The sequence below is a fragment of the Haemaphysalis longicornis genome, unplaced genomic scaffold (assembly GCF_048455015.1).
Source record: "Haemaphysalis longicornis isolate Haplotype H1 unplaced genomic scaffold, Haemaphysalis longicornis Haplotype H1 scaffold_4, whole genome shotgun sequence".
NCBI lineage: Eukaryota > Metazoa > Arthropoda > Arachnida > Ixodida > Ixodidae > Haemaphysalis > Haemaphysalis longicornis.
The window spans coordinates 147,588,421-147,660,509 of NW_027526361.1; positions in this window are offsets into that span (position 1 = coordinate 147,588,421).

Genomic DNA, 72,089 nt, shown 5'->3' on the forward strand with positions numbered 1-72,089 from the left:
TATTTTCTTTAAATTCATTTTTTTTCTTCACTCCACTGTATAGCCCTATCTTTGACTGTGCAATTCTTTGTATAATAAGTGATATTATATTCTTTGTATGATACATGATAATATATTCTTTATTATTCTTTGTATAATGCATGATAGGATGTGCAGTTTGTGTAATGCCGAAGTACGTGTAGTACTTGTTATGGTTTGTGCGTATTTACTGTGTTGGTAGCTAATTTCATCCATTTTCTTTTGTTTCGACGCTTGCCTGATTGACCATTCCTTGCTTACCGATTCGACGCATGCCTGAATGACCAGGTGCAATTCACGGTTCCCACCAACAACGCATCGGGCTGCGCACCGAGCCCCAATAATGGATCATGTCGACGACCCGTTTCATGAATGTTCGCTTCCCTTGCCTGAGCGCTTCATCATCAGCCACAGTACCAGCAGTGCTAGCCTTATAAGAGCGGTCCTTCCTAAAATTCACCACTGGCCACGCTTACAGATGACGGGCCGCATTGGCTCAAAATCCACTGTTTTTCTTCGTTCAGCAGCGTAACTGTATTTTCTGTATGCCAGGAAGAGTGACAATCAGTGTCTTTTGCTGATCCAGTGCTCACGCACTCCTTGTGCTTTTATTTGAAAGTCTTATCAATGCTATGTTTCGTTAATGGCTACAGATATCGAAGCAAATGCCGATTCTCTCAAGGAGGCGAGCTCACAAAATAGCAAACCTCTGAACCCTTCCGAAAGTGACTCGGCAACCGGACAGTACAAAAACAGTGAAATCTTAAATATTCTAAAACAACTTCAAGCACAGTCGTCTGCCACACCAGACAGCCACGAAGAATAAAAACAAGAACGGCAGAAATTTGCGATCGCCAACGAAACACTGAATCCTCTCCAGCTAGCTTCGGGAAGAGGCTGACCATTGCTCAACAAAAGGTCTAAATCGGCACGCAATCAGCGGAGCAGTGACGTCAGCGGATCATACAATAAAAGAGCTTTAGGACCAAAAAGTGCTACTGCGAGCTGGTGTTGATAAGAGAGAAAACAGGGCCACACGCGACAACCTTCCCTTTTATGGAATTCCCCGATGACAAGGACAGCTGGGCACAAAGCGAGAAAAAAAGTATTCGAACTGTTATCATCATGTCGTGACATTCAGAAGGACGATATCTCCAATGAACGTGCATATCGACGGAGCTTGTTTTAAATTTTCTAGTGGTGAAATTCCCTAGTTTTGAAACTACAGATAAATCTTTTCAAGCAAAACCAAAGTTGCAGGAACTGGGTGTGCGTGTTGACGAAAACCATCTTCCAGAAACGGGCACAGCTCACAAAAAGCTACTCGAATTTCCAAAAACCCAGCCGGTACTCCTTTCTTTAAGCCTAAATACACAAAAACTACGAATGCACGAGAAATATTACTCGTATGACCAGTGGAGGACCACATTTTGTATATTTCGGATGCTAATTCCCCTAAAACAACACAGCTAAAATCTTCCCAAGAGTCCTACACACTATTTAGGGTTTCAGTAGCCAGCACATCTACTAACCGAACCACATCGGAATAAAGGTTGTCGAGGGGTAGAACGGTACGGTCCTCATTTCAGTATGTTTCTGTTCTTTTCAGGAACATTAGATGCGCAATAAAGAAAACGTACACGACTTTCCGCAGGAATCAATTCATGTTCCGCAGATATGGTTGCTTTAACAGAAACTTCGCGTCACCGAAATGGGACTCTGAAATCTGGCTTCACAGGCGGATGACTCTAAAATATCTGAAATACAGGACACCTTTCAAGTTTATCGCTCGCTACAGAAGCTACGCAAGGCGGGGGCATGCTTGTGGCTGTAAGCAAACACTTCAGTGCTTTCTACGCAACATTCCGTCAAATCTGGGAATACTCTGAGTATCCCAAAACTATCCCATCGGCGCATTATTTTGACAGCATGCTATCGGCCTCCAACTGCCGATTTTTGCCGCAGAGCTTCACGGAACCATAAACTGTCTGATAATCCGTTATCCTTCTCTCCTGTCTTTTCTATTGGGTGATTTTAGCTTCCCTGTAATTACCAGGACCGAACCGACGTCCCTTAAAAATCACTTCGCTCCAGTTTGTACGGAATTTATTAGTGTACGCAAAAAGTTTAATATAACACAACTAGTAGGCCAACCTACTCGGATAACACCCTCGAGCGCTAATGTATTTTACGTGGTTTTTACCACTTGTCGAGAGTTGTGCTTTCCAACTGCGTTCATGCCTAATTTTAGTGATCATTCATTGCGGAGGTTTTTGCAATTCAATACCAGTAAAAAATCTTAACAGAACACCCAAAATTTTAAGTGATTACCGGAACACTGATTTAGCCAAAATCATTTCCAGGCTACACAGTTTTCTGACGTCACCCGCCGTGGTGGCTCAGTGGCTAAGGCGTTGAGCTGCTGAGCACCAGGTCGCGCGTTTGATTCCCGGGCACGGCGGCAGCTTTTCTGGTGATGCAAGAAGCAAAAACGCCGTGTTTACGAGATTTCGGCGCATGTTAAAGATCCCCAGGTGGTCAAATATAATCCGGAGCCCTCCAGTACGGCGCGCCTCACACCCTCAAACCCTACAATCAATCAATCAGGTTTTCTGATGTCACATTTGACTGGATGTTAGGATGACTTTGTTGAATATAACAGGTAATTAGTCAGAAAAAAATCCCTGAGCTGACCCACCGTTAGGTTCCTCTAGGCGTAATCTCGTACACCCTAAGACGCACTAGTACAGCGCGCATATTCGGCGGTTTTCAGACTCGAAAAACGCTCTATCGCCAGGCGAAAACGTCCCCAAGCCAACACTGCCGAAAACCGTACCGCGCAGTCGCTGAAGCATAAGTTTCATCAGTTCAAACCGCAAAAAAAAGAATTTTCTGATAAATACCTTGCCAAATATGTTGCTTGATGCTTATTAACCTCCAACCCCCCAATTTCGGAATGTTCTTAACCCCTCTTAAAGCAACAGATTAGTGCTCACAAGCCCTGAAGGTGAACGAGTTGATGACAAAGAATGATCAACCGCATTAGGAAGAGTGTTTTCTAAATCCTTTAAAAACCCGGCACTTTCGCAAATACTAATGTTTCTCCGCAATACTCTTTTGCCTATGCATCCAATAATAATTGACACAAATGGTATTTGTAAGATTATTGATTGTAATAAATCATCGAGAGCATTTGGCAATAATGGTACAAGTTCTAAATTTCTAAAAAACCAGCGAGATATGTTGTTCTATTGTTTTAGCGAAAATCTTTCAGTGATCACTGGACATCGGCGAATTACCACATGACTTCAAAATCGAGAAGATGATATGTACCAGCTTTTAAATCTGGAGAAAAACATACACCCTTACATTACAGACCCCTAACCATAACCAGCGTGCCGTACAAATTTCTTGAGCGTATAAATTGCTCGCACATCACTAGCTTTCGCGAATTCAATTCATTTATCCATCCACTTGAGCATGGATTCTGCAAAACTTTCTGTTGTGAGACACAATGGCTCTTTTTCACTCACAAAATTTACGCTATTCTTGACAGTCGGTCTTTAGCACATTGTATTCTTTTTTTGCGAAAGCTTTTCATAAACTTGCGCACCGGTTACTTCTACTAAAACTCTGAAATATTGCAATTGAAAATAACGTAGCAAAGTTACTTTAAGGTTCAGTTAATAATCGCCAACAATTTGTCACAGCTACCGTCATTAGGTCATCCCTTGTCCCGTAACATCAGGCGTTACAATCAGTTCTCGGACTTCTTCTTATTATTTACATTGATGACCTACATAAGTGCGCTTCCTATCCGAATGAGTTATTTGCTAATGGCTGTGTTTTCTTTTCAAGAAAGAAGTATTAACGACGAAGTTCATGCTCCTAAAAAGGACATGAATGCCATTTCCGCCTGCTGTAGCATGTGGCAGATGAAGCTAAACGTGAAAAAAAGTATTTGAATCGCATTTCACGCCTTTCGACAACCATGCCATCGTATCACCTGGACATTGCTTTTGAATCCGCTTCATCATTCAAGTATTTAGGCGTTCATAAAATAACCGATCTTTCTTGGGAAAACGTTGATTGCTTCGCTCACGAAGCAAATTGCATGCTCTGGTATCCTAAACACAACTTTCACTGTGATCATTTATCCATCAATATAATTTTTTACAAACCCATTGTACGCAGCGAGCTGGACTGTGCCTCATCAATATAGGATCATACAATAAAAGAGCTGTAGGACCAAAAAGTGCTACCGCGAGCTGGTGTTGATAAGCAAAAAAAAAAAACAGGGTCACATGCGATAACCTTTCCTTTCATGGAATTCCCCGATGACAAGGACAGCTGGGCGCACAGCGAGAAAAAAGTATTAGACCTGTTATCATCATGTCGTGACATTCAGATCGACAGGATCTCCAATGAACGTGCGTATCGACTCGGGCTCTTGAAATTTCCTGGTGGTGAAAGTCCCTAGTTTTGAAACAACAGATAAATCTTTTCAAGCAAAACAAAAGTTGCAGGAACTGGGTGTGCGTGTTAGCGAAGGCAATTTTCCAGAAACGCGCACAGCTCACAGAAAAGTAATCGAATTTCTGAAAACCCAGCCGGTACTCGTTCCTTTAGGCTGATATACAGAAAACTACTAATTCACGGGAAATATTACTCGCATGACCAGTGGAGGACGAAATTTTGTATATTTCGGATAATAAATTCCCTACAACAACACAGCCAAAATCTTCCCAAGAGTCCTACACCCTACATATGGTTCCAGTAGCCAGCACATCTACTAACCCAACCACACCGCAATAAAGGTTGTCGAGGGGTGGAACAGTACAGTCCTCATTTCAGTATTTTTCTCTTCTTTCCAGGAACATTAGATGAGCAATAAAGAAAACATACACGACTTTCCGCAGGAATCAATTCGTGTTCCGGAGATATGGTTAATTTAACAGAAACTTCGCTTCACCGATGTAGGACACCTAAATCTGGCTTCACCGGCGGATGACTCTGAAATATCTGAAGTACAGAAAACCTTTTAAGTTCATCACTCGCTACAAAAGTTACGAAAGGTGGGCGCATGCTTGTGGCTGTAAGCAAACACTTGAGTCCGTTTGCGCGCAATATTCTGTCAAATCTGGAAATAGTCTGGGAATCCCAAAACTATCCCATCGGCGCATTATCTGACCGTCCCGCCGCAGTACTTAGTCATCAACTTGAAATTATACAAAGTAACTCTACGCGTTTCGTTCTGTATAATTATGCGCAAGTCCAGTGAGGCTTCGCTCGAGCGGCGACAACGCGATCGTGGGATTATAGAGATGGGCCGTCCGGATGGGGCGGTGGAGTCTCGCTATCTCCGACGCGTGCACTCGTAGACAGCGCTGTCATGCAGGTTTGTCTAGTTTGGCTGTGGCTCGTGGCTATCGGGCTCCGTTTAAATTTTCTATCACCTGCACAGTGATCGTCATACTTTTAACTTGTGATACATGTCCTCATAATGTCACATTCATGCAATTAGGCCTCTGGGTATTTCGTTGCGACAAATGGCTGGGATACTACAAGCGAAACGTCTTACATGCACGCTTAAACCACCGACGACTACCATCGCGGTGGTAGTAATTAACTCATGCATGATTCCACGAGAACCTCAAGACACCTACGCACTTCTCAGTAATTCTCAATGCGAAAGCCTTAGGTCCAAATGAATACTTGAGGCGCTTACCTTCGGCCCTACGTTCTCGGGTACCTTCATATTCTTGCATCATGACAAAGTGTTTTTCGCGATGGGCCTCAGCTGATGCTTTCCAGTGCCTTGCAGTTGAGGTGTTTTTGTTTCTATATGAGCCAGATCAAGAAACCGAAACTTCGTCGGATAAAGCTGCAGTGGCAAGAAAAACTCGGCGACTGTCCCCTAAGAAAGGGGTGGCCCGAAAATAGTTCAGATAATGTTTTGAAAACCTGTACAGGTCTTAATTCATTTCGAAGATGAGACAGATCCTGCGGTTTCGAGGATCGAAATGAGCCAAATGCATTTGCCCAATTCAACTTTGCTTTCGGCTTAAGTTTTCAGACTGTTTCGTGGGAGTTTTCGTAAGTCTTTTCTTTTGCGTTCCGGAGCTGACTGATCACGAATTCAGGCGGCAATTAGGAGATGGGCAAAAGATCGGTCCCCAGATGTCAAGGACGAAGCGAACGGAAGAAGTGAACAAATTGAAACAGAGATGTGAAACCAGGATTTCATTTTGTCTCACCCGTTCCTACGAAATAACTCTGGGTATATTTAGTGTTATTCCCAAATTTACCATCCTAGTACTTAACTAAATGGCGCCGCTTACAAGCCCTGGCAAATCCTCACCCCCCCCCCTCTCTGAGAGTACGAGCCACTTCATTGGGGTGAAGAATAAGGTAGGGGAAACGTTCTCTTGAAGCGTTTTGGAAATTCATGGCAAATAATGAAGAGCTTACTTACTTCGTTTATGCCTTGAGGTGCGCCCAAGATAATTATCCCAAGAAAGAATTCGAACAGACCAACTAATAGCTTCACCAAAACGCAATCCCAGAATGCTTGAAAGTCAATTTTAAACAAAGTTTTCATAAGAATGGAGCATGAACTTGAGCTTACCACTCCAGTATGAGCCAAATCCAAACTTACCACACCATATTTTCTCGAATTTGCGCCATTATTTTTGATTACTTGCGGCCATCAACATCCCCCAGTTGACGTGTAATATATATCATATAATAGTTTTGATGGCGCTGCATTTAGGTCCGATGAAAAACTTCCGCTTGTTTCTCAAATTCGCGTTTTGTGGCTCTGGCTCATTTCGAAAAAAGATTCCTCCTTTATATTCTATGAATTGCCTCGTTGCCCATCTTTTCGCCTCTGCCGGATTAAGACGAGTGTTTCTATACAGTTCGCGGTATTGAACGCCACGTGTTTCAGAGACTGGGAGCTGAAGTAGGCTTAACCGCACAGCGTTTTGAAGTGAGGCTCTAGATATAGGAGTGAAAACCTAGTTTAATACAGCTCCACAGTAAATTACAGTTTCATGCGCTGTAGCGCATTGGCTAATTACCGTGTTTTTTGCACAACCCTTAATTCTTCAATTTTAAATGTTGTTAATGATGCAATTTTCATGCAACATATGTGAACAGTTTAAAACGGCATGCTGTTATTGATGCCCTCGCGCAAAATTAAGCATGGTTTTTAATTCATTAGGCACCGTTGGTAGACTAACGGGGCAAGGGGAGAGGCGCGCTGCGACAAGTTGCAGCATTGTTTCCATAATGACAGACAGAGGTACAGTAAAGCTGCTTTTTAACAGCACCCGTTTCGTTGGTGTGTGTGTGTATGTATGTATGTATGTATGTATGTATGTATGTACGTATGTATGTATGCATGTATGTATGTATGTATGCATGCATGCATGCATGCATGCATGCATGCATGTATGTATGTATGTATGTATGTATGTATGTATTTATGTATGTATGTATGTTCCGGGGCAGGCACCGGAACGCCTGCTGGTGTAGGGGAGGTTGGATAGGTAGGAAAGAGTACATAGGAATAGAAAGATAGGGGAGAAGGTTGACATTATCATATATATAACAGAAAGCGGAAGTTGACAAGGATCATAAAAACACAAAAGCAAAAAAGGAGGAGGTAAACATTGAGGAAATTTGGAATACAGTGAAACACTACAGATACAAACAAAACGTGAATGTACAGAAGACAATGTTTAACATACATGTAAAAGGGGACACACATAGACGCACGCACCCATACAAAACCTGCCTCAGCAGAAGCACCCCACTAAAATCTGGGGCTTAGATATTGTAGTGGAGTGCGCTGTGTAGCCTCGAGGCCACCAGGTATGTAATAAAGGTCTCAAGCACTTGGTTCCGCTCCCGGGCACTGCACGGGGGCCAAAGCAGTCCCTCAAGTGGCCGCACTCCTTGAAGAGCGGCCAGCAGCTCCTCCCACCCTGCCGCGAACTTGGGGCACTCGTACAGACCGTGCGGCAGGGACTGCACGGGCGCTCGGCAGTGAGTTCAGGCAGGACTGGCCACCCAGCCCAGTAGGTACTTCCGCTCAGCCATCCACTTATCCCCCACTGCGGATGCGCAGGATGGCCGAGCGCAGTCTACGAGGCAGGCGTGAGACCCGCACAGTCGGCAGGCCCACTCTGACATGCAGCCTCGAGTCTCAATGCCTGGTTCGGAGTTGTCGCTGTATGATGAGGCTGGCGTCGTCCGCTGCCGCCTGGGCCAAAATATCAGAGGGAGGTAGTGCATTGGCTCTGGTGGCAAGCTGGTTCGCCGCTCGGTGCCATCCAGTCCGATGTGGGCAGGGGCCCACTCCAGGCACAGTCGAGTGCGCCGGTCGGCCAGATGTGCCGCCTTCTCCCGGATGCGCGCACCAACCGGGAGTGCGAGACTCCGTTCCGAAGACACACCTGGGGACCTGGTAGCCGCAGAGCAGGGCGCAGTGCTCGGGCAAGGGCTCCTTTTCCACCACCAGGTCTATGCCCAGTCCGCCGCGCACCAGCTCAGCCGTTGCCAAAGATGAGGCATAGGGCAGCCGCACCTGCCGGGTGGCCTCTCCCAGCACGGCGTCCACTGCAGCCGACCCCTGTTCCTGCCGCACCAAGCCATCCGTGTACACTAGAGCATTCCGTCTATGTCTCCCCAGTCGACGCCCCGAGCCAGCAGCAGTTTCCCGCAGTGGGGCGCCCGCAGCTTCCGGCGCAGCCCCAGGATGTCCAGCCACCCGTCAGTTGCCAGACCAGGGGCGGGGCCACCAGGTTCTCCGTCCATAGGGGGCCACCACCTCCTCGTAGAACGCGTAGAATACACCACAGGTGCCAGTTCTGGTGGCACCGGAGCCGCTGCAGCAGCGGGCCACACCACTTCCGGCTCTGCAGCTGGTCAATCTGGCCAAGCACCCGCAGGTCAGCCATCATCTAGAGGGTCCACGCCCCCGCCACGGCCAGCCCTTCGCGCACAGCGAGCTCTGGGACAGGCCGATGCAAGCGCAGACCCCCTTGCTGTTGCCTCCTTCTAGTTGGCACCAGGTTTATTTCTGCTGGTACACTAGTGGCAGCGCGTACATACTTACGGAGACCCACCACCGAGACGCCGTACAGTAGGAGGACCGTCCGCTTGGAGCAGCCACTGTCCCGGGCAACCATCTTGTGCACGGCTGCAGTGGCCAGCTTCGCTCTGGATCAAAGCTCCTTCACTCCCTGCCGAAGGTTCAGCCGGTGGTCCAGGGTGAGCCACAGGTAGCGTACCCTGAGCTCCTTGCCATCAATGGTCAAACGCCGGGTCTATCCATGGGCTGTGGCGTCCTGGTGCACCTGTATGACGGTGGTCTTGGTTACCGACCGCTGTAGGCCGACGCCCGCAGGCTTGGCCCGGACTGCATCTATGTCCGCCTGCAGTTGCTGCACTATGGCTCTGCCCTGACCCTTGGTCCCCAGCCCCCACAGGGCGATGTAATCGGCCTACACCGAAATATCCAATCGGTTGTCCCCTCCTCTGGGCACGCAGCCTGGCAAGGCTGCTATCACCAGGTTGAAAAGGAAGGGCCTGATGCCGGAGCAGTGGGGGTTGCCCACGTCCACCAACCGGGGTGCCGGGAGGGCGACCCCCACCTTCACCTTCGCATGCGGCCCGTCAGGAACGCCTCGACGAATCCCCGCAGCTTGCCCACAGTGCCAACCTCCTCCATGGCCAGGGAGATGGCAGTGCGCTAGAGGTCGTCGAAGGCGCCCGTCACGTGCAACAGCACCAGGGCCCACACCTGCTGGAGGCCCTAGCATGTTTGAGGGCGGCTACGACATCGGCGATGGAGTCGGTTGCTGGTCGGTGCCCCCGCTAGCCCGTTAGCTGCGCCCGTTAGCTAGCAGGAAAAACATTTTCGGCTGTTTATACATGAAGCAGTGAACAGGCCATACCGCAAACGTAAATTTCGGAATCAGAAATTTTATAATATTGTAGCCTAACTAGCATAAAAGGTGTTACGAAGACGTTTTTAAAACGATTTATTTTCATTCCTAATCTTTCTATATAACATTTTTTATCTTCACAGCTAAAGTTTTGCTGCAGGGTGTTATATTCAGAGCGTTTGACACATTGGCTTGATCGATCAAAAGCCGCTTTTTTGACAGCACCGTCACCATGAACTATGGTCTTTCGACGCAAAGAGAAGAAACAAGCAAAATTCTTTCCCTCCGCTACATGCCAAGCAGAAACGGAAAAATGGGGTCTCCTTACCCGATAATGTCCACACGCCACAAAATAAGCCGTTATTTTTCGGGGCCAGCAACCAGTAATATTTTTGTCCCCTGCATGCTCAATAAATTATTTAATAAAATACCTTGCCTGCATGCGCTGATTCAGAAAAAGCTGAATAACTATAGGTATAAAAACATTCGTTCTCTTGTTGTAACGCATATAATTAGAATTCTATATGGCTTCATTGCACAAAACTACTCGTGTTAGAATGGTGTTTCTTGTGCCTTCTTTCAGCTGATTGTGTGTTCTCCCTACATGTGGATAAACACAATAATAAAAGCTACGGATGGAAGCAGCGCCCTACAGCGTTGACTAAATACCCATTCATGTTCCGAATCTGTGAGTGGCCTTGTGAGACTTGACCGCAAGCAGCCCAATAAAAGTTTCCTAAAACTCAAATTCAGGGAAATAACAATTAACTGAGGCTTGCTTGTCTGTGGTGACTTGTAAAATATCGGCCGGTATTTCTTCAATGTCAAAATAATGGTCGGTGGGGTTTGGCAATGTTCTGTGCTTGCATTTCTAGATATATTACCCTGGGTTAACGTGCGGTGGGGCGTCCACCGGGATTCAACACAATATAGTATGGACTATGGTACATACGCACCATTTTCAAGATGGGCATTTTCGTTGTGTTTTTTTACAGTCTAAAACTGTGCAATAGAAAGTGCCATACGCTATGGTTACCGTGTTTGAAGTGATTGCTTGAAATTATCCCACAATACTTAAGGTTATTCATTTTTGGGGTCATGATGTACCTCTTTCCGTAGATGTAAAAACAAATGTCAAGGTAATTTGTGGGGAATACTCTTAAATGTTGGGCACCACTTATTAGTTAGTTTCCCTCAATATGGCGATTGTATCCCCGCAGCAGTGAATTCTAACGTTTGAAGTCAATTTTGAAGCTAGTAATATTTGAAGCCGGGGCGCCTAATGCTATACTAGGCGAGTTCTCAACATTATTCCTTATCTACGATATACACATCATTCTTAAACAAGTATGAGTCCTCATCAAGATATGCTCCAACGGCTAACGTACAAAACAATTGAGCAATTAATTACGGTAGCCAGATAGGATAAATTTATCCCCACATCATTAGCAGCTCAGCCCAGCTCCAACTGATCGTATAGGCGGGATCATTAGGTGCTTCTTTCGTTTTTGTCTGGTCGGACACAGCGGCTAATTGCACCGGAGTATGCGATGCGGGCGGAGACTCTAACGATGTATCGTCTCTTGATTGCTGTTTCCAAACATTCAGAGCTAGGCGTTTCAAGCGCTCGGAGCAACTTCGATGACGGCAACGGTTTCTACGAGCAACCGACTACTTTCTTATTGCATGAAAATATTTGTTACATTCTCCAACTTACTCTGAAAGCTTTAGCTTTATGAATATAGCTTCTTTTTTTATTTTTAGGAATAACTGGAGCAGAATAAATACACTGCATACATGCACTGCCTTCGGCAGCAAATACCGCTGCAATTCACCTATTTGGTGTTTCATCGGAGCTTTGTTGTTGCAACGTTGTTTCATTGGCGCTTATCAAGGTTCAGTGAGAAAATTAATTATTCTCCTGGTAATTTTGTTCTCTCTACTCACATCACCCACAGAATATCGCGTGTTGCTGGCAAAAGAACGAAGAATAAGGCGTCCTAAACCGGTGACTTTCCTTCAAGTGCACTTGTTAGGCCGAGTCTCGGTATCATATTATGCTATCCGTAATGGAAGTGGCCACGTGGTTTTGGGAACAATACAGAAGCCGCTCTCGTGGCTCTGTAAAAACATTACAACAAACCGGATGCGGACATTGCACTATCATCGTAAAATATACCCGCCGAATTCATGTGCAGTCATGGAAAAATGAAACGAGACCGGAAATCCACAACACACCGAAACAAAGAATAGATCTGTGGAAATGAAATCATGGTCCGCTACTGCGGCGTATTGGAAGACAGATTTTCAATCTTTGTTGCTGTAATGAAGCCACGCGACAATTTTACTTGCATGGAAAGGAATTGCGTGTTTTTTTTATATATATATTTGTGTTTGAGTTTCATTTGTTCATGAATATACATTGCTCCTCTTTAAATGCTAAACGTTTGTTTGGCGCGGGATAATTTCCACCAGAGAGGGTATATGTGGGAAGCATACGAGCGCCTGTTTATTGCGCTTCTTAGGGCACGTACAGACCATTGTAGCTACATTCCTCACATCTCGAAGCAATCCCTAACATTATCAGAGGTCCGTAGGTTTCACACTGCAGTGTGCGGCATTTATGTTTTTGGAGGAGGAAATTCTGTGGCATCAGCAGCTTGGTGATGAAGATACTCTCATGATCGGTGTTAAGATGTATTCGCGGGTATATCTGATATTTGGTTAAATGTGTGGACACGTACCAACGTGTTTTGAGGACCACAACATGTTTTGCCCCAGATGTTTTGCCCCAAGAGTTTGCCTCGCCCATGGATCCTGATTCTGCCAGGAAGCGATGCTCTGGGTGTGCTTTGTTTGCGGGTTTTATTAATAGCAATATTATTAAAGGACTAGGCAGCTGGACGGGTGGCGCCACCACTCGCCGTTCCCCTTTTTACTGGAATGGACCGGCGCATTGGACTACGCAGCCTTCCGTTGGTTTGGTCGTGTTTGCTTCGGTGCTTTTAATGTTTAGGTGCGGTTTGTGAGCGGATGTGTGTGGTGAAACAAAGTTTAGGAATGTGTGTTGAGCTCTTAGATGCTACATAAACTAATCGGACGCTTCTAAGCTTGGAGATTGGTCTCCTCGCCATGACCGCTTTTTGCACCGTTGAACGCCGGACTCCGCCTGATTTGAGTACAAATAACACTTTTACTATTAGTACTGATTAATACCTGTGTAAATAATTTTCACTGGTTTCAACGACTACTGTTGCTACAACAGCCTTAACGGTAAGATACGTCAATGCGTGTGCTTTGAAGAAATGGGCACTTACGTACGAGATCGATTACCGTGTGGCCCTGGAAACGTCGCGGCAGTTACACTTCTTGCTGTAAGCGTGAGCATTCCGTCTTCGGTTTTCATGAGTGACAGCATGGGAGCCTGATAGAGTAAACAGAATTTGCGCGTTTGTAGTGGTCAGTTTACCTGGAGTCACAGCAATTCAACCACCCAAAAGCCCAAGCTACAACCCCCCCCCCCCCCCGTTCCCGCCCCATTTTATCACATGTGTGGAATAAAAGCTGGCGCCGAAAGACGATCGCGGCAATAAAAATATGGCAGAGTGTTAAGGTCAGCCTGTGTTTTTTAATGCGTAAGCGTTCCTTACCGTGTACCTCATCGCAAATAGTGTATAGTGCCTTGTAACAAAACCATAAACGTGCGACTAGTTGCCTCACAGAGGTGCGGCATCCCGATTCCTCGAGCACAGACGCATTTTTGACACGCTGGAAGCCGTTTGGATTAGAGAAAGGTGCTTCGATGTAAAACATAGAGAAGAAAAAACATCCATTCATTCGTGCGAAATGTCGGAAAGGGTGAAAATTAGGCCGCTGCGACAAAAAGACCAGGCTGCGTGCGGGTCAAATTCAATTCCCAACTCCAAGTCCCAACAGTCTGCGAGTCAAAGTCCGAGCCTAGGCAGCAACCAAGGAAAACCTCACGAAAAAGCTTTGCGTCAAATCATCGTCATCCTGAAAGGGAGAGCATAATTTTTCAAGCCAGCTCGGGGTAAAACGCGACCTCGCCATTCATTTGTGAAACTGAGAACAGGTTCTTGGCCCCTTCCTTCCCTTTGGTACGTCCTTTAGCCAAGCAGTAATTGCGTTTTAAAAAACAACTTAACCAACTAGTCAGCAGCCATTGCAAATTTTATTAAAGGCGTAAAACAATGCTTTTTTACCACAAGCAATATTGCTCTAGAGTCGTGCGGTCATTATTCTGGAAGCTGTTTCACATGTCTGTTGTAAACGTATTTCTGTGACATCAGACACGGTTCTGGCGCAAAAGAAAAAGTTACGTAGCGACTTCTCTCAACCTTTTTGTTTCAGGGTAAATCCTCCCGCAACTATCTATTTCGCTTATGCATGACGTCGTTTCTCATCAACTGCCAAGGGCCAGCGCCGCCGTGTACTTGAATCGGCTTCCCACCACTGTTTTACAGGAGACTTTAGCTGGAATGTATTCACCGATGAGCCAAACTGCAGGCATGCAACAATTCTACATGAAATTGCACGAAGGAACGAACGTGAACTTCCAGTTCGACTTCCAGCATAGCGCATTGAGGGTGGTCTGCGATTTTCTTAGTATGGGCGTAAATCCTACACAATGCATGCCTCGCAGAGGTTGCTCTTACTTTCAAGATATACAGATCAGAAAAAGTTTTGGCTGTTATATACGCTTTGCAAGCCGCATTCCAGCAGAATGACAGAAAGCCGTGCACAACTACGCCGCGCTGACCGCCATCGGCATTCCACTGAGGAGCGGTTCGGCCCGGGCGGCGCTATTTGCCGATGCGAAAGTGGTGCCATACAATGGCCGCCTGGCACCTGTAGGGAAGTTCCGGGATTACGAGCTCTCCCTATTAAAGGAAACGTCGTCACGGTGATCGTCACTTTCCACGTGGAACTCGCGGCTACAAATTTCTATTTTGTCAATTTGCAGTTTTCGCATCAATCAGATCTATCAAAGAACCACCTTGGAATGCTACGAACAGCCTTGGAGTGGTGTTTGCCTTTGATTGCAGCTGCCGCGCATATGATTGTTTCCCTGCAAAACGTCTTTGGCTTACGACCCTTATACGTGTCTTGTCCGCAGCGTTGGAACATCAAACGATCTTTTCCTTCTCCTGGCAACTATAAAACAGAAGAGTTTAACATGAAATACCAAATGAGGTTTTGCAGAGCTGTTAGGCAGTATTTGATTTTAATAAGGTTGCGTAAAATAAATCTACTTTTTTGTGCAACTTACGTATGCCAATTTATGAGCTACCAAATATCCTTAAGAAAATCTCGCGAAATGTTAAAATCCACAGATTTGCACTGACGGGCGCTTTAGTGACTGCAAATAAAATAAAAGACCTGTGATACCAACACGCGTAGATACTCGTGACTGTGATAGAACGTTTCATCCTGTCGTAGGTGACGTGTGTTTACAATACATTATCCTACTGAAAACAACACGTCGTACCCGTCGTGCCATCCAGCCACGGCAGCTGTAATTGATGGAACTACACGGCACGGCGTCGGTGTCAATGCGTCGCCACACACGAACGCATTCGTATCGAGGCACCGCTGCAGACGAAAATAGTAGGTTGTTTGGTGTAGGGGCTGAGATATCCGGCACCCAGGCGTGCGCCCAGGAACGCCAGAAGGAGCTGATATGAGAGAACGTTTCGCATTAGCCACAATAAATCATTTCCGCAAGGAACTGCTCGTGAACTGATAATGGGAGCCGGTTTGTCCAGCTATCTGTTCTAAAAAGCGTTAATTTTTTAGTATTTCATGTCAAGTTGGCTAACGTGAAACATATATTCAATAGATCAAGCAACAAATTGAGTATCAAAAGTGGCGTGTAGCATGAAATAGAAACGGTTCGAAGCGCAGTTGAGCTTTCTTTTCTGAACTCGGCCTATCAGTATTTGCCTGTGAAATCATCAGTGACATAAAACGGCGATTTGAAAGGCACACAGGGGAAGGCTGTAGCGCGTGCCTTTAAAAGTGGCCGCACTGAGCGTTTGCCGAAAACCCCCCTCCCCTTTTTTAGAATGGACGTCTAAAGTTCTAGGGCTTAGCTGTTCTGTTTAGTGCAAGGGAACTCTCACCCATGGCGGCGTGTTCCATCTTCTCACCAAGCAGAGCGCAAATCATAAATTATTCCCCCAGCCTAAAAAATGGTACTTCCATACCATTTCATAGAAATCTTTAACAATATCTAAAGATTTCCAGGTTTTACAACGCAAAGTCAACAACATTTTATTTCCATTTGGGCCAGGCCCGGTGCTCACAAGCAAATATTGTACCCAGGAATGCACTTTCGCCGACAGGATCGCATATTTCCGCCTACAAACACGAACAAGAATAATTGCGCTTGTTTTATCTGCAAGTTCAAAGGAAATTTGCTTCCAACAACCGTTGCCGAGAGCAACTTTCATTCTTATCAGTTGAATCTTGACAGCTGCTTCAGGGTGGCACACTCGTGAACTCTTTATCGAAGCAAAAATGCCTTAGTTTACACCGTGTGTATCATTGCAACCGCTCGGAGGGTGACTGCTAGCCTCAGTAAAAGATACATTTCATGGCGTGTCAGTTTCTTTTGTCCCAATAATACCCAAGCAGCTTACATGAAAAAGCGCAGTAGTTTTAATACAGGTATTATTTGTCCTTTAAATGACTGTTTTGGAAATTTTATTAAGTGATAAAGATGTTCACACACGAACACGGTAAAACAATGCCCCATACAAGTTCAATACTGGCATAGCAGGAACCTAGCGTAAATAATTCCACTCGTCATCGCGGCTCCAAGGTCAAAGAAATGATTGGTTTTCAACAACCGCTGGTCGTACATATTGTCATTTGGGTATATGGACGTTTGACTGCGCCCTAATTCATAGAGTGAAATGGTGAGTACTGCATCAGGCTAAAAAGTCATTGAGATTTCTGGCAAATATAGTAATTTCACAAAGGGGTTGTCAGAGTTAACCAGTAACAAAACCATGCCTCGGGACCCTTTTTTTTTAAATCAACCTACGAGGGTTTTCAATTAAAACCCTGAATATTGAAACTGAATGCCTCTGTTTTTTGGGTTGTTGACACCTTTACCCGGGCCAAAAACAGCACCTAATGAATTTTTTACGTTGCCTGCTTACTGCTAGTAAATAAATTATTTAGTTTGATTCACCATGAAATACACACTGGTACGTCATATTTGTAGAGAAAGTAATGTTGTTTGCCCTACCCGTCTTTTTTAACAACAAAGCTGCTGTTTCTGGCCCTAGTGTGTGCGGCGTTATCAAAAATCTTCGGGACATATTTACTTCTGCCGTGAATCGCGCACGTGAGTACGCGCCTTACGAGGAGCACCTGGCGTCATCGAGGCTTGCGCGTGGCGCTCGTAAAAAATAAAAAAACACATCGTGTACATCTGAACCTCAAGACAGCTCAAGCACAAGCACAAGACAGCTGGCGCTACAGATTCCCAGTTCCGAAGCCGGTTGCCGCCAATTCTCGCGCAGCCTGACCCGTTTTACGTTTCAAGAAATGTGAAAGCCTGCGGAAAAACGATTTGACCCGCCAGTCATGCATGACGAAGACGACTATATAGATGGATATGACGATGACAGCTACTACCACAATGAAAAGCGACTGCGCAACATGTAAATAAACAACTTCAAACCTAATGCAATGCGTTGTGGCATGTCCTCAGGTGGTTACATTGAAAAAAATCCTCCAGCTTGGCTGTGGTTCAAGTCTCGCGATTCTGAGTGCGAGATTCGCCAGATTTCCTACTTACCAGATCTGAAAATATCCACCCTTAGCAATTCTCAATAAATACAAAACGCACATCGCAAACTGCCGCAAAAAATAAACATAATACAAATTTCTTGAATTTAAAAAAAATCGGGGGTCTACGTTTTTGTCTAAACCAAGAAGTCAAATAAAATACGTTTGCGTAAAACCCGCCAAAATGCCATTCAAGATTGGTAAGTAGAAGGTTGGTTCGTAGCCCAGCTATTATTTACCGAAACAATGCATGAGTTGTTGTAAAAGTATCTCCTTGTCTCCAGTTTTTTTCTTCGTTATACTGCCTACAGGTAACTAGGGAAGGCCTCAGCTGCCCCTTCTCGAGTTGGGCCTGCTAGTCATGCGCCCGTGCAGGGGTTAATGCGGTTGCTTTGCGGCCGAAACTTCCATTTGAGATCACGCGGTCTTGTCGTGCGCATATGTCATTTTTACGGAAAGACAGGCTTTAAAAAGTACGCCATATACCCAATTCAGATACCAGACATTAAACAAATGCGGTCTTAAGAGTATAAGCGGTTCGGTAAGCATCAGTCGCGTAAATAAGGAATACGACATTATTTTACCCTTTTGTAAGGACTATACTAAATCCTTTGTTAAGCCACACTCGTTACTAACTGGCTCACTCCGTAGACTTATTATATACTTTCGTTATATATTGAAATACGAGGAACGGTGCGTGTGGTTTTCAGTATAGGACCTCATTCTAAGCAAGACGCTGCGACTTCGCGGTGAAATTAAGTTACCAGAGGGCTTTCCCAACCATATGCCTGCTGTGAATACACGGCCTGTCGTTAGGGAGCGCGTCATGTACCGAAAACCACGCGGGTTGTTGCTCGAATTTCAATTCATCCCGATAGTACACAACAAATCTACAGAGAGTTTATAACACTCCACAGATATACTGGTTACAGCATTTGCTGGTGCAAAGCTGTTTATAGCTAAGGTTGCATGTCCTTTTTACTCTATGGAATATTAACCAGCGAACGCAACGTCAGTAACCAGATGCCAAAGGCCCGACTACCACTTCGCTTTCTGCCCCTCTTCACGCCTCTTGTGTTCTCATTCAAATGACACCAGTTACACAACCAAGAACAAATGCATGGAGAGCCAGTATTTTGTGAATTGTTAGCGTCCTACTTTTTTCGCAAAGCAGGACAAAAATGTACGCTAGCAATTGCACGCTGGCGAAACGTGACCGCAAATACCGAGAAAGCGTTCATGGAAGCAATACGGTGGCGTCTGACGGCGCTGTAGAGATTGGGATGCTTTGCAAGCAGAGCGCATTGTGAGAACGAGTTTTTTTTTATAGCCCCATGAACAGGATCGTGCTGCAAAAGTTGGTTTTTCGCCACCAAGAAGTATATTCCCAGCAAGATCTCCGACTCCTGAGCCATAAGCAAAAATTCTCGCATGCATCGTCACTCCCACCAAGTGCGTATATATATGCTATTCGGAGCGAGAACGATGCTATTTTGTTATTGTAGAACCCGGCAAGAAAATTGCAGCTAAAAATGCTGCGGGAAGGCAAGATGCCGCGGACGTGTCTGAACGTCCTTCGTGCATAAACTCCGGGGCTTGTGGAAAACAAGACAGGCGCTATTTCAGACGGGGACGATGGCGAAGCTGAGCTCGGATTTTCGAAGGTGGTGCAGAGAACAAGACAACAAGAGCAACCACTACTCCAATCGTTCAAAGCGGCAACGCCAAGGGTGTGGTCGTAGGTGCTCAAGTTCAATCATTTTCTTTGACTTCACTGTTGTGCGTTAAGAATCTCACAAGCGCAACTAGGTCCACAGTGTATATCCTAAGAGAAGAGCATTTCTGGTGCATGTTTTAGCATGGCAGCCTTTTCGGCCGATAAGACTCGCCTTGTGACAATTTAACTTTAGGGGAATTTTTTCATTTGAGGAATTCCTAACAATCGCGCTAGAAAGTGATGAATTTCCGCAGAAAAACTTGGCTACGGCTCCAGTTGGATATCAACTCTACGTAGAAACGTCGTAGAAACCCATAAATTTTATTACATAAAACATTATGTCAATAATTACCCCCAAAACAGTTTGCATGTTTTCATATTTGTGTCCCCTCATTTACGCCAAATGCCAAGATGTCACTGGGTGCACAAGAATTTAATTTATCGTGGTTGGTGAGGAATGCATTTGACACCTCCTTTTTAATAGCTCGGATTTGCGAAGCGCATATAAAATAATGTTCATATAAAAAAGTCTGTCCCTGATGTTCCTCACAAGTTGATAGCTTTACCACTGCCTGTTCGAAAGGAAAGGTACATTCAGCTCCAAAATTCTCCCCCCCCCCTGATGATCACACGGTAAGAATCAAAACCACCAAGTGTAGCTTGTCTAATTGTCTAAACGTTTCAATTTCACCATAAAAAACGACAGAAACAAGGGTATCCACGTTATACTCAAGAAAAGTCACCAAGCTATACTCCCTGAAGTTTCAAGCTTCCACTCATATGAGAGTTCTACACCAGTAACCTAGATTATGCGTTCGATACCTAAGGGTTTCTCATCCGGGCAGCAAACATATGAAAACATTTTAACATACTCATTGTTTTTTAGTTTACGTAGGTTTGATCTAGCAACCGCACGGGCAGACGTTGAACAGAAAATAACCAGGATTATAAAAACGGCCGTGGTGTTTTGGGGGTGAGGCGCAATACGTAGGTGAGATTACATTTTTCATCAAGTCGTAGAGCCTATCCATATGCTTGTGAAAAGGTAAAGCACAGGAAGAATTGAACCAACCTTCATTTTTTTGTTGTGGAAGAAGTGAGAAGAGAGGAGACAACTGTGGGGGATCGGATAGGAGAATGGAGGTGTAGTTACCTACGTGCTTGGGCTGCAGACACTACGCCGTTTCGGTGAAATTTACAAGAAGCAAGTGCATAGGGGGGCCGCTATATTATCGCGAGCTACAGGGCTACGTCAAGTGACCGATGTCCCGTATGAGATATAACGCGTTTTCCGGACCTCTTCGGGTCATGTCTCTCCTTCGTGCATTGCCCACAATGCACGTCTCAAGCCGTTCCCATCGCCTCAAAACTAATCCGCCATAGCGCAGAGACGGCGCTGGCTCCACCGGGGGTGATACTACAGGGCACCCAAAAATACAAGTGAAGAACGATGCGCTTGGCTCACGTTGCGAACAAAATCGTCAAGCAAAGGGTTCTAGTGGACGAAGGCGAAGAGGTTTGGTTATCATTTCTGAATGCTATAGCGGCGGCCCAGTCTTTTTTCTTGTAAACAGTGTATATACCGTAAATACATATTACTACGGTATCCTTTTCATGCAGAAATATTATGAACTTTTATTTCGTGGCGCTTTTTTCTTCTTCTCTGCGTCATTGTGACGGGCCACAACCGCGTTTGCATCACAAAGAAGACAGGATATTTCTGCGCGAACGATGTTTTCTCCTGGCTATTTCGCTACTCTTGCCATTTGCACGTTTAACTAACTTATGTCGACATAAGTACATGTCGATTGATTGATTGATTGATTGATTGATTGATTGATTGATTGATTGATTGATTGATTAATTGATTGATTGATTGATTGATTGTAGGGTTTAACGCGCCGACTCAATGCAGGCGATGAGGCGCGCCGTAGTGGAGGGCTCAGGATTAATTTTGACCAACTGGGGATCTTTACCGTGCGCCGAAATCTTGTACACACGGGCGTTTTTGCCTTTCGCCTCCATCAGAAAAGCGGCCGCCGCGGTCGGGAATCGAGCCCCGGACCTCGTGCTCTGCAGCGCAACGCCTTAGCCACTGAGCCACTGCGACGGGTGACATAAGTACATATCTGCAGCACATGTCTGCAACTGGCAGACCGAACGCTCTCGCTATGCGAACGTTCACTGAAAGGAAGTCACCTAACTGTAGTGTCAGTCCGCATGCTAGGTCACCTCCTAATCTGGAAGAAGCGGACGGCCGTCCCATTCATGCCAAAATATACCCAGTACCCTCTACACCTCAAATATTTCCCTTTGTTTGCAATTGCTTGCCAGAGCGATTTTTAGAATCCAAGCTTACACTGACCTAAGTTTTAATGTTTAAGCCTGGCCCTTTTATCCTGACTGTTTCCGCCATTTTGTGTAACACTTCTCGGTCACGACACGTGTTTCGGCCTGCCAAAATAAGTAATGCTTCGCATCCTTACTGCATAGTCATGGGCATTGGTGAAATGAAAATGTGCCAGATAAGAAAAAATATAAAAAACAAACGCAAAAATTCTCTGTAAACGCAACAAAGTAGCGAATGAGCTCTTATGGGGGTAAATACTCGGTTAGCAAATATATAAAAACACATAAAAATACACTCGCATACATACATACATACATACATACATACATACATACATACATACATACATACATACATACATACATACATACATACATACATACATACATACATACATACATACATACATACATACATACATACATACATACATACATACAGGGTGTTGCGACGATAACTGGAACACTTTAAAAAATTTTCCTGAGCGATCCGCCGCTCTGTTCGCGCTCAAACTTCACACAAAGGTCGCATTTTGTGGTCTATTTTGTTTGACACCGGGAACAACAACGGTACTTACCTGTTTATTCTGAAAATAAATAAAAACGATTTTCGCCTATGGGAAAATGGCCGCTGATTTGGACGTGCGAGCCAGCGCAAGTTGATGTTGGAACGACGGAACCACCTGCAGAGGGAAACGCATGTTTGGGATTCACGTACGGAGCCAAATGGTGCAGCAGACGATCAGAAAATGCACCCAGAAATGAGCTAACAGACGATCATAAAACCCGGTTTTCGGGCTCGCACGTCCAAATCGCCGCCATTTTCCCATAGGCGAAAATCGTTTTTATTTATTTTCAGAATGAACAGGTAACTACCGTTGTTGTTCCCGGTGTCAAACAAAATAGACCACAAAATGCGACCTTTGTGTGAAGTTTGAGCGTGAACAGAGCGGCGGATCGCTCAGGAAAAATTTTTAAAGTGTTCCAGTTATCGTCGCAACACACTGTACATACATACATTCATACATACATTCATACATGCATACATACATACATACATACATACATACATACATGCATGCATGCATGCATCCATCCATCCATCCATCCATCCATCCATCCATCCATCCATCCATCCATCCATCCATACATACATACATATATTGAGAGTGGTGAAGCTTGAAAGAAGGTAAAGAAACAGGAAGCAAAACTTGGGGCAGACGGCAGCGTCAGCCAACTGCGAACGTTACTCTTAGAAACCGTGACGAAGGCAAATCACCTTACAAAAGCGTTGACACCGGAATGAGGTTCTTCCCTTGTTCGCATATTTTTTTCTTTCATGTGCATGTTTTTTTATGTCTATGTCTATGCGGATCTGTTTTTTGTAAAGGAAACGTATGTAAAAAAGGTACTCACCAAAAAGGCACGCATCGGAACGACTTTCCAGAAAATAATGGCATCCTGCTATTATATAAAACTAAAAAAAAACTATGTTCTTTAGCGTAAATAGATGTCAGTTGTATTTTTTAATGCCATTGGCAAGACACGTGATGTTCCCCAGTAGTGACGAGCGCACAGAAAAGTGAAACTAAGGAGGACGTCATTTGTTACCAGGTAAAAGTAAAACGGCCAAAACACGGCGAAAAGGTTGGCACCATTTTCAAAACACACCTCCCACTGAAACCCCCCTTGATATGGTATGTCGGCGATAGCGGGAAACTAAGGATACACAACGGTGCCCTGAGGAAAAACAACGCATCCGGACCGTGTGGAAATAGATGACACGACGCTGCTAAAGAGCACCGGCAAAACGATGAGACGCCACAGTAAATCAGCTCCTCTGGCCAAATAACCGTTCCTTACAAGCCTTTCCGCTTTGACCATTTTCGTCCTCCAGCAGCAATGACCATTCGTTAGCCCTTTGACTTTTGTTCGTCAAGTGCAGGTACACATGGCGGTGCTTCGTTTTCGGCAACCAGGAGACGGGGTCACAAAAAAATTCCGCTGCACTTGCTACCCCGATATTGCAAAGGTAGTTGGACCATTTGGGAATCCTGTTTTTTATCTGGTGTACTTTGTTTGAAATGCTGACGTCTTTTTTCGAAAGTTGAAACGAAACCGGTGCACATGCGAAGCATCAGTAATAACGAAATATGAGGTTATGGTGTTTCGTATCTTCTTATTATAACCAAGAGACGAAATCTGTTTATGTACGTTTCATTCATGTGTCTGCCGATCCTTTTTTTAGATGTAACACGTGTGGCCGCTTTTGAAGCTAGGACATATCACCAAAGGTATGCATTTTGCAAGATGCGAACAGCAGTACGAGGACAACCATTACATGCAACTTGTACCTGGTACCCCGAATGCAGTGTAGTTCACTGGCATTTCGACGTTTCCATTTTTGATGGCGGATGCAATCGATACTCTCAAGTATTAATACTGCCAGAGAATGCTCTAAAATGCTGAGCCGGAAATTTAAAGAATGCTTCCTATGTCTCGGACAGGCCCCTTGAACTCTGTTTTAGATTCAATTGCGACAACCCAACTAACGCCGACCAGTCAATAAAAGTGACGTTTTCCATTCAGCCCACAAGCTTTCTTTGGTAAGCATATCTCACCGAATGTGGCTAGTTTCAAGGGGATCCAGTAATTACCGCACAGAGCGTGCAAGTAACGGGTATAAATTTCCGTTGGTGTCAGTCACTGTGCTAGGTGTGGTATAATAAGCACTTATGAATTCGGTCGGGATGGGGTCATTTTTTAATTACGTCAATCCTCCGCGTGTTTAATGTATTGAAGTCTCGGCTAAACGGGAATTGGTGAGCCGGACGTGTGTTTTTGCCCAGAGCTAGCATCGACACTAGCAAGTTCGCCTCAGTGCGTTTGAGCATGTTGTAATAACTGTATTCGTCATTAACAAGTGGACGGCCTATTTTTGAGCGTAATATTCTGTCAAGCAACGCCTAAATAATTGTAAATCAGACTGCGTGCACCCGTACTAGGTGTTCTGAAATCCGAGCACATGATGTACGCAAAAGCTTCAGTTCTTCAAAGTTGCCGTAATGGCGTCGTAATATTGTGGTACTAATCGGCAGTAATGCTTGTGAAATGTAGGTTGTGGGTGTAGACAGTAATGCTGTAGCGGATGTAGACGGTAGTGGGTGTAGACAGTAGACAATGATGCTTGTGGGTGTAGACAGTAATGCTAATGCTGTGGTCCTGTTTTAATGGACAGAGCAAATGCGCAGACAATTCGGGCCATTTCATAGGACATTTGTAAGGTTTCAGCTAATTCCCCGACCCTGAGGAAGATTTGTGGTGTTCGGTTCGGAGCAGAACCACAACACCCGATTATTCCACTGGAATGAGTTGGAATGTGGACGTGAGGAATTGCGATGTTCCCCTCAAACCTTCCATTGGCCAGTGTTTCCTTTTTCGGCTCAGGCTGTGGACGTAAAGCGCCAAGCGGATGTCTTGTTTGGGGTGCACCTTTCTGTGTTTTATCATGCCCGTCAGCGACACACGCTTCTCATATGGCGCTTTCTCTTAGGCTCGCGGGCGCTACAGCGCTGGCGTGTTAGGATAGAGAATTTTCACTGGTTCATGGGTGGTTTATTTAGTGTTAGCCTAGTGAGCACATAATATGGTAAACGTTTTCTTCCAATCCTTCGAGAGGGAAGTGAACAGACCTCGCTCATGTTCTCGTTATTCTTTATTATTGTTTCAACATGTCCAGAACCATTTTTTTGCCCTGCCTTCATCCTGTCACCGCTGTCTGGTTAAACACTCCAATGCCCTCGAGGTTTCTTATAAGATGTGGTTTAACGCTTTCCACTTCTCACATTCTTGTTTACGTCCTCAGTACGTACTGAACGCTACGGGCACGCTTAATTTGACGCTATTGGTTGTGGGTTTTTTGCCAATTCTTTACATCGTCCGCAGTGAGTGCAGTGCCAAAGTCACCGCGTCCAGGACAGAATAGAGATAGTATGTGATTTCTTAGATGTTAAAACGTCTTTTATAAATGTACACACTTGGATCCTCCCTATAAACTTTGTTTCCTTAGCGTGACAGCACTACATGCCCCACTTAGTAAACTAGCGTCCTACCATGAAGCAACCCTTTCACCGAGGTCGCAAAGTCCCAGAATGCCGCGGAAACAAGAAGAAAGAGCAATGTTATACAACCGGCCACTGGCGCCGTCCAGTGAGCATACAGACAAGTAGCCTGCGGCTGTACTTCACACCGCTTTTGCCCCACTAGGCAACACAGCGACTAGTTCGGTACTGGAACCAGCTCGTTTAGCAAGTGGCTGGTTTGTTAATCACGTGAGGGTCTGTATGTGCCAATCAAGAGCGCAGTAGGTGAACAACACGCAGACAGAACACCAGCATGAAAATTGGCTGGCCTATACAGTAGAACCCCGCTGTTACGTTCCCAACTGTTGCGTCTTTCTGGCTGTTGCGCTGGTTTTCATCAGTCCAGGCATAGCGAACCCCGCTGTATCGTCGCAAATATGAACCCGTTCCCGTATGACGCGCCGCAACCTGACACTCCCCAGTGCCTGGGCACCGCCAGTTTGGCTTTTGATGAGTCTTGGCCAGGCTTTGTTACTGAACTGGCTACAAGAAGCCGCAAGCGAGTTGGAGAGGCCATCACTTGATGGTCATTCGTCAAAACTGCGATCACCGTCATTGCTGTGCTAACAACAGAAGTTTCACTTCGGAACGCCGGAAGTGCGTAATGTTAGCGCAGCCGCACTGTTTTAATGTTGCCGTGGAGCATTTTAAGTTTAGGTCAGTTGGCAAAGAGCGCGGCCTTCAAGCACCCTGGCACGGGCCGGTGCTTGCCCCGACCAGGCGTTGGCGCTGCGGTAGCGTTCAGATCGGTCTTGGCGTGTCGTCTGCTGCCCCTTCCTTGCTACTCTCGTCGCTTTCTACGCAACCCATACCGTCACCATTTTCTCCAAAGCTTGTAGTGTCTAGGGACTTGCCAGACCCTACAAGCTTTGGAGAAGCCGTCGCGGCGATGGATCTCCTTCGCAGATACGTCGCACCTAAAAGTGACGCCGAAAGCAATGCGGCCTTTCAGGTTATTTAGAAGCGAGTCGTACTTACGAGCGGACGAAAGAAACGGAAAGCTTCAATTCTCGATTTTTGAAAGCATTAGGATCACATTACAGAAATCAATCGTTTTTGTTAAAGGGGCACTGCTTTCGTTTATTTTGCGTATCACGACGCCCGTGTTCGCGCCGCGAGACGGTTCGAACGGCCAACGAGGGGTACGGATATTTCACGACGACTAGCATGGCTTGACGCCCGTTATAATCGCTCTTGGCGACACTAAATGAGGCCAGAAAAATTCAAAATAAGACCGCAACTATTGGCGGCACGGGTATAAACTAGGTTTACAAGAATTAAAGGGACACTGAAGTGATATGTAAACATTGCGGGATTACTTGCGCAAATTGTAGTCCGGAGTCCCCAGGCCATGTTTCGACCACTCTGGGCGCGTTTACGCGATTTTATTTGGTATAAAAATTTATTCGAAAATGCTGTCCTCCTCTCTTTACGCTCGCCCATTTTCTGTGGCGTTTTCGTGTGACGTCAGGAGGTTCCGAGCTCGCAATTGGCTGCGATACTGCACGGCTCGCCGGCCTTCAGACAGAGTCAGTCGGCCCAGCGTTTCGTCCGCCGGCTGCCGACGGGTCGTCGCAATTCGTTCGTTCAGTTGAAACGAAGCCAGGACACGTTTGTGAATGGTAGAATTTGCCTTTCTTTACTTGGTTAGTTTGTACGCTGTATCTAGCTCCAAGTCAAGGTGGCTTCACACAAGCGCTGCACAAGCGCACATGCGACGCTTCGCTGACTGGTACGGCGGTAGGAAAATATAAGGCCTCTTGAAGGCGGTAGAAGAGTCAGCGAAGTCAATATAGGTACTAAGGAAATAAAATCAACTGATATTTTTACCGTACAGCATGAAAATATTGTGCGGGAAGCACTTTTTTGCGCTGGGCGAACAAGCACAGCGGTCAGCAGCACGACTACGCATCTGCGAACGCTTTTCCGTCTACGAAATGCAAGCTAGACGTGAGCTATTGTGGAAACTCGGGCGACGCTTACTGCACGAGCGCAATACAACAAATAGTCACCTAAGCTGCTTGAAATGTCAAAACTAAAGAAAAGTGTAAACTGGTTGTACAATATATACTCTATATTAGCAACGTCAGCTGAGCCCGCTCCGTGGACGAGCGGTCTGGGTTGCTGGTATGCCACCGCAACTATTTTGCAAGTCACGACTTCGAATCCCCGCGGGTGCGTGCTTTTTTTTTTGTAAGTTAACTTTTTCGTTTTCCGCCGATGTTTTCTATATTAAGTTCACCTTTTTTTGGGCCGTAACGTTCATGGCTCCACGAACTAGTTCACAAAACGCGCGCAGGCTGGCACTGGCGCGCTAGCGAGTTCTCGTTGGCGTGCTGTTGTCATAAGCACCGACTGCTTGCAGGCAGTGGGCACAGGCCAGAATCAACAGACCCTTGGCCTGGTGCGAACACGCTTTTTACGACACAGGCATGAGGGAGGAAAGCTCCAAATATGGGGGGAAAAGCGCATGACATTTGGGCGTCTGCGGGTACGCGGAGGGCGTTCATGCAGTGCGTAGGTTTCGGCTAGTGAATGCTACGATTCCAGTCCGTCCTAGGAGGCTTATCTTTATGCATTTTTACAGCTGACAACATGGCAGAAGCGCGGTACGATGATTACTGAGTTATTGAGAATGCCCATCCAACAACGCCAACGGTTGTGTTTTACAGAACCGAAACCGAAACCGAAACTTGTTTGGTTGCTCACCTTGGGCATCGTCCAATCACGGTGCCCGCTCCTCCTAACGTCACAGCTTTAGTTGGTGCGGCCGCCGCAAACCGCGCATGGTAGTTTTTCTTCTTTCGCGCTTTGTAAAATAATTACCGATTTGTCAACCGAATAAACGATGAAAAGTGTGCTAATTTGAGCTAGTCTACGCAGTGCAAGCAAAAACGGGAGCTTGACAAATTCACTTCAGTGTCCCTTTAAGATCTAGATAGGGGGTGATTTAAAGACGCCAGTTAGATGCCGGCCCATCATCATGGCTTACCTCTCTCTTACATTTTCCCGGCTGTTACGTTTTCTTTTCGGGGTCCGGTGAAAAACGTATTAACGGGGTTTCACTGCATTTAGATATGCGGCATTGCCCTTTCTTGTTTGTGCTTCCCACTGCCCATATTGCACTACTCAGTTTGCTCTAAATTTAGAGATCTTGTGGACCAACTGCACAAAAAAAGTCGATTCTCCGCTTTTCTCTCATCCAACTAGTAACGGTCACCGTGCCTTGCTTTCCCCGGAGTTTGTGGCTAAAGTAACTTAAAAAAGGAAAACAAAAACGAGAACAATATATCAGTACTGAAAAAGTGGGGAAATGGTGCTTTTCGATTAAATTTTGTGTACAGTGAACCGAAGGACTGGGCAAAGCCTCTACTGGATATGCTGAAGAAGACGGACCTCTAAAGCGAAAATAGTGACGGACTTCCTTAGTCTGCGCGTTCTTAAGGTTTCCACAGGCATGCCCCAGACCCACCCGAGGTTAGCTGTACGAAAATCTGTTAAGAAATGAAGGCCAGCGCAGGTGGGAATTCAGGTGGAAACAGGAACAAGGGTACCTCGTGAGGTCCTTCCATCGAAGCATGATCTATGTCGTTTACGTCACTTTTCACGCTCATTACAGCCCATGACACGTTCATTCTGGGAAGGCACGAGGTAGCCTTTTATTATGGATTGCTTGCTTCTTCAATGAAATTGCGATATTAGTCTGCACTCTGCCCGTGTTCTGTCTTAACATCAGTCTTTCGTTTCGAGCAGTAGTAGAACGAAGCAGTACGAACTAGCCCACTAATTGTTTTTGAACACAGTTTTTCATAGAAGGAATCATCATTTATCCTAATTGCTTTATTACAAATAGCCAAATGCGACCAACAGCCCTACTACTAGTTGTCCTAATAAGAATTGCCGAGCCAAGCTCGAGCTGTCATGTGTTCGCTCCACTTCTCCGCAGACGAGGTACGGAAAAAAGTTCAAGTTGGTACTTCTAACAGATGTTCCGACTTCATTTCTGTACTGCACATCCTATATGTTGCTGCCACCTTCCAAGTAGCGCTAAACTCTGATTCTCTCCCAACGTGATGCGCGCACGCAAGCGAGAATTTTATTGGTAAAGTTCCGCAAATGTGCGCTGGGGAAGGCGACTTCTAGTAGAGCTTACCAGAAGATGCGGTGAAGATAACTCCTCAAGCAGCCGTATCAAAGCAGGCTACAAAAGTAGTCCGATCTTCAACAAGAGAGACTATAGTAACAAGCCTAATAAAGCATCGCCTCCAAGTGCAGAGACAAAGCTTCCAGTCACAAAAAGAGCCATACTGGAGCCCCATTATTAAAGAAATGTCAACAGAGCCAAAAGTAAGATATCATCGCCCCGTTTTCAGGCTTTTCGGGCATGTTATTATTCACTGTGAACCTCGAACCCGTGTCACCACGGAAATAGGCCACCAGCTCCTTTACTTTGTCCTGCGGGGGATTTCCGCGGCTTACGTTGCCCTATGGTATTTTGTACCTGTAACCTGAATCATGACCGGCCCCGTAACCTGACGCTCAGTGTGCCGAGAGCTGTCGAAGAGTCGGGGTTCCTCATTATCCGTATTGTCAAGAACAACCGCTGGACAAGCACTGCAGTTTTGAGCCATGTCCGATGATGACGCACTGCACTGCAGAATGTTGTGTCTTATCCAGTGCGGGCAACCGACCCATTATTCATCTCATTCGCACATTTTCGCAAGCACAATCAAATAACAAACTTCCCCGCTTTTATCGCCAATCTAAGAATCGAATTCGTTACCGGAATGTATTGTGGCAATAAGTGAATCTGCTTGCTTCATTTCAGAAAGCCTTTTTTGCCTATCTCGAGCCAAGAACTGTGCATTGATTGTAAGCGATTGGCCAATGTTGAAAGTGACCGTTGCATATGCGCTACTTTGACCCGATTTCAAACCCGTCATGGTATTGTTCAAGTTCAGCCCGATGTGTCTCTTCCTGCGCATGCCTTTTATCCTTTCTGTTGCATGTGTTTTAAATATTGATTGTGTAAATGTCGCCCCTCCTCCCTCCCCCCTAAATAATGCCTCTCGGGGCGTTTAGGGTATGAAAATAAATAAATAAATAAATCTGACCCGAAGCGCCTGATGCAGATCCTTAGAATGGATCTTCTGTTCAGCGGGCGCTTTCGTTCCACCACCACTGCTTTAGTTTACGCGCCGCAGTACACAGTGGAGACACCATACGACCGTCCCGTGCCGCTGTTATTAGGTTGAAGTGCTCAACGCATTGTTCTTATCGTTTTCCACAAGACCCAGCAACGCAAAATAGATAAGATGATTCAAACGTTCCGAGTTAACCGCATTGCGGCGATAATTTTGGTGCGGTTTTGATACAACGACTTGCTGCGGCAGCAAGCGAGAGATCCGAAATGGCCGCGTCAGCGTATACCGCGGATACCTGCCTTCACAGTGTACGGCGCAAGCTCCTGATTCGAGACACCCTACGCATCGCCAAAAGCGAGCGCCACCGGTGACGTGGCGGAGTGTGGGGGAACTACGCTTTAACACGTGGAAAGGAGCATTCTTTAGGCCGCATCGAAAGGGGGAGATCGAGTAGATGTGCTGGTGCTCTCTTCTTGTTTTCTTTTTTTTTTCTTTTTAGCCTCTCGCTCTGCAATCTTACTGTATCCACGGCCAACTGGAGTAACAAACCGAGCCGTTAGCGGGGTTAACCTGCTCATATTTCATTACAGCTTGTTCTCTCTCTCTTTCTCTTGCTCTCTGCATCTTCATTTTATCTTCTCTTTATTCTGACATTATTGTACTCAGGAACGACACCAGTCACTTGCGACAACTTCGTCAATTTGTCTTCGTCTTTCGATATAGACACTTACGCAATGATTTTTTCAACGACTCCCTTCACCTCACCTGTCGTGCCAGTTATCTTACCGACTGCTAGTTTGCTGTCCTTTTAGAGTGAAGCTGTATATCTCTCCCCCCCAACGATTAATTCTCCGAGGGCAAAAAGGCCAAGGTGCCATGCCTAAGACGCCAAGTGCATGCCTTAGGGTAATCAGGCAAGCAGCATAGAGCTCAGAATTCATTTAGGAAAGCACAAACGCGTCGAAACCGCAACATGGATTATAACGTGCTTGTTAACAATGGGACAACCCTCCCATGTGTTCTTGATAAAGAATATGTATCTAGATTATCTTTGAAGGCTAAGCAGGACTACAGTCACCAAATAGGATAAAAGAGTGCCTAATCTAGTGACAGTGGCCGAGCGCAAGCGACAACCCCGCCGCCACAACGAGCAACATTTTATACCTTCCTCCATGACGATTTGTAGTGTATTACAACAGCTTTGCTGTACATGCGCTTTCACAGGGCGGGATGGCGACGACCGATGGTTTTTTCAAGTGCTGCGATTGCCCGGCTTAGTAGAGACGTAATGCTCGTCTTTACTTATAGGTGGCGATAAAGTTAAAAAGCGAAGCTTTAGTATTCTAGCTGATGGCGACTGTAACGCGAAAAACGCCTTCAAGGATAGCCCACTTTCTCTGACGATGATGATGAATGATCGTAGAGGAAATGACAGAAAAAAAAAACATTTCCCGTGGTCGGTATCGATCATTATTCCCTTGCGTTATGAAGCTGGCATCTATCCGAGTGCTCCAATTTGGCGTAGTCGAAGCAACCAAAGAATCTGCCACGAGAGAGTTTCGCATTCAGTCATCGTCGTCGTTGGACGGAGGGCTGCGTGGTTTTTTAAAGCTTCTTTCAAATTTTGTACCAAATTTGACTTCAAGGAGCACAAATGATATCGCGCTTATTCGTGCCAGTCTACACGTGACATCAGGACCTCCGCGCCTGAATTCCTCAAACTTTAGCGCCCTTTCTTTTCGTGTAGTCAGTATTGTTTTTGTGAATGTCTGTGCAGCGAAGCCATAATGTGTTTTATAGAAGAGTTTTTTTAAAGCATTCGTAGTGAACATCACCGCGCACTCAAGGACCTCTATGTCGCCCTACTGTGTGAGCCCCAACACAAAACCTGCCACAAATTACGCGATAATAGGAATTTAGCTTCCCGCCTTCCCATTACTATGTCGGCAATGCTGGGTTCCCGAGCAGAGAACAATAGACTGGGCAGTTCTTCCCCAACGTTGGTGACCTGCAAAGTGGGGGTAATTAGATCCCACTAGCACCACCTTAGGAGCTTTGGGTAATCTTTCCCGACTGACTTCCCCTGTTTTGCAAAGCCGTTTTTTTCTCTACACTCTAGAACGCGTCTGAATTTGGGTCGCATAATTATACAGGTAACGCTGCAGCAGTGCCACACGCACAGATGCGAAAGGAGGACAGGCTGGCCTAAATATTCATTTTGGGGCTCATGAAATGTAAGTTCAACTGCTGATTGCGCATTAAAGAGCTGAATAGACGGGGTGTGTAGTCGTACGATAAATTCAAGCCGTAATATAATATAATCTGGTAATTTGCTGAGGAAAGAAATCGGTCCAATAACTGGTAAAGTTTAAAAAAGTGAAAGCGAAAGTTATGCCATTCTGATAATGCTTGTAGCTATAGCATAGTTCCACAGGGTGCGAAGAATTCCTCTCCCGCTTTGAGGCCCGGAATATCTGGTCTGAGAAGGTGTATACAAAGGCAGCTTTCTGAACCACGCGTTGCTATGTTATTTCCCATGTTCCATGATAGGTCTCGGATTCTAAATGACGTGTTCTCACACCGCACATACGCACTTCAAGCTAATGTAATTCGAACACTGTAAGAGAACAAGCGAGAAAAAGAATATTACATAGTTGAAAAAAATAAGAAGAAATGGGCTTGGGCTGGACACGTGTTTAGGTGAATTGACAACCGGTGAACTACCAAAATTAGAGAGCGGATACCAAGAGTTTGGTCTATAAAAACAGGCAGGCGAATTTCATGATTGATGATTGTAGGGTTTAACGCGCCGACGCAAAGCAGGCGATGAGGAGGGCCGTAGTGGAACGCTCCGGATTAATTTTGACCACAGGGGGATGTTTAATGAGCTCCTAAATCTAGTACATACAAGCGTGTTTGCTATTCGCCTCCATGGGTAGGTGAATGTCTCGATTGAGGAACGAAATAATCAAATGCGGAGGCAAAGAATGTTATCGAGTGGCGCACAACAGCAACGGTTTTACATCGATGCAAGAGGCGTTCGTAGTGGGCTGTTGTTGTTTATGATGATAATAATAATAAATTCTATCACTGACTTACAATGTATTTTAGTATGCGTTTCTGGAAGCTCCCTATTTCTATTGACTGCCCCACCCACCCACGTTTAGATGCGTCCTCCCACCCAAGCATGAGTAGCTCTTCTCCAAACGACGAATTTTTCAATCAAACATATGGACATTGAAAAAAACAAATTCCAGGTCTTCTCTCTTTCTCTTAGTGCATACTTTTTATTCTCTGTATAATAGCTTTGTGTTACACTCGTCTCTTTTTAGCGCTCGTTTTGAGACTCAAACTTCTCTCTTTGCTGAACGCATATCTTTTGATTTGGAAACAATTTATGCCTCATTGTCCTTCGAAGGTATGCGGGCTACCTTTGGCCAATGTCGCAATCGCTCTTAAAGGTACCTACAGTACACGATTTTAACTCTTGGCTAACAACATTCTCGAAAGCCACGAGGCATTCTATCAGATCGCGCACTCAAACCAGATGACTTGTTTTCCGTCACACGCGAATACCATCGTCGCTGAGAATAATGCCATTTTTTAATGATGCGGGAAACCGCTCTGTTGCGTAGGATGTGGTGTGCACGGTACAGCAGGACGGTGCTGAAAACGCGGTAATCAATTGTGGCAGCTATATTGCGCGCATTCCGTGAATGTCGCCTCTAGTGGTTCCCACGAGCAGTCTCTATCCATTGCCGCAAAGTACATTCCCCGATTGCTCCGAAAGGAATTCTCGAGCGAGATGCTTGGTCATTAGCTTTTCCGAAAGTAGCATTCCCGGCCACCATCACTCTAGCAATTGGTTTGTTGGTGCTTGCGTATTATTATCAACGCTTATTTGAAAACCTAATTACAATAAAAGCCACGAAGTATTTCTTGCAAAATTGCTTTTCCACTGCAAGGGGCGCCACTGTACAAATTGCACCGACATGAAGTACTACCCACTTCAGGAAATAAAGCTGAGGTCCTTTTCTGCCTCAAATCGTTTCTTCTCACATTTTGAAAACAGCGAAACAATCGGGGGCGTTTTACTACGCTGCTTCAATTCATTAGTTCATAGCGCACACGCTAGCATGACGTGTTAAGTGCGAAGTGCTTCCCTGAGGGGTATAGGAGCAATTAGTTTCTTATCTACTTTTTTTATTCTGTATACCGCAACAAACAAAATTCTCAAATCAAGATATTTATTTAAAGCGTTCCTGACGTTTCGGAGCCTGCTGTAGTTCAGTTCTTTGTCCACCACTGGTGTTACGAATCTGCGGGGCCCTACCATGTTCGCGCGTCCTGCATGTTTTGCAGAGTCCTCCGGAGTGTAAGACAGCTGCCTCGGACAAGGTGCAACGTGCCTGGAAACGGCCGTATTGCAGGCGCCCCGCTGTGTACGTGATTCAAACTTCGGCGGCTGCATACGCTGCTTGTTGAGACCTGAGCCGGCGAGGTGCACACTGCCACCGAGATATCCCCTCCCTGTCTCTCAGACTCAGCGTGCGCCGCTACTACCGACACGTCCCGATCTCGGGAAAGTGTGTTGTGTGTGTCTGTCCCATGTTCGTGCCGTGTGCACAAAAGCATTGATTGATTGATTGATTGATTGATTGATTGATTGATTGATTGATTGATTGATTGATTGATTGATTGATTGATTGATTGATTGATTGATTGATTGTGGGGTTTAAAGCGCCGGGGCAGCGCATACAATGAGGCACGCCGTAGTGGAGGGCTCCGGATTCATTTTGACCCCCTGGGGATCTTTATCGTGCGCCAGATATCGTGCACACGGACATTTTTGCTTTTCGCCTCCATCAGAAAAGCGGCCGCTGCGGCCGGTAATCGAACCCGCGACCTCGTGCCCAGCAGCGCAACGCCTTAGCCACTGAGCCACCCCGGCGGGTAAAAAAGCTTTAGTAAAAGCCGCGGAGCCGTTACGGTGATTGTACAGAACGCGCCGTTCAAATGCATACCCTGTCGGAAATCCCCGCGTTTCCCAGCATTAGGAGAGCGATGGAATACGCCGGAAAGAACGTATTACACTAGAAAACGCCGAGCCGGACGACAGAAGCGCGGGGACCGCATTTTCCAGCGTTAGGAGAGCGATGGAATACGCCGGAATGAACGGAAAGCACTGGGAAACGCCCCGCTGGACGACATCAACGCGGGGAGGTTGCTGGAAAGCATCGAATAACACGGGAACGTTGCCTCTGGAGACTAACTGGGATTCGGATAGGGTGAACGGGACAATACGTTCTCCAGGCGCCGCTGCTTGGCTGGACACAGTAATGCCGCGCGCCGGTTACGTGGTCGACTGTTTGTAATCCAGCGCCGCGATCGCCGCAGATGCTTCGAAACTTGGTGTTTGCGGCCCGTGCGGTGCCGCAAAATCCCACTTTTTTAGCGTGCGCTTCGCGGACACAATGCTCCGTACGAGCGACGATCATGTCGTTCAATTGCATTGCAAGCGTCTGTCGTAATAAACGTTTGTTGTATTGCTGCCATTAGCAGTCCGGTCGTGTTTGAAAAAACCTTCGCTACAAATTTGCAGTTAACAACGCAACCAATCGCAAATCAAGGTAATGTTGGAACATCTAAGCGTAGCCGCCTAACCAAACTAATGGATAAATAAAGCACTTAACAAATTCCTGGGGTTGTTTGAGTGAATTGAAATTGCATATTATGTACCGTGGACAACCTTTGATGAAAGAATAAAGCAATAAGGGTAGCCCGTTGTCAGAACGGGCGCATAAAGGGCAAGCAAGACTTGATTTTTGAGGACGTGGTGTAATTATTGCAGTTCACATTCTGACACGTATTTTTGGGTCTTTGAGAGCCCCATTGTCTCAATCTGCGTGCTGTTGTATTAGTTTTTAGCGTGCAACCTGTTTATTGTAACGCGAACCATGTGTCCAATCAAGCTTAAATAGTGAAAATATGATTTTAAAACCAGCTAACCAGTTGCCGCTACGGTGTTAAAAGAAAAAGAAATGGCGCCAGTGAACCCATTACATTAGCAAGACGTGTTAAAAAAAGAATAAACGTAGAAAGAAAAAAACGCCTCCCTTCGCTCCTGCCCGGCTGTTCGGAAGAAAGTCTGGGGATGCACCCTCACTGCAGAAGGCCTGTCGCACGACAGCACTCGCGGTGCGGGGGAGCTTACAATACGAAGAATCGAAAGCGGTGAGGAGGGGTCGCGGCGTGGAACAAGTTCTCGGGATCGGCCGCGGAGCACTTTGTTCCTCCCTGCTTTTCGCCTTTCGGCCAAAATTCGTAGTTGGCTGCGTGGCTGAGTGGCCCATCCACATTGTACATAGGCGCTGTGCCTAGTTGAAGTTACGCGTAACGTTTTTGTAAAAACGTGCATCTTATGTCTCCAGGAAGTGTCAGCAGCAACATTTGAAGCTACGAAAGCTGTGGTAAAAGCAAGACCAGTGGTCCGGATTCCAAGCATCTCGAAGTGAGGACTCCTCTAGCGACGACAAAACGTGGTGCTTCGGAATATTGGCACTTTGATGCGAGTGGATACGACGACTCTCGGAGGCAGCGTGATTTGGAATATGTGCGATATGCTTCGACGATCGACTGAAATCGGCTGCACCATGGATACGTGCGCTTTTCGTCACAGGATACCCTTCCAGACCTTGCTGTACGAATGCATTGTCAACGGATCAAGGTTCACCAAGGGAAGGAATCCAGCTAAGGATTGATTTTTCATTTTAATTCTCACGTTTTGCTGTTAAAATAAAAGAGCTTCAAGAAATATGTGTTTACTTGTGTTTTAATGGCCCTAAAAATAGAAGGAACGAAGTTTCAAACGGTTACTGTCGATGCTCGTTTAATATTGTTTTTATCTGGGAGAATAAATTTCCTGTTACGAACAGATTGAGCGCTACTGACGAAACGCGATGATGAAACAATGCATTCAGCAGGGCAAAATCAGCTGAAAGTGTCTAAATGAGTCGGGCTAAATTTTGTAGCGCTACTTCCATTTCCCCAAAGGAAGGAATTCTGTATTTCTTGTTAACAGCCATGCGGGTTTGTAATTACACGGCTATTAAAGAAAAAGGCCCAGCGCGAGCACCGGTTACGCTACACGCTGGAGACGACATGGTCTCCGGCGTGTTCCTGCGTTACGTTCCAGCGCACGCCGGATCCACGCGTTTCCGCGTCTGGCGTGTTCCAGCCTCCAGGGTCCGGCGCGCTCCAGCGTTTCCGCGTCCGGCGTTAGGTAGTCCCATAATCAGCCGTTACGCTGGAAGCGGAGCTCCAGGGCCGCTGGGTTTTAAATGCAGAGCATTTTCCGACAGGGTAGTTCATTCGTTTCAGAGCAGCTATTCACTCTACACGAGTCGTCACTGTACACGAGTCCTGTAATGTAGCCTCGCCTGGAATGGTATTGTTAATTGTTAATTGTATTGTTAATGTAGCCTTGCCGGGAATGGCCCATCTTGGGCTCATCTCTCACCATGCAGCAAAGAAGCTTGTCTTCAGCTTGTTGTCGCATCTCCAAGGCAGCAACGTTTACTGGCCGCTCGAACAGCAGGCTACGTCACATGAGGGAGACGACGGAGCCCGATTCTGGGATGCCTTCCCGTACGTAACACTGGTAAAAAGGAGAAAAAACCTTGACTTCGGATGCGCGGCCATGTATAACACAAAGACGAATCGCAGAAAAAGGACCCTCCCGCAGCCATAGGATATAAAAGGGGCTCAGGAAAACTGAATTGGTCTCCAGGCACCCTTTCCCCAAATTACCCTATTGCCTTTTACTCCACCAGGCCAAAAACAAGTGAAAAAAGGGCCCATCTCCCCGCGAGGGGGACTCGAGTAAATGCGTTGCATAGGGGTGGGTGTATTGCGTTAACATTTAGTGTTTGGGGAGTTGGTGGTAGTGAATGCGTTTTATCAGCCGCTTGACGTAGTTTGAATGAGTCAAGGGTATAAGGCGCGTTCATAGCCTTTCATTCTGTGTCGGTTTTGGGGCGCAGTGGGAAGAGCACCATGTACCTTGCGTTCCGCCCGCAGGGTGGTGGGATCTAAACCAGGCGTCGGTAAGTATTATTTTTTTATATAGTGTAGGGGGGAGGGGTGCGGACATGTTGTTGAGAGCGAGGAGGGTAGCGTGATGCGAGAGAGGAGGAGTGGGGGAGAGGGCGCACCTGGAACGGCTGTTGCGGAAGCCGAGGCACGCCGACAACGCCGGGTGACATCGTGATTTTAAGAAATGCTCTGCATTTAAAAAAACATCTCAATGTATTAGTTTATCTGCTGGCGTAGTCTCCCGTGATAAAAAGGGTGTATACTCCGAAACTTTGCTAACTCTGTGAAGGAAGCCATTGGTTACGGAATTTTGTTTGTATTCATCTAACTGTTCACCCAACCAGGCGGAATACTGCGCGGTATGTTTAAATTCAAGTTCAGTAGTGAATGCTATTGAACGGAGCGTTGTGGCCTTCAGGGTTATAGTATTATTTTTAATTGGTCATGTGCAGCGGTGACAGCGTTTATGCTGCCATTGATATAAGCGAGGGCGTCAACAGCAGCGGGTAATATGTGTCTTCTGAAGGTAAAGCCACAGATTGGCTGTGATGCGCCATCCTAATGTAATCTGGGCGGTACATATAATGAAGTCAAAATTAAGACCAGTGCACCTGAATTGTTACTCAAAAGGAAACGCAAAGTTTTTACACTATGCAACTGAAAATAAGGAACGTAAGTTATTTTGCCACGGTCTCAAATACCGCTCTGTGTAATAAGGCTTTCCCTACAATAGCGCGAAGTATATGGGAGGGTGACAGAATGTTTTGCACTGCCAAACTCGTATTTTTGGAGGTAAAGTGTGAATAAAGAATTCAGATGCGACTCAGTGACAAGAAGTTAACGGTAGTGAAGCTAGGAAATTTATTTATTTACTACTTCTTGTGTCGTGTCCCGAGCGACCCAAACAAAGATCTAGCAAGGTTTTTGAATTTGCTGGCTAAAAAAAGTGCGTCGTTTTTAAAGCAAAGCTTTCTACGTCTACAGCCAACGGTTATTTCGTGGCGTGCGGGACAAGGTACTACCAAAGTGGCTAGAGAGGCGGGAGGCGCTTTTCACTCCCAGAGCCGAGTGTACCGTAAAAACCCGCGTATAATACGGACCCGCGTATAATACGAGGTGTAATTCGAGGACAGCAAAATCAGAAAAAAAGTTTTCATCCGCATATAATGCGAGGTAAAGAGAACAGAAAACATTTATTTGCACAGCAGTGACCGTTCAGTCATTGTCAGTTTTCGCTGGCACTGTCTCCCGACGTCCGTTCAGTCATCATCAGGTTCGCTGCCGCTGTCTCCTGAAGTCGCCTTGTCGGAAATTTCTTCCCACAGAAAGTGGTCCTCAGTGCCATCAAGAGCGTTCGAGATGCCGCATTTCTTGAAAGAGCGACTGACGAGCTCCTCTGGGATGCTGGCCCACGCATCCGCGATTCAGCCACAAAGCACCGCTGGAGAAATCCGCGTCAGCCATTCAGTAGCTGTCACTTACGGGTCTCCTGACCTCATCCACTCTTGGTAGCAGGACCTGATGCAGTCTTTGAAAGGCTTGTTGATGCAAACGTCTAGCGGTTGCAGCTTGGATGTCATTCCTCCTGGCATGTGAGTTCGGTGCGGGGTTCACGCAACCTCTTCTTCACGAAATCGGCCAGATTGCAGCGAAAGGCGTCCAACACGAGCACTGAGGGGAATTCCCGACAGTGCTCCAGGCCACCGACACCACGCAGACTTTATCCAGTCAAGCACTAGTTGCTTTCTCCACCCACGAATACTGCCTTCGGTGACGCCGAACTGCCGTCCTGCGGCGCAATTCCTGATGGTCTCGGCACATAAAATAAATTTTCTTTTAATTGCAGCCGAATACTGTTTTCGTGCACCCGACATCGTGATAAACTTGCGGTGAACGTGCCTATCCTTCGCGTGGTCAAAATAATCAAAATGGTGCCAGCTGAGAGAAGCAGCAGCCAGCTAACGCCACCGCAAGATGGCGCACCCTCCGCTGAAACCCAAAGTGCAAATTTTCGGCTGAAAACTTTGGGATCCACACATAATACGAGGCACGAATTTTACATAGTAAATTTAGGAAACAAACCTCGTATTATACGCGGGTTTTTACGGTAGATGGCGCGGCAATAGTGTGCTATTACACAAAGTTCCCCGTGCCGCGGCTGCTCGATAGTTTCCATCGAGCTGCCGTGCCCGAGCGGCCGTGCCCGTGCACACCCCGGCTAAAAATTCTGCCGCACTGGCTGTTGGTTAGGCCCTAACCAACCGCCAATGCGGCAGAATTTTTAGCCGCATTTTTGCAATCAAAACGAATTTAAAACGCGCACATAAACACTGCCTAAGTTAAGGAATGCATTATTCATAGGCGGCAACAAGCAACTTCGCAACGTTATAATTAAATGGTTACGCGTGGCCTGTCTTGTTTACCGAAATATGCAGGTGAATGCCGGCAACACGCTAGAGGAACGCATACATCCAGAACCCAGCGTCGGCTGCCTTAATGGCCGCCTGGAAGAGCTGAATTATCAGAAACCTTCTGCCGCGAGCAATAAAAATGTATCCGCGTGTAGCTTTACTAGAGCATTTCTTACAGCGAGTATTCCTATGAGTCAGCGTTTAACTCTCTTGAAAAATGTCGGCTAGTTTTTGTCATGCAAGCGACTACCGCCCTTGTTAGGGGCCGTGAAATAATAAGCATACTGTGCCCGACCGCCACGATTATTGCGGAAAATTATAATTACGCACACGACGAGAACGTATTCGGGTGCATTTGCGTAGAAACTGCTCGTTTAGCTAAGTCGTCTTAGGGAACGTTGCTTGCAGAACTGCCTGAATACGTTGTCAAATCTAACTGGGTTCTCGCGTAGTGTATAATTGCTACATTTCGTTGGAGGTACAACAGTTAGGAGAAATTTTTTGGGGGGTGCCATTTCCAAGCCTGAAAACATCGTAACATACGTCACCTCATTTTAGTGCAATCGCTCACTACTGTACTTTTATTTAAGGGGTGTTAATTGTAATTTATCGTAAGGGTAACGTATATTAGATATTCATTTCGGCAATTCCTGCCACTATTGTACAGGTACCGTCAAAAGTTCTTCGAACACGGTGTCGTAAATTCACAGAAATTTCTTCTTCCCGAAACTTTCTGGATGCGTTTGGGGGGCTTTATATGAGTCATCCTTAATGGAAAAAGCTTCCCGTAGACAGTAATGGCTGTCGTAAAGCCAGTACGACAAATATTTTGTGATACTCGCGAATCCGTGTTTCAGTTATTTATGACGGCACCTGTACATTTAGTTAGTAGTTAGGCTATAAAATTCGTCTGGTTGAGAACTTCGTAATATAAAAGCAGTTCGGCATCAACAAGTATTACTTAAATAAATTTTGTAATGTTTTCTCTACAAAGACACCACGGGTAAATTTGGCTCCTTGGAGCTTCCTTTATAAGCGCTGTCGTTTAAAATTGTTTATTGGCGTGATCGCCTGCGCAAGGGCGCCGACTGTTTGTCGTGGTGCCCCGTCGACTCCTCAGTATGTGTCTACGACGACACCGAAGACTTTTTGTCGGTGATTTGATACTTAGCCACCATAACTGAACAGCGCTGCGACGATGCTTTGCGTTTGGTAATGGTTCTCATTGATTCACAGCCCGGGATCTCATCTACACCTGGTTTCTTGCTTCGAGGTGGCGTGTTGTGCCGCGCAACGTTTCGTTCCGAATGGCACGAAACATTTCTAGTTGGTCCAGAACAGCTTCGCTTGGATATAATATATTTCTCCGATCCATCGTGTTTCAAAGAAACATGAAAGAAACACGGTTGCTAAAAAATTCCAAAAATATTTACCCAGGGATAACAAACACGTACTATCGGCGTCAAATGAAACGCGAACACGAAAATATGAACCTGAACACACAAATAGCGCGATTTCTTTCCATGCAAGCCAAAAGGACGCGTCAGTTAGTTACGAAAACAAAGTTTCGAAATGTGAATTTCTAAATATACCAACAGCCTGCTATTATATGAACCCTATGAACTTTATTTTTCATGTTTGCACGTTTTGATTCATATTTCCGTGTTCGCGCTTCATTTGACGCCGATAGTACATCGCATGCGGTACTAGCATGAACGCCGGAAAACCTGTATATTTCCAAAACTACTGCAGAAATAAAAAAAAACCAAAACCCTCTTGTAAAACTCGCATAGCGCGCATGTCAGCACTGTGCCAGTCCTCTACCGTATTACGAGGCTGTTTTATTTCCTACAATTCAAATTGTGCTACGACAATGGTGCACATGGAGAAAATCGCTTGTTTTATTTCAGATAAAAATTTGTTAGGATGGTTAAACTGATTGGGCATGTTCTTTTCGCTCTAACGCATTCCGAAAATACACGTTCCTTCGGGCACTACTGTTGCTTAAACAATACAAGTTTCCGGACTTGTTTGGAGGAGTGCTAAAGTACAGGGTTGAATTATCCTGCCAAATGCACTAACTATAACCTATATGCACGCCACGAAAGGTAAAATGGCCCCTTCATGGATGGGCAAGCTGGAAATGTTTGTAGTGCACTTCTGCTCTTCATCATTAAAGGCAGCGTGATGTATATAAAATACACTTGTCAGATACACTTGAATGCCTAGCACTCTGCTGAAATAGCGAAACGGCTGCAAACTAACTGTTAAAAACTGTTTGATTTTATCATTTTAAAGCTATTTAGACCAATGACGGCTTCCGGCAGAACATCATTCTTGATCAGTTCTTCACGCAACGGAACAAAAAAACCCTTTAGTCGCCAAGGTGAAGAGAGATAAATTGTTGTTTGAAGCACATACGCAGCTATATTGTGCCGCATCTATCCACCAGAGACGGGAAACAAACGACTTATCTCATCCCGGCGTGTCCGTTGAGGACAGGCTTTTCTGCGCGGCAAGTGCGTTATATTGATTTTCGCTCCTGCATCGGAACTTGAAGGTTTAAAACTGTCAAACGCAGAGCGCTGAAATTTGTTCTAGCGCTGAGACAACAAAGGTGGAACCCAAAAATCATAAATAAAAATAAAAACTGGGAAGCGCTTGCTCTATAAATCGCCGTGCGTCGTTCCAAGGCTGTCGCCGTCTCCTGCCTTCATCCGGTTCAGCCCAAGAGAGCCCCCAAAGCACTTCTTTCGTCGCCATCACATCAGCCCTACTGCGCTCGATATCCCCCATACTCTTTATGAAGATACCGTGTTGTGTCTGCGTGTTTTATATGTCACCACAGGCCGAGTCCTACCTCATTGCCTCCTATGCTCCTAAGAACTCCTGCCCCTTTGTAACAGTACTTCTAGACAAAATTGTGAATCCTACTTAAGACTTGAATGCCAACAACATCATAATTTCAGCTCTTCGACGGCAGCCAGTATGCACCAGTAAAACCTACAATGAGCCTTCAGGGCGGGCCACGTCTCCTTAGGTCCACAAGTCCCTAAATCTGCCCTCGTTGTCACTCAGACAAAAGACGCTGGATCCCCTCCAAAAACTTTATTAGACTTAAAGCCTGACACAGATGACGGGAATTTTATACTATCCTCCCAAGGTTTTCTCCCTCGCTTTGTGCTACACCGATGGAGCTCTTCCCGCTTTTCGGCTTCGTTTTAATGAGGTCCTTCACTCACCCACTCTTTTCACACGGCTAATTTACAGTACTATTGGGCTTTGAAAACAGCAATTTGTTGTCCAAATGGTCCATATCTTCGCTTCCTCCTGGGTGTCCAATGCTGCTTCAAATTTGAATCTTCACCATGATGAGTTAGCACCTACTATTAACTTTATCTTTTGGAAGCCCCACCCACATTTCCTTGGTGTTCCTACGTTCGCTTTATTAAGCGGTTACTCTGCATCTTGCCTTTTGTCTGTTTAAAGAAACGACTTGCCTCGCACGTGAAAAATCAGCAGGACCGATAACCGTGGTCCCACCAGCAACATGCACTTGTCTTTTCACTCGCTTCCAAATTTGTAGCCTTTCTAACTTTTGTCTCACTCCTGTAAACTAGACGAACTTCCGAGGGTCAGTCTGTAACCCATATCGCGTATTTGCCCTCGTTACAATCGCCCTCTTGAACGAGCGATACTCACGAAGGGCTTTTCTCGCCAAGCCCATGCACACTGCGATGTTTGTTCGGCTGTTTGTGTCAATCATAAAGGCCTTTTGTGCGATGAATTATCCCACGCTACATCGTTTTTGCTTCTTCGCTTTAATTTCTGTGACATTATTCAATATGGTCCCGTTTTTTTCCCACTGGTGTACATTTGCAGGGGAAAGGTGCTACTGCTCCGGCCATTCAACACTTACTTTTCTATCCCATATCTGTAGTGGCACTTATTGGTATTTACGGCTCATCATCCCACACCCCCACTGTGAACAATAAACGAGCTACGCACTCACTCCCGCCCTATTCTCCCGTCAGTTTTACGCCCGCTCTCATTACCCACTCATTGTTTGGTAATTGGATCTGGTAGCGTGAGCACCTTTGCGCATTAGTCCTGTGTAACCCCCTATACATTCCATAGGTGCGACCATGTCCTCTCACGACCTGTACCCTCGTGCCCTCCATATGCCTTTTGATGCTGCCTCCATCCATTTCCGGACTGGCCGTGGTCATGGCTAGTTGGTTACCCACCAGCCTACAAGCATTTTTGCTGAGCCACTTACTTCCTTGTTGGCCTGTGCCGAACTCCCTTCCACTGGTACTTTTCAATCCTTCACCTTATACAGGGCTCTCCGTAACACTCCTCCTGTACATCATGTCTTCATGTGCTACTTATTCCTCGGTCGCAACCTCAACTGGTTGTTATTTCCTCCACATCACCATTTTGATTCCCCTGGTCCTATTACTCTCTTACAGCTCTGGATTGCTCCCCTTGCTGCCCGCAAAGAAGACCCTCGGGGACCTCTGGAATCGAACTCTGAAGCTGCCGTACAGGCCGACGTCTGAATGGCGGAACAGTCGGAACACGGATGCCAAGCTTCAATTGTATTTCTTTGTCGTAGATGCATCGCCATACGATAATTGTGTCTAACAGTACCGCTAGCTTTGGCGCATTGCCGCCGTTCTGTATCTTTTGAGAGAGCGAACACTGTCGGTGGCTAGCGCCACGGTGTGCCTTCGATAAATTATTCACGAACATTTCGAGTTATTTGGAAGCTATGTTTACTAACGGCTCAACTCGAAGAAATTAAAAAAAAACAATATTGACATTTGTTGTGAGGCTATCAAATTTGGGATTAAATTGCAATATTTGCCTCCCGCTACCCTGAGGGGCGCGGGCCAACACCACTTTGAGCATAATTTGGGGGTAAAGTTTGGCAGCACTTAGTTGGCCCGCATTCTTGGCAACTATTCTAAAGAGGTTATACAAAAACATAGGTTCAGCCACTACTGGAGGCCTTGGGATGAATGCTACGTTTCAATTTTCTGAACGTAAATTATCATTGGGTTTTGTAAAACGTCTTCAACAGGTACTTACCGCTTAAAACAGAATACGTTTGACGCTGGTTGGCGCTTCGTTTGGCTTTAATGTTTGTTATTGGTATGGTTGTTCTTGGGTATCTTTATTGTATGTAAAGTGATGCGGGTGTGTTCCCCGTTCTAGATCCTAACATGAAGGCTCAGTACATCGCAGGTGGACGGACGGACCCCAAGAGACGGAAATTTTATTAATCACGGGATGGTGGGAATTATTCAGCCGCCTCTGTCCAGGCAGCTGTTGAAGGCCTGATGATGATGGCCGCTAGTTCCAGTTATCCTTGGACACCCGCCTTAAGGGCTAGCTACGATCTAGTGTAGTTATGTGGTTGTGCAATGTTGTGGGGGACACAGAATGTGCTCTTCTGAAGCCGAGTGGGTGCGTACAGTAAACAACCCCAGCCTAGTCTAGAGGGTGTTGGTGCACTGCATTTTTTCCTGCCGAATGATGGCTTCGTCCTGAGGGGAGCTCTCGGCGTTGAGAGGAATGTGCCTGGAACGGAGCTTAGATTGTACCCTATGATGGGGAGCGGAGGACGAAGACAAGAATTTATGTCGGCGGCGTCGTCAGGTGCCTGGAGGTGTTTCACGCGTTAGCTGATGAGCATAATCATTCCCTGCAACACTCGCGTGTCCAGCGAAAGCGTGAACGTGAAAAGAACCTCGCTCACAAGAACGTTAACTATGGTTCAGGTTTCCTTCGTGGTGTATATTGTAGCCATCTATATTGACAGACAGACAGACAGACAGACAGACAGACAGACAGACAGACAGACAGACAGACAGACAGACAGACAGACAGACAGACAGACAGACAGACAGACAGACAATGCGTTTTGATGCCTGAGAGAGACTGATTTCCAAAATTAGAAAGAAGAGTTCTGCTGACGGGAATGTGTGGTTGTTGTGTGCTTGTTTACAAAAAAAACTATCAGGAAGTGGCAAGAACTCTGCGTTTTTAAGTGATTTATAGTTAAAGGTTGCAACTACGGAGGTACTGTGCTTCGCCAAAAATACGTACGCTGTTCGCTTGTTTTCTTTCGCCGTCAATGTACCGCGGTACCCTCGGCGCGCAAGTTTATATACGAATCACAAGACCAAGCCCGTTTTTATTTCGTGCCAACAAATGGCTCCTAATCCAGATGTCTGCGAAGCCCTCCATAACGCCATTAGTACAATTGCGCTGGCTTAAACTCGTCAGTGTAGGACCGCGGCTGCCGAAGCCGGCACACCGCAGGGAAATTTGATTGATTGATTGGTTGCAGGGTTTAATACGCCTGAGCAACGTAGGCGATGAGGCGTGCCCTAGTGGAGGGCTGCGGGTTAATTTTGCCACCTGGAGATCTGTAACGTGCGCCAAAATCTTGTACACTTGGACGTTTTTGCTTTTCGCCTCCATGATAAAAGCAGCCACCGCAGCCGGGAATCGAACCCGCGTCCTTGTGCTCAGCAGTACAACGAATTTCCCACTCAGCCACTTTGGCGGGTCACCGGTAAAGTAATAGAGCGAAAGAACGCACGCGAACAAGCAAACAGTTGGGCTGTTAATTTCCCCATCCTCTTCAGCTCCCCCGCTCTACGGTGGCAGAAATGAGCACAGGCTATCTGCCTGATGACGAACACATTGTCGGAAAATACAACGACCTAGTATCGACAGACGTGCACTCAAACATAGTGGATCGCAGAACTGGAAACAAACGGGAAATGTTTTCTAGCGCAAAAAATACGAAACTTAGAAAAGAATACTGACGTTTGTCAGTATTCCGAAACTCGGAAAACACTAGCGTTCGTCCCGTGGGTATTCTTCTCTAAGTTTCCGTCTTTTGGGCCCTAGAAAACATATCCCAGTTATCCCAGTACCACTTGCCCCACTTTCCGCCCTTGAAATAAAAACCTTAAAAAATAATGCCTTAGCGTTCTCACAGGACGGCAGTCTCAAGTGGGTCCCCGAATTTGGTATAAATGTTTTGGATGTTATTGAACCTAATTCAAATTGATTTTCTTTAAATATCTCGTTGTTTGTACTCCAAAGTGCCACTTAGGGGAATGCACACGAAATCAGAAAGAACTCTTCTGAGCTGGTAGTTTGATCGTCTCTTTTGTGCGATGGAGCAGAAATACAGCCTCATTTATTTCTCAAAATGGTTTTTTACTGTCTCCACTAAGACAACGATCTAGTAGTCTGTTGGGGCATGGAAGGATGTGTTAGGTGAACGTTATTACACTCACTCAGAAGTAGTAGTACAGTACTGTTTAGAATGCGCACCGGCATTTTCAAGTATGGCTTTATATTGGCACCTAAGCTTTCCAAACTTTACAGGCCGATTGAAATGTGCATCAAAAATCATCACGAACGCTATCACCCATCATGAAAGGCGGAAAAGTGCTGTGCTTCGTTGTAAACCACTTTCTTCTACCAATATTTCTCCTTTAAAAAAAACTATTCTGATATTTTAAAGAAAGGGCGCAGCGTTAAGTAGTCTGTCCCTTATTCTTAGATCGGAAGCCTCTAGCGTCTTATTCTTCGAAAAACCGTCAATGTAGAAGTTGCTGCTGCTGCTGATGATGATGACTGATATTGGTTTGCCCTTTGTAGCGGGGTGATGACATGTAATCTTACTAAAAAGGACTAATAAACCCATAACTCTGGTTTCTGCTAACAAAGCCTCTTCCTGTAGGAGTAAGTAAGAACACACGTGTGATCCGACAGGCGGCGGATCTCCTCAATAGTAGCCCAACGCTCTACCACTGCGCCCTCAATAAAATTATTGCTTTATAGCATAAAACAGCGCCGACGCAGGAGCGCGAAATGCGTAAACCTCCGCGGTCATTCTACATAATACAAACGCTGGAGAAAAGTGCAAAAATAAACCAGTTCATTCCATGTCACACCTCAACGTGCTAGCTCGTAAGTAAAACATGTTGTTCTCATACACGCAAAACATTTCATTGTAGGAAATCCGCCGCCCGTGTTTCAAGTTGCCTGTTGAAGTATTTCGCGCTAAAAGACAAGCAAACAAAAGCGAATACGCCAGGCCCAAATAAGTAATAGCCGTGAAAGCCTTCTGATAAGCATATCTACGATTTTACGTTCAAAGCATGTAAGAAAACCGAAATGCACCATACAGTTTTTTAACATTGCTCTTTAACGCTCCGCCAATCTAACCTCCATACCAAACATGCAGCTCCCCGTTTCAGCCATCGAGCACAACTATTCTTTCTTTCTTTCTTTGCTTCTTTCCTTCTTTCCTTCTTTCCATCTTTCTTTCTTTCTTTCTTTCTTCCTTTTTTTTCTTTCTTTCTTTCACCTTTATTTCTTTGTTTCTTCGTTTCCTTAATTTTTGTTATTTATTATAACATCATTTATTTCGTTTTTCTTTGCCTGCAACACACGTTTTTTTTTTCCTCTGACTCATTCTTTCAAGAGGAGCGCAATAATTCCTTTCATCGTTAACAGCGACTTGAGATTAGCGACGTTAAAGGCCATGGCTAGCAGCGAGGAGATGGGCGTGATTTCATTTCTCTGAGCCCGATTATGAGCGGTAATGAAAGACTAGTGTTTTGTTAAAAATTACCCATTTCTTTTCCTGCCTAGATTACGGGAAGTGCTTGCATTGCCTGGGAACGGCTCAGAGATGCAGAGAACTCAAATTTTTTAATTGGGTCATCTCGCCAGAAAAAGATGTCCTTCCAGCGTTCATTTCATCCTTGTGACAGAATTGCCGCTCCACTTACAGCGGGATGCCTCCAAGTTTCCTCTTCAAACAATCTACTTAAGTAGAAGGATGGAAAAGCAAAAACCCGCACTAAGCAAACAATAGCAGGCTCTCAAACGGGAGTGCTTCCGGACCGGAGAAGGGATGTTGCGTGTGGGCACCATTGATAGTGCCGGGTCCCTATGGCGGGTGCGAAAGGATGGGTCCGCTCCGCCAGTCTCATTACCCTCATTCAAGGCATTGTGGGGGCGGGGTCATTTATCACGCGGCCTTGTGCTCGGAGTAGCAAAGCGAGTACAGCAAAGGCTAACACGCGATTAAAGAGCACAGAGACAGGCAGGTCATGGAACGCTGTGTTAATGCTTACACGGCATACACATAGCAGACGTTGTCCTCTCCTTTGGTGCGAATTGGTTGTTGGCAGTCTGAGTGCAACGGGATCCTCGCTGGCGAGGGGGGGGGGGGGGGGGGGGGCGGACGGTTGTAATCGATAAGACTGCTGTCGGAAAGCTCTACGGGACTTGCTGCACAGAGTCTTTCTTGACGAAGCTGGGAACAGCCACCCGGGCGACCTACTCTCAGCGAGGCCCCGGATTGGTGTAGCGAATTATCTGGCCTTCGTGTGGAAACCAGCTCAACGTTGCATACGCAAGTTCTCAGATGAGCTAAGCGCTACGGTATTAAAACAGTCCTGCAAAGAACTGATGTTCAAAACATTTTTGAGAAAAAATTTCATCGGGGCACTGGGGCCTGCTTACCCGCTTTAAGGCCAAAGCGCTGGGTTACCTATTGGGAATTTGTTCGCGGATACATTGTGTTTGCGTTGCTTTCTTCGCTTTGATTTTTCTTTGTCGTTCGGCGAGAATCACCGCGACTAGCCTTTTTTTTGCTATACCAAATTTACAACTTTTTGTTGGCAGAACGGTCGTTTTGTACTAGAAACACGGGTGCAGCATCTCAATTCGGTGACACAGCCCCTCCAAGCCGAGCAAACGGCGACACCACTTCCGCTTAGCCAAAGGGACGCCAGAGTCATCGTTACAGATTCTCACCAGGTATGTCGAATCTTTGCAAACGCCGATTGCACGTCACAACGCTTGGAATAATCAGTGGTGGGTCACCGACAAGCCCCGTCAGATTGCTGAGAACCAGCTTGATGTGTATTGTATTTTTATGCTTTAGGGCAGACCACGGGCACATAGCGCCAAAATATTTATGATAAAAGGGGTCGCCAGAGTGTGGGCACCTGCTCACAGCCACATCCCCGGCAACGGAGCTTTTTTCGCTCCTAGCGATCATAACTGGTACATATTCTGCCGATGTCATTGCGTTTTTGTATAAAATTATTACTCCACGTCCAACTGGCTTGCTCTGACAAAGAGACGAAGTATTTCAAACAAATACTCAAATTGCGCTCTGCTGATCAATAATTTAAAACTTCTGTCCAGTGTGTGTCGAACAATACCTCTACACAACATTCGTCTGTAAAACTCCAAAAGATATTCCTTTTTCTGTCTTTTTGCGGTATCAAGCCTCCTTATCGCACACAAGCCACGAAGTTCGACCATTCAAGCTGCTTACAGGTCCAAACAAAGGTGAGCTCCAGACATACTCCTGCAGTTCCTCAGCGCTCACTCTAGCCTGCCACTTACATATTCTTTACGTTTGGATTTTCTTTGATATTCTTCTAGATTTGTGCGTTTTAGTAGTTAGAGAAAATTAAAAAAAGTTCTTTGAAAGAACAACTCTGTATACATGCTCTGAATCTGTCAAAAATGTTTAAAAGGGTGTCTTGGGGATTGCTTTGCACTTTCATAAACCGTCAGTATTGCTGGCATTTGCATAAAACGCAAGGCAAAATGCTGGGGGATTTTAGGTTGCTTAGAGCTCCCTTAAAATAAACAAACCATGCATGCTACAAATTCTCTAGGCCCTTTGTGCAGTTTTGTAGCTTTTTGCATAATAAGTCACTTCAACCTACCCAACGAGTGTAGCCCGCACAGGTAAACTGTATAGGGAAGCAAAGTCGCACAGAAGTGCCTGCGAGGCGTTTGTCCCACGAATGTCTGCTTAAATCCTTAAATGGGGTACGACTTATCAGCGATCAACAGCGCCATTTCGATTAAAATACACTTGCGCCAATAAAGTACTCTACAAAGTTTCCGTTTCCGCTCACCTATGTTTGCATTGCTTAAAGTTAACATTGATAGCTGGATGGGCGTTTCGATTCACAACCACAGAGATTGTAACAAACCACAGAAGAAAAGCGGGAAGACGGCCGAAAGTAAAAACACGCAGTGTAACCTAAGCGCAGTGAGCCAAACCACAAGTGCTGTAAAATACACAACTTTTTAAATCCTGCTCAGGGACCCAGCCGACTTTTTTATTTATCGAAGCATGGCAGCAAGCTTGCCGTCACGGACATTTTGGACGTCACGGGCGTGTTCGCGGTGCCTTTGACTAATACATCACCCTCTGCTCTGCAGACTGCACTTGCATTGCAGCACTGCAGCACGTGTAGTTGTAAACTAGTTTTTACAAAGAAAGCCTCATCCCAGGGAAAAACGAAATCAGGCTAACGCGCGAAATTATCGAGGCGGGGATTTGTGGATTACGGCCTAAATGCGCTATAACCGCCTCCATTGGGCTCAGTGAAACAGAGGTAATATTCGTAAGCCTATGAAGTTCTCGCGCCTGTCGCGTGTGTGGCCCGTTACAGGGGTTTGTATATTAGAACGGTCTCCGAAATAGGCTGTGTTCGTTAGTGAGTGCTCATCTTCGTGTCTTCTTACCATGTGTCACTTTTTGCGCTGCATCTAAAATAATGCTTTACCAACAAGCCCAACTTCACACTCTCGTACGTACATGCCGACACGGCACATCTCCACTCTCGGAATCTACCTTGTGTGTATTTAAAACTACAATGTAAGCAATAAGTCACTGAAATTAGTACTTGAGAATAAACGTAATTCCATAGCCGTACGTCAACGAATATGGTACATATACAGTTAAAAAGCACCTCTCTACAACTTCTATCTCCTTGTGAGGAACTGCAATGGGCCACATAGTTGACATGTTATTACTATTTTTCCGCAAATAATCCCGTTGACACACCTACAGGAAGCATCAGTACAGAATAGAGCTATGTGTGCAAACAAAATGTCGGTGAAGTGGAATTGTCGTTTGCTATACCCAACCAGACAACCAGCTTTCTTTAAAAAGCAGGGGCACTATACTTGTACGCGCTTACCAGCGTAGTAATACGGCTTCAACTTTTGCCGCATGGCAGCCTCGAAACGACAGTTGTAAATAGCGCGAACGCTTTTGAACCATAGGCACTAATTGTGGTTGGAATACACATACTGTGAATGCCATTCAAGTACGACCTCCAACTCGTACTGTTTAAGGTAGAAGGGAGTGATTATTATGCGTACTATACCCGCAATACTTCAAGCGCGACTTTAAAACTACGTCGAATATAGACACAACCCATCCCGAAGGGAGGTTTGTACACGGCACAGTGCTCGTAAGGGTGCATCGTGTACTAAAGCGGCTGCTTCTGATACAAAAACGCCGCCTTACAATGAAGCGAGAAATATTAACGTTTCTCACAGACTTTCCATTGTATTACGTTGTGCCCATTAAACCACGTACCCGCTTTCTTTCGTACCAAAATGTGCGTACCGGTCGAGGTTTCCCACTTAGAAGCGTGCCTTCTAAATGTTGAGGGCGTTCACTGCCATTGCGGCAACCAGTGGACCTGCCAGCCGGGGTTTGGTAATGGTTATGTATCTTCGTTTTTCCAGAGGTAGTCAAACTTGGTCAAGGACGGCGCGACAGCCGTCATCTTGAACTTCCCTTGGCAGCTGTAGTTCTCCACCAATCTTTGTTAATGTATTTGAAGCTAGCATAATTTCTCCATCCATTCCGTTCCCTGCAGCATTCTTTCCTCCATGCATCCCGCTACATCCGGCACACTTTTGAGGCGACCGCTGCAAATATCAGTCTTTTTTCATCAGCGGCTCCAGTTATTAGCACGACTGCTAAAAGACAGGCCCGTTTGTGATGGCCCGGTGACCCAGCTGGCCAAGGAACTGTGGCCATTCCCATGATTTTAAACTTGTTTTTTTAAGGTATCTATTAGGTGCAAATAGTGTCCCCGGGAGGGGAGACAACCGTTACCGTGATTTGCTTTAATTCGCAACTACTTTTTGTATAATCACAATCGGAGTACTCGGTTACAACAGTTGCAGCCCCGCACAATATTGTTAGCCACGGCGCAAGCACCCGGGGTGTATGCACTGTGCCACGGTGGTGCTTCACGAATAGAGAACTCAGTCATTTCCTGTTACCACAGTCGATAGCATTAGTGATTGTGTCATATCTAGCATAATGCCCTTACAAACTGAACTGTCGTTGTGGCACACCCAAGCAGGCAACGGAAAGAACGAGACAAAATTTAATATTGCCCCGCTTATAATACCCGTGCTTAGCTATCCACGAAGGAAAAATCCCTGGACAACTACGGCCTTTCAGCGACACACACCGTTAGCGCGACAAAACGTTCCCGCGCTGTTTAACTTGCCGCTACAAGATGGCGTGGGAAACCAGACGCCAACGCGCGTTTTACAAATGCGTCTCCTGGTCCTCGCCTTGGTCTCAGTGCGTTTTCTAACATCCGGGGCTGTTCGCTAGAAGAAGAACCTGCGGGTTTGCTCTGGTTGCTGACGCAAACATAACCTTTGGAATTCTTACTTTGAAGTTTCGCTTTACGCTAGCCGGTAGACGAGATAGTACAGGCCTCGAAGTTGAGGTAATATACAAAATACGTAATCTGTTAGCGGAACTTACATATCAGACGGACAAAACTGAGAAACCTACTGATGCAATAGCATTTGTTTGATGTGTACTTGTCAGTTGTTTGCAACTTAACGAGAACATCATGAAAACCAGCATCAAGCAGCTGAAGCCCTCGCTTTCTCGTGGGCCAGATGGTATACCGGTTGCGACTCCGAAGATGTATGAAAATTTATCCGCTCCTATGTTAACTACAATATTTCATAGCTGCCTTTGGCCTTGCACTCGCCCCTTCCCCCCCCCCCCCTCCCACCTCGCGCTAATAAAAAAATCTCTCGTGTATTCTTAATTTTCTTATGAGGTACAAAAGGTAATGTAATTGACTATAGGCCTGTCTCCCTCCTTTGTTCCGCCTCTGAAATATATTAGTTACACTCCATAAGGGCTTGTCTGTCGCACCTAAACATACACAAATTTCCAATCAACATGACTTTATGCGCTGTTCAATTTTTACGCATCTCGTATACTTCACGGAACACGCTTTCCCGGCATTCCTTGGGGGAAGCCGCCTTGATGCTGTCTACTGTGACACCACCAAGGCCTGTGATGTAATTGACCCCTTCGAAATCTCGTTCTATAAGATGTTAACAGTTATACTGTGGGTCTCATGGGTTACCATCTTCAGAAGATATATTTTTATGTAAATGTTAACACTCAGACATCATTTAGGAACCTGACTCTGATCCATCTTTCGTGAAGGAACTGCGTGAAAGTATATTGAATTGGCAGAATAATATTGGTAATGTTGATGGATGTTTTCCCCTTGTATTTAGGTCTTTTCTGATGCTTTAGACTCCAGAAAAATACTGTGCGTTTGTAATCATTGTTTATTAGAAACGTGTATGAAGTGTTTCATTTACGTCTGTAAGCTAATTATTCAAAGTTTATATTTTGTACTTGTTGTTTTCTTCTAATTTCCTCACTGTGTTTAATGCTGTCACAGAAATGTAACCCCCCTTACTCAATGCTCTTCATGGGCCTGCAAGGTATAATAAATAAATAAATAAATAAATAAATAAATAAATAAATAAATAAATAAATAAATAAAAATATTAAATAAATAAATTAATAAATAAAGAAACCAACCAGTGATGTGCCGCAGTTCTCTTCTCTGTGCACCCTTCTTTTTTCCATTATCCCCATGATATCACATGTGACATTCAAAATCCTTCGTTTTTAACGTAAGCTGATGATATAAAAATATTTAAAGATGTGGGTATTGTTCAAGAATGCAATTCTTTTCAATCTGGTATCCTGTCATTTCATTGTTGGTGCACCAAGAAGCATCTAAGTTTTACCCCTTCAAGTACAAAAATTGTCTTTTATGCTAAAAAAATCCAAGAGCTGCAAGGTACTATAAAATTGGAGGTGCAGCACTGCCGTAGGGAAGCGAAATACGATACTTGGGAGGGCTCTTTGATTGCCCCCCCTACACAAGTTACCCGACGCTATCTTTGATATTGGGGTGCTGTTGGCTCCTCTGCCTTTTTTACTTTGTATTACGCCCTCTGCGTACCTCTTCTCGAATACGGATGAGTTCTTTGGAATTGAACAACCAAGTCCAACAGTGAACGTATACAATGGGCTCAAAATAAGTTCCCTTCCACCTTTATGCACCAATAGGCGCAAACAATACCGTACCTTCTCTGAAAAGCTTTAACGCACTTTGGGGTCAAAGAATGCGAACCGATGTCATCTTTCTTTATATACTCATTCAAGGTGGTATTTGCTATGACAACTGGCTAAAACTTCTAAATGTCAATGTGCCCAACAAACTTTTCCTAACATTTCGGCCATACAGTATGGATGTTTCATGCAGCCGGCATTCGCTCTTCAGCAGGATAAAATATTCATGTAATGACTCTTCCAATCGTCTTGATATTTCTTAAAGCACTTGTTTTTTTTTTTTGTTTTCTGGTGAATTGAAAGCTTGTTACATGAGTGCCTTTATGCAATCGCAAATAAACATGCCGTATTTCCCGGACTTTGCAATATTTACCAAAAGTTTGTTTACTTGTTTGTTTTATTCTTTTCGTTGTTTCTTGTTCCTTAAAAAGTGTCTGCTGCACACCCACAAATTATTTCGAGAGCGCAGCTGTGTCGACCAAGGGTTATCGCTCTGTCGGACCAAAAAAATAAAAAAACAACACAGAGTGTGAAAGAAAGGGGAGAGGAGAAAAGGAGCGCACGAGCTGATGCGCCATGAAGAGGCAACCTAACACCTGGGCAACCCCAAATGCCCAAGGAATACGGGGTTAGCAGTGGCAGGGGACAATAAGATGTGCAGTCAATTGTAAAAAAAAATTGGGCCCATCTCCCCACGAGGGGGGACTCGAGTAAATGCGGCGCGTAGGGGGAATTACTATAATTATTATTATTTCTTTCGACCATTCAAGCTGCTTACAGGTCCACACAAAGGCGAGCTCCAGACATACTCCTGCAGTTCCTCAGCGCTCACTCTAGCCTGCCACTTACATATTCTTTACGTTTGGATTTTCTTTGATATTCTTCTAGATTTGTGCGTTTTAGTAGTTAGAGAAAATTAAAAAAAGTTCTCTGAAAGAAGTTCTCTGAAAGTTCTCGAGTAAATGCGGCGCGTAGGGGGAATTACTATAATTATTATTATTTCTTTCGACCATTCAAGCTGCTTACAGGTCCAAACAAAGGTGAGCTCCAGACATACTCCTGCAGTTCCTCAGCGCTCACTCTAGCCTGCCACTTACATATTCTTTACGTTTGGATTTTCTTTGATATTCTTCTAGATTTGTGCGTTTTAGTAGTTAGAGAAAATTAAAAAAAGTTATCTGAAAGAACAACTCTGTATACATGCTCTGAATCTGTCAAAAATGTTTAAAAGGGTGTCTTGGGGATTGCTTTGCACTTTCATAAACCGTCAGTATTGCTGGCATTTGCATAAAACGCAAGGCAAAATGCTGGGGGATTTTAGGTTGCTTAGAGCTCCCTTAAAATAAACAAACCATGCATGCTACAAATTCTCTAGGCCCTTTGTGCAGTTTTGTAGCTTTTTGCATAATAAGTCACTTCAACCTACCCAACGAGTGTAGCCCGCACAGGTATACTGTATAGGGAAGCAAAGTCGCACAGAAGTGCCTGCGAGGCGTTTGTCCCACGAATGTCTGCTTAAATCCTTAAATGGGGTACGACTTATCAGCGATCAACAGCGCTATTTCGATTAAAATACACTTGCGCCAATAAAGTACTCTACAAAGTTTCCGTTTCCGCTCACCTATGTTTGCATGTTTGACTATGTTTGACTCGAGTAAATGCGGCGCGTAGGGGGAATTACTATAATTATTATTATTTCTTTCATATATTAATTATTACTTTCGTGATTTTGCGTCTCGAGTCCCCCCTCGTGGAGAGATGGGTTTTTCTTTCTTTTGTGGGACGGAAGAAGTGAAGGCAAGGAGTAGGTTGTTGTAAGTCGTTATTTATTTATTTGTTGCTGTTGTCGTTGTATTGGACGCTGAGAACGACGGCTTCGTGGTCGCTAAAGTGTACTGTTAAGGGGTCTTTAAGCAGTGGTCGTGCGTTGCAGCAACTGGTGAAGACGAGATCGATGCAACTGCTGCTGTGTATCAGCAGCTTCTTGACGTAGTTTGAATGAGTCAAGGATATAAGGCGCGTTCGTAACCTTCCATTCTGTGTCCGCTTTGTGGCGCAGTGCGTAGAGCACCATGTACCTTGCGTTCCGCCCACAGGGTCGTGGGATCGAAACCAGGCGCCGATAAGTATTATTTTTTTATATAGTGTAGGGGGAGGGGTGCGGACCTGCTGTTGAGAGCGAGGAGGGTAGCGTGATGCGGGAGAGGAGGAGTTGGGGAGAGGGCGCACCTGCGCGCTGAGCTGTTGCGGACGGACGGCGGACGCTACATGTGAGTTAAAGAAATGCTATGCATTTAAAACAAACGCTTCCCGAGGTTGAAATCAAACCAGAGGCCCTCGTGTTTCGGACCCGGCGCATATGCGACTGAGCTATCATCTCATGACGAGCGGACAGCACTTGGTGGGGGTTCGTCGCGCGGGCGTTGGCTTTTACTTGGCCTTGAGTTCTAGCTCGTGCTAACGCGATCCGCTGTCGGAGGAATAGGAAAGCCTCTTGACGAAACGATCTGTGTCTCGCGATCTTGCTCTTGCACGCGCCTAGCAAATATTGCTGTTGCTGCTCCTACCATAATCAAGGTAATGTGCTCTCTCTTGGGGCGGGTGGCAGGCGAAGCAGTTGCTTCCAATCATCTTATTTGGAAACGCTGCTTTACAATGCGCGGGGAAGCGCCATCACATGGTATTTTTTCACATTTCGCGGGTATTTTTTATCAGTCAGAATAAATGAAAACGCAATTAGTTCGGCGCTCAAAATACCGCATTTAGATGCCCCCCGTGCGTGCCTCATTAGTAACTCATTGGCACTTCAGTGATAAGGACAGTAATTCTCGAGTTTAATAAATAATTACAAAATTTAATGAAGTCTCATCAACGAAAAAATTACTGCCCGCTTGTACACAGTACTGCAAGCATTATTCAACAGGTTTCCTTCGAGTAATGCTTTTGCTCTTTTTTAAAATCTTGGCGTATGATAGCTGGGACACCCTGTATATACTTTGTCTCTGTCATGTGCTATGGTGTCCATTTGGTCCATTGCTTGCCCCTTTTATTTTGTCTGGGTGCCTTCAACATATCGTCGCCTGAGTGGCAGGACTTCGAGTTTTTGGGCTTTTTCCCTTTTTTTTCTTTCTGAGATATGTGTAACTATTTTCTACTTGATTGTTTTTGTCTTATAAGAAGCTATTGTGTTGTGTTGTCTAGATTTTCATTTGTTTTCAAGAATGTTTTGTACATGGTGTACAGCCCCAATACCATGGGGTGGTTCTTGGGGTAAAAAAACTATATTTATTTATTTATTTATTTATTTATTTATTTATTTATCTATTTTTATTTATTTATTTATTTATTTATTTATTTATTTATTTATTTATTTATTTATTTATTTATTTATTTATTTATTTATTTATTTTACACTCACTGCACGTGTAGGGCGTTACAGGGGCGAGTGGGTGTGATGACTGGTCATAAGGTACTGAACTAAGAAATGTAACAGCAGAAGAAGGAATTACACGATCAAAAAATGCAATACGCGCAGAGACGAATGCGAGCACCGTGGTGCCAGAAGAACACAAAACAACAAAGAAAACCCGCCCGCATCTTCCCACGGGGGGAACTCGAGTAAATGCGTCGCAGAGTGGTGGGGGTATCGCGTGAATGTTGCGTAGTTGGGTATGGTTTGGGAATGCTTAATTGTGATTTCGTCTATATTATTCTTATTTATTAAATGAAGGAGGAGCGAAGGTAAGGAGTGTAAAGTTAAAGTCTGTCTTTATTGCTTGGTGCCTTCAAGCAAAGCGTCAAGTCAAGCGAAAGCCAAGCAAAGACGCCCTTGACTGAATTCCGAACGCGCGCTCCGCCACTTATATACACACCGCCCGCATTCGAGGGAGAGGAGTACGGGGAAAAGACGCGAATGCGCACACTTCCGTACACAAGCGCGCGAACTTTCCACGCACCCACCACGCCGTCATCACCGCCGTTACTGTTGAGCCCTGCCGCCGTTACGGTTGAGCGCGACGCAGCGCACGGGTAGCTACGACGCATGCGCGCACAGACGCGCTCCTCCGGCACCGCCGCACCTGTTGTTGAGAGCGATGAGGGTACGGGGGAGAGACGCGCACCTGCGCCTCGACGCGACGCGCATGCGCAGTGAGCGTGTGGACGGCGCCGACAACATCGACGAGTGACATCGCGAGCCTAAGAAATGCTCCGCATTTAAAAGAAAGATACTACAGTTATCGCAAAGCCGAAAAAATAAATACGCACCTGCGGAGAAGTGTACAGTTTAATGGTGGTATTCATTGTACGAACAATAAAAAATACACAGCCGCGTTAGGCGTCGAGACATTTTATAACGCAAAACAGCAACAAAAAACAAAATAAATAGACAGAAAAACCATAAAAAATGGTAGAATCTCCACTCCGTGGATGGTGGTGAGGGGGCGCAGTACGAGGACTCGAAATGACATCCAAGTTGCACCACGAGTGACATCCGATTTGCGCCCCGACCGTCATTCGATTTGAGCGTGAGTGGCACCTTGATTATTCCCTAAATGAAACCGCAACCCACGGCTCAAATCAAAATTCGCTTCATTTTCGCTTGTTGGTGGTGTGCGGACGGATAGACGCGGACGGACATTGGGAGGTCCTAATAAGGTACTCCGCACCGTTACAGGCGAGGGAGTAAGCCGTTTGACTCTTTAGTACTATGTCCCGGTCGTAGTTCAATGGGTAAGACGACTGACACTAATTCTGTCTGGTCTACCAGACACAGGGCCGAAACCTGCCGGTGCCGGTGCCTGTGTGATTTCTTGCGATTGTAAATGCTATGCACGCGGATGCAGACGGACATTGTGCGGTCCTAAGGTAGTCGGCACCTAAGAACCAAAATGACGTGCTCAATATACACCAAGGTATACAATACGGTTGAAGCTGTTTACTCAGAGAAGTGGCCGGATAATGCAGAAACAATTTATTATCAGGTATGGACACAAGCTGTTCGAAAAGTTAGTTCCCATCTGTTACTGTGAAAGGGAACAATGTGTGATGAAAGGTGTTGGTGTCGCGTGCGAATAATCTGATGTTGTGGCGATGATCAAGGCATAGGGAAATGTAGGCCGGACAAGACGGAAAGCATCGTGTAAAGTGGGATTATAGTGCATTTTATGATGCAAACAGAAGCGCACTTTGTGAAGGTGTAGTGAGGGATCTGGTGATACAGTAGAGTCTTGTTAATTTGGCTCCGCTGATTCGAGAATTCCGATCATTCGTCCTTCCGAAACCATCCCTTCAAAATGTACGTAGCTTTATGGCAACAAATGCTCGCTAATTCGACGCACAATTGCACGCGCGCCGGTTAATTCAGTCTGGAGGCGAGTCAAGGACGGCGCTCATTCATCGACAGCAGCGGTGTGCGGTCAAAGTAAATCGCGGAGGCCAAGAAAAACCGCGTTTTTCCGCAAGCGCACGATGGGGGACGCTGGTGTAAGGCAGCCCGAAGCTGGCAGCACCATAACAGGAGTAAATAGAAAAAAAAAGAAAAAAATAGGTCTTCCAATAAAAGGTGAAAACAAAAAAAAAAAAATAGAGAGCGAGAACAAACCTGCAGAACACAGCTGTCACAGGCTACAGCCAATTCAACAATATAAATGAAAAGAGAGCCATTTTTTTGGATAGTAAGCCAAAATAAAAAAATGGTTCCTGCTTCGGTCGGCGGCACTCAACGCAGAACTAGCACATTTGTTATTAGACACAATAGAATAAGCACTACATCGCACAGCCATTCTCCGAACCTCACCCTACAGAAAGTAGTCTCTTCCCTAACCGCCAACACAGTCCCCTTTTGGTAGTCCCATGTCCCAAACGAGCAATTCACTAAGCACAGCCGCACGACACCCCTACCGTTCGACGCCCGCAGACCGTCGAGGTGCTCCCACACACTCCCCACTAGAACGCGCCAAACCTCCTGAACACACACGCACACACCAAAAAACGCCAAAACATGGGCCCCTACGCAGCCCCATCTCCAGTCCTTAGGGACCAACCAAAAGTTCACCCCTAGTCCCTCATCCCGTCACACTACCGCAGTACTTGGCCACACTCTCAGCGTCTTAAACTTGGACATTCCCAATAAATCAGTTCGCAATTCACCGCCGTACTGAATACGTCCGACAGCTTCTTATGTTCTTTCTTCTTCTCTAACCGATGCCCCTGTACAGGTAGGTAGTAGGTTTTCTGAGGACGATATAACATTCGTTGACCTGCGACCTTCCGAAGTACAGTTTGCCGACTACGTTGCAGTTGATGACGGCGTTGTCGTCGCCGGGCAGTTGACCGATGGCGAGATCAACAGTGCTGCCCTCAGTGTGGCGGATGAGGCGCCGGACGAAGAAGACCAGTGCGATGTACTACGCCAGGCGTGTAGTACCGCAAGAGAAGCCAAGGGCTCTCTCGTCATTGTACAGTGGTTTGCTGCGATGTTCAAGGCAATGAGCCTTCGCTAGAGGGATTGTCGCATGCTCGCGAACTAGTCCTTTCCGGTAGGCTCTCCGCCATGGCGGAAAGAAATGTCCATGCTGTCCGCAAAAAAAAAAAAAACAGCATCCCGGTCTTCTTTTAAAAGTAAAGGAATAAAGGTGTGGAATAAAAGAATTGAAAAGGTTGATTTTTGTCATTCATTCGATACTTCGACATTGGGCGGATTCGGACATTTTTTTTCAGTGTCTTAAGGTCCGAATAACCGAGGTTTCACTGTATTAATGTAGATTTCACATTCGAAATGCTTGCAATAATGTGGTAATTACTTCAAATGAAACGATTACTTAAAATGAAATATTTACTTAAATAAAAATGATGGGTAAGAACTCGTTTATTTATATTTTATTTTAATGGGACGAGGTCATTATGGCCATACAGAATGGCGTCAACATTAGCCCGGGCTAGTTGCGATGCCCTGTTATCGTATAAGCCTGCCAAACTCTAGGGTTTCTTGAGAAATATTTAGTGTAACTGATCATTGTTTGTAATCCTTGATGTTTAAACAGAAACGAGAGCTCCTTTGAGTTTCGAGACGAGTGCATGATAAACGTAGGTATTGTAGGTGGTTTCTTGCGCGGGCAAGAGCTTTATGTTCTGGAAAGAGGCGTTAAACCGCGCACTGCAATAGAGAGATTCAGGACAGGCCTCACGGAATTTTTAAATCCTTTGTATACACTTACTCGGATGTTCTGCGGGCCAACCTCTGGCGGTTTCTTTTTTAATTCGGTTCCTTTATAAAATGTGCATTAATTTTTGGCGTATGAACATTTTCCGGAGATTTTGGGCCTGGATTTTTTATCTGAACTTTTAATCAAACAGAAATTCCTTTGAGTAACACTCGAAATGCCTTTACAAGAGTAATATACGCGTGTTACACTACACACGGTCAATAATTGTATTGAAAGAAATATTTGCCCCCCTTCCAGGAACAGCACATCTCCAATGATAGTCATGTGCCAGTAACAGGATATAGAAGAAAGGAAACAAGACCACTCAAAAATGAAACACCGATTAGATTTGGCAGACGGGACGTGTGTCCCAGGGTCTTTGGTCTTGGAACACTCTATCGTATCGGGTCTCGTACCTTGAAATACTCCAGCAGGTTTTTCTTTTTGGTACTGGCGTAAGAGTTTCTCTATTCGAGCCAAGACCCACGATGGCTGAGGGCCTTCTTTTCTTGAACAGGGATGTAGGGATAGGAGAAGGTCTCGAGCTCCTTTGCCCTTCCCATCCTCCCAGCGCCCAAGCTATTAGACGAAAAGCCCAACTTGTTTGCGATAATTTAACCTAATGTCGAAAGCACGTTCAGTTCATATTTTCTAAAGTGTTCTTTTATTTTAGCTTCTATAATTAAGAAAGAATGCAAGCTCATAAGTTTATGAGATTCTAAATTTGTGTTTGTACTGGCTGATTCCGGAAACACTTAATTGTCGCGCCGTTGTCTGTGTAAACGTACTAAGATATCAAGGGTATGGTTAAAAATTGCTGTGATACAACGAAAACCTGAATCGGTAACTTTCCGCACCTGAACAATATAAAAAGTGTTTTGGAAAATTACGTTACGTTTCTAAACTCAATACGCGTTCATAACTTTTTCGCAATCTTTAAATTATCTTTCTGACGTGTATAAGGACAAGCTTTTGATGCAAGAAGGTCAATAACGTTCTCCGGCGCTTATCTCAGTTTTGTGATGCTGTTGGCGACGATTTTGCAAGGGCATGCCCAGATCTTGTTTTGGTGTTTTGTTCCTGGACATTTATGGCAAGCTGATTCCCGCACTGCCATCTGTGGGCAACGACGGCGCCGAGGGCAGCCAGCCAGAAGGCTCAATGCTCATGAAAACGTGTTGCGCCCTCAAAATCCGGGCGGCATGAATTTTCAATTCTCGGGGACCGTCAGTTAATGAGAGAATGGACAGCACGGGAGAATGTGGCGTAGGTTGAGATTTAAAGTGTTTCCTTTTTTTACGGAATAGGTACACACTTACTAGCAGTCAATCATCAGGCAATGTACGTATCGCGTATTACGTAAACTCAGAACTGAACCAAACGTTCAATTTTTCCGGATGTAGTAATCAAAAACCGAGAAAGCGAAAATTGTAGTTGGACGGTACATGTTAAGAAATAATATCAACTGTTGTAACAAATGCACATAATAGATTACATATGTAAAAAGACGAAAGCGGCAATAATAGGATAATTTTTGCGTTCTGGTAAAAAGAACCACTACTATTCATTCTAATTAATACCACAAATGTACTATAGCAATATAAACAATTTGCGAAGCTTACGCGAAGTCACTGAAGACTTGAACCATAGCGAATCTGGAAGATTTCTGTCTATTCAAGAAATTAAGGACACACAACCACGCAGTGCATTAGGTTTCATAAAGTTTATTTCCATATTCCGCTGTCGCATCTAAACGTGGTAGTAGTAGTCATCATCATATACATTGATATCGTCGTCTTGCTCATGTATGACCAGGGTGCCCGGATCGTTTTGTCCGCAGGCTTTCACATATCTTCCCAAGTGGAACGCGTCAGCCCGCGCTGTAACTGGAGGCACATGGCTTCGCGTACTGGCTGTTTACAGCACGAGCTTTCTTGAGCTTCCATTTTCTTGGTATTTGTGCGAGCGCGAGGCGCAAGCCTGGACGATGGTGGGCGCTCAATGTTTGCCGCGTCCTCACCAGCGCGATAAACGGCGGTTGTAACTATGACTCGGGGTTTTCTGATGACGCCGCACACATTACGGTCAGTAGCAACGGCTTCGCAGGTAAAACCCAGAGCATGTTGTGCTGGCATTATAACTTGTAACCAATGAGCCCAAGTTTGGACACGCAGAAGCTGTGTTCTTTCAAGGTCACGAAATCGTAACAATTTTTCAGAGTGACGGAGCGTGCAGAAACCCCATTGAAAGGCTTTTGAACACATTATAATGCTTCTAAATACGTTAAATATCTAAATATTTGCACGTATACGCGTTTAAAAAAAGCTTGCCTTTTTGACTCTGGGCTGTTTACACGCCGTCGTGAACTGTTGCAGCTTTTTAGTTCCGGGGGGCCTCTCGCGAATTGTTTTGGTCACGTTATTTGGTTAACAAGAGAGTTTACTGCAGAGGAACTGAAATGCCTGAGGCTGACGGTATTTTAGGGACATGAAGTTTTATTTGGCCACTCCGAGACTTTTTTCAGCAAAGCGATGTGGCTGTAAAAGTTTAGCTACCCGAATATAGATTTAAAAAAATTTAAAACTACTCCAAGTGAACTAGGTTTGTCACGGTTCCCTGCTAGCGAGGGCAGCGTTTTACCTGTAAGAAGAGAAGACAAAAAATGTAGCCATTATTTCAGGCTATTTCAAATCCCATTTGGTTTTTCGGTTATAGACAACAACAGAAACGGCCTGCACATAAAATGTAAAGTTTAGGCTCCTGTGGGTGCATTTATTAATATTGATCCTGAGAGTGGTAGATCACAAAGCTGGGTATGCATGTGTACGTATTCAGTAAGCAATTTTATTTGTTTAAACTATAGTTCCACATAAACATGATACTTCTGCAACAAACACAATCTGAACATTCTGTAAAACTGCTTTATGCAATGCTATATCCGGAGCAGAGATAAAGCCGGATTTTAGTGGAAACGTCGTCGTCAAACGAAAAACCGTACGTTCTTTTCATAAAATGGCCGCGTACGGAGCTAACCCAAAGAAAATATATAGCAAAAGCAGCACAGGATAGGGCGTTCATGAATCAGCCACCGCACATTTTCGGCGAAAAACAAGTTAATTATTCTGGCCACAGATGCCGCAAAAAACATTGCTGGATAGATCTGTAAACGCTATTCAGGCATCCTTGCCTGTACTTCATATCTCTAGCGGACGTAATTTATCTACCCAGAGTCTGCACTTGCCAGAAGTTTTGATCATTTTAAACTGAAGGTGGTACCACCTGTCGTGAACGTGAAAAGCTCGATACTATCTTTGAACTTCATTGCCTACCTTTTGCTCGGCGCTCTAAAGTGAGGGTTTGCATTTTTTGTTGATCCTGCATCTAAAAGCTTCTAACTCCTATGTTAACATCATAAATAATTCTATGCTCGCAGATTAATTGCACCTGGAATACCATGAGGCCAGAACAATGAAGCACGCAGCCTTGTATACCTTGTATATTGTCTGGGTTCTGCATAACAATTCTCCGCATGCACTGCTGATTCAGGAGATCATGGCTTAGCGTTAACGCAGAAACTAGCTAAACGCCACGAAACCAGGCTGGTCGATATTATGGAGTTCCACTCCTGTTCCTCAAAGCCGAATGCAGCTGCTAATCTCAATACTTGGACCACAATTTGTTTTCACATTATATGTAGCAGGAAACCTGAACAACGAGATGTATTCCACTTCACTGCTGTAGTAACTCCGACGGGCACGTGAGTCGGCACACTGGGTTGTGTGTCTTTTGCTTGAGGTTAGGGCTTATTCTAGCTACTCGCGGACTATAGAGCTTTGCACGTGGTTTAAGAGGAGCAAATAAATGATTGAAAGCCTGCGCTAATAAATGTTTGAAAGCCTATCTCAGAATAGCCGCGAAAAACTCCATCCCTGGGCTGTAATGACGAGCTATGTGGGGATAATGTTGACGATGCTTTTGAAGCGTTTCCGGGTACTGATTCGCGGAGATCGACCAGAGATAAAGTATTGACAGCGCTCTTGTTGCAGCCCTAGGCAGATTTTTGGAGCACGGCGTTCGCAGCTGGCGAGGGGGCGAAGGCACAAGTCTTGCGCTATATCACGCCACAAAGAGAGCCATGTAGCGTCGTCGCTCGCATCCTGGCACTTCGCAGGAGCGGTCGTGGCGTGCGACAAAAGGAAACGCTCGGCCATCTACAGAATATAGGGCTCCACAGAGTGGACGAGGTGACATAGAATGTTTGAGATATCTGGTAGAGCGATAAAATCCAGCCTCGCGATAGGTGATATTCAATTGGACCCTATAGAACTGGAAAAACAGGGCAATCACCAAGAATCAATTTTGCCTCATTTCTAATTCAACGTCGGTTTAATGTGGCTGCATCCAACACCCAGTTATATGCCAGACCTCACTCAGTACCCCAATGGAGACATTGTTAAACTCTGGGCAGTGGGAGGCGGCGATGGAGCGAAACAAGATACCTAAAAGCACACAATAAAGTTGTTTAGAGCTAAGGTATTTCCCAGGAGTTTTGGTTGCTTACCGCAAAAATTGTAACTACTTGTCATCTATTCCAACGGCCGCTAGACTGACAGGTGGCAAATAATATCTATCACAGCCAAGGATGGGACTAGCATTGAAAACGTTCACACCATCGAAATCTTACGCTGCAGATCCAAGCTAATGGATGCAACACGGCAACTCTCAAACAAGGGGGGAAGCACGTGATACAAATAAACCACTTGTTAACGAGAATACTTAAATATCATGGGATGGGAGAATACAGCATCAGAAGACTCATTCAGGCTTCCATCATCAGTCGAACTGCATATTCTAATTTATTCTTACCAATAGAATGACTTAAAAAGCCAAGAATAAACGCACTAATCCGCAAGATATATAAACAAGCTCCAGGTCATAGGCCAGTGGGCTCATTCTACCACTAGGATGACTTAAAAAGCCAAGAATAAACGCACTAATCCGCAAGATATATAAACAAGTTCCAGGTCATAGGCTAGTGGGCTCATTCGCGAATGCACTCAAACCCCCTCCCTCTTCACGGGTTAGTGGTGAGCGAGTTTCACCATCGTTTAAACCGGGGAGTGCGAGTGTGAGTGAGTGCGAGCGCCACTCATAGTGAGCCTTGCTCACCAGTCGTGAGTGCAAACGCTGCTCGCCGCGAGCCCAGCTCCCCATTTTCGAGTGTGCCAGCCAGTCCTGGGGAGCCCGGCTGACCTTTCGGGTGCACGAACACCGATCGCTGCTCGCGAGTGCTCGCGAGCGCTGAGCCCCGATAACCACTCGCAAATGCACCCGCTCTACTAGCTCATTTGGCGGGGCTTACCGCGGTGAGTGCCACCCTTCCGCCTGTACCTGCCGTTGGCTATTCGTCGGAGGAGCCTCTCGCTGTGATGGTCCTTGATGCCGCCATTGCATTTATTTTCGGTAATATGCCGTTCCTGTGCTCCTGCTATGGGGTGCCATGGGACTAGCTCGCTGATGACCCGTTGATTTAGGAGTATGACGCTGCAATTCACTGATGCTTTTCCCTGTCTTGACTCACGGAGGGACTGCTGCGCACACTCGCGTGTGAATGGTGAGGGCGAATGGTTAGCGCAAGCGAGAGTAAGTGTAAGTTGCGAAGTCGAGCGGTGATCGTGAGTGCGAGTCAGTGAGAGTGCTGAGGGCGACTGGTGAGACTGAGTGTGAAGGAGTGTCTGAGGAAAAATATATTTTAACACGAAGTGTCATATGCCCGAGTACGCAAAGATCTCACTGGCGTTATATTCGTCATGGAAGTGACATCGCCAGAAAAAGGCAATTGATGCAGCAGCGCCAGGATTCGAGCCCATGAGGTTCTCGCCACAACGGGAGGTGCGTGGTGGTATGCCTACTGCTTTATGAACAGAGACGGGAGCGGCTGTGAGAATGGGCCTTATGTCCTTCCCTAAGACTCATTCAGATGGTGGTGCCGTATAGGAGAGGCGAAGCGAAGTAGCGGATCATGACGCTAATGAGAGCCGACAGTTGGCGCCTTCATGCCAGCACCGTTTTGTATGGGAGTCGCTTGGGAATTCAGGCCCCTCGGCTGTCCCGTTGCTCCCATGACCATTATGTGTTTAAAGCTGCTATTTCTGTGCATGTGATCTTTGTTTTTATGGTCCCGGTATAAGCGGTTTTTTTTCTGTTCTTGCGTGTCAGCGTCACTTCATCTAGCGGGGCCAATCTCCAGAACACGTCGCACATGAACGAGGTTTCTTTAACATTGAACTGCTGCTGTGAATGCCCCTTTCACTTTCGTGTTCGACCGATTCCTATAGAAAAGCGATCGACCACATTTATATTCTTTGTACCATTTTTGCGATTTGCAGAAATTACCATTTGCTGCCGCTGATCAACAAGACCGATGGGACGGCCAACCACATTTTTTCAGTGAATGTGGGTGAGTGGCACCCTTTTTTGTCGACGTATGCTCCAGGCATACATATCTCTGCTCCTCACCCCCCCTCATCACAACCTACTCGAACTCGGTATCTACGGCTCAGTGAAAAAAATATTCCAGGCACAACGCATGACAGAACTTGTAAGTCACTTATCTACAAGGGCGGGACTAAAATTTATCTGAGATGTTGAAATGCAGGCGAATGCACATACCTCTGAGCAAGTTTACCTTCCAGCTGTTCACAGGTGGCGCATAAACTTCCTTACTTTATATAAGAACTTGTGTCCCACCCAAGACACAGGACGTAGGAGAGACCGAGTCCGCGCATTGTGAAAAAGGCTTCGAGAAGAACTCAATGTCGGGTTTACGGATGCAGCCAAATATCGGGAGCAGATGGTCATGTATAACTGCAACTCTCCGGAAATCGAAAAGTGGTTGGTATAATCAGAACTACGCACACGGTGGAAGCACAGAAAGCAGCAATTAGCCCTTCCGATCTCCAGCATCCAACCCTTGATATCGTTATATCCGACCCAGACGCTATCATTGAACGCCGTGTCCTTACTAAATCCTCCAAACAATAACGAAAACCTGCCCACAATCACTGTACTGTGGGTCCCTGCCACGCTACCTTTGACGGCAACCAGGAGGCATATGACTTGGCTTGCGCTCTGGCTAATCAAGCAAACTCAACCGTACCATCCGCGGGCACATCGTGGAACGGCTGCACGCTTCTCAGGCACCTGGAAATTGTCAACTACTAAACGTAGGCCTGACGATCACATACCAGCAACAACCAGTCCCTCGATGAAAAACAGGTTGTAGAACTACGACTAGTGCACACTAGTTCCTTTCTGAACCCAGTGCTGCATTATCAGATGTATTCCGACCTATATGAACCAAAATGTACATTTTTTTGCGCATAGGCTGCACTCTCACACAGCATGTCGCAGTACACACACATGACCAGAAACGCGGAGGAACACACGAAACATCTGTTAAATATACACAAAGATGTACAGTGGAAGACCGCACTGCACAGATCTTTCAGTAAGGATTAGTAGGCCATCAAACAGCAAGGGAGGTCGTTGATTCCCAAAGAGCCGGGCAAGCCCTTGAAAGAAAGAAAACATAGGACGACTCCTCGTATTTGGAACCAATACATTTTCTCTTTCTCCCAGCCTTGCACGTGCCTGCGCTCTTGTTGGGCAGTTAACCTAGCGCGGCATTGGCACATCGCGCGTGGTTTGCTCCGAGGGAGAGCGGGCAGCCACTCAAGAATATGTCTGAAATGGTGAGCACGCACTGGTATGGGTCATGGTTCGCACAATGTGGATGGTCGACGGGGCAGCTCGACAAACAGGCGCCCTCCTTGTGCAGACGACCAGACCGATAGACGACGGTAAAAGGGAACTCTTGAAGATGTAGCGCCCAGCGACCAAGTCGAGTCATGGGGTCTTTCAACAATGATAGCCTGCAT